At 33.8% G+C, this 72,089-nt stretch overlaps 7 protein-coding genes across 7 annotated transcripts; 5 read left to right on the forward strand and 2 right to left on the reverse strand.

The window, feature by feature from the left end:
* Positions 1-4,032: 4,032 nt before the first annotated feature.
* LOC144560174 (uncharacterized) lies at positions 4,033-20,190 on the forward strand. The gene is made up of 2 exons (XM_078309357.1): positions 4,033-4,090; positions 18,267-20,190. Exon 2 carries the CDS (start codon positions 18,303-18,305, stop codon positions 20,052-20,054), a length of 1,752 nt encoding a protein of 583 aa, XP_078165483.1. The 5' UTR covers positions 4,033-4,090; positions 18,267-18,302; the 3' UTR covers positions 20,055-20,190.
* On the forward strand, positions 4,122-8,680 carry LOC144560806 (uncharacterized). Its single transcript, XM_078310049.1, has 5 exons — positions 4,122-5,774; positions 5,865-5,947; positions 6,274-6,410; positions 8,294-8,356; positions 8,405-8,680. Exons 1-5 carry the CDS (start codon positions 4,144-4,146, stop codon positions 8,678-8,680), a joined length of 2,190 nt encoding a protein of 729 aa, XP_078166175.1. The 5' UTR covers positions 4,122-4,143.
* Positions 20,191-24,088: 3,898 nt separating the features above from the next.
* Positions 24,089-26,101, forward strand: LOC144560172 (uncharacterized). Its single transcript, XM_078309355.1, has one exon. The coding sequence runs from the start codon at positions 24,161-24,163 to the stop codon at positions 25,913-25,915; it is 1,755 nt and encodes a 584-aa protein (XP_078165481.1). The 5' UTR covers positions 24,089-24,160; the 3' UTR covers positions 25,916-26,101.
* A 6,668-nt stretch (positions 26,102-32,769) lies between these two features.
* LOC144560209 (zinc finger protein 36-like) lies at positions 32,770-33,081 on the reverse strand. Its single transcript, XM_078309386.1, has one exon. It carries the CDS (start codon positions 33,079-33,081, stop codon positions 32,770-32,772), a length of 312 nt encoding a protein of 103 aa, XP_078165512.1.
* A 6,287-nt stretch (positions 33,082-39,368) lies between these two features.
* Positions 39,369-46,947, forward strand: LOC144560171 (LRR receptor kinase BAK1-like). The gene is made up of 8 exons (XM_078309354.1): positions 39,369-40,101; positions 41,541-41,658; positions 41,749-41,939; positions 43,352-43,480; positions 43,958-44,076; positions 45,067-45,289; positions 45,782-46,176; positions 46,451-46,947. Exons 1-8 carry the CDS (start codon positions 39,447-39,449, stop codon positions 46,763-46,765), a joined length of 2,145 nt encoding a protein of 714 aa, XP_078165480.1. The 5' UTR covers positions 39,369-39,446; the 3' UTR covers positions 46,766-46,947.
* A 2,558-nt stretch (positions 46,948-49,505) lies between these two features.
* Positions 49,506-51,448, forward strand: LOC144560173 (uncharacterized). Its single transcript, XM_078309356.1, has one exon. It carries the CDS (start codon positions 49,521-49,523, stop codon positions 51,270-51,272), a length of 1,752 nt encoding a protein of 583 aa, XP_078165482.1. The 5' UTR covers positions 49,506-49,520; the 3' UTR covers positions 51,273-51,448.
* Positions 51,449-62,635: 11,187 nt separating this feature from the next.
* On the reverse strand, positions 62,636-67,485 carry LOC144560620 (putative membrane protein At3g27390). Its single transcript, XM_078309856.1, has 9 exons — positions 67,297-67,485; positions 66,598-66,706; positions 66,179-66,377; positions 65,638-65,771; positions 64,800-65,088; positions 64,556-64,662; positions 64,148-64,328; positions 63,117-63,571; positions 62,636-63,016 (listed from the first exon to the last, which is right to left on the reverse strand). The coding sequence occupies exons 1-9, from the start codon at positions 67,397-67,399 to the stop codon at positions 62,851-62,853; spliced, it is 1,743 nt and encodes a 580-aa protein (XP_078165982.1). The 5' UTR covers positions 67,400-67,485; the 3' UTR covers positions 62,636-62,850.
* Between the last annotated feature and the right edge of the window lie 4,604 nt (positions 67,486-72,089).

Genomic DNA, 72,089 nt, shown 5'->3' on the forward strand with positions numbered 1-72,089 from the left:
TTTATTTAACGTGTCATTCTATATGGTGTTTGATATGAATGTCAATTGTATATCAGGAGGTTAACTTCGTTTCCTCCGTATATATATAGTTCTCTTAGTATCGCCTAGCGATAAGAAGGCGATATTTTGAGAGTTGACGAAACTCCTTTGCTCTCCGCTCTCCGTCTTTTTCTCTTTCATTCTATTCAGAGTAGTGCTTTTATTAATAAATCTGGTTACCACTTCGTTACGCTACTCTCTCATCTCGACTTACTAGGTTCGGATAGAGGTGCTGTAAGTTTGTTTGACCTCGTCTATAGTATTTATTATCTATATACATAAATAAGGTACGTGTTATGGTTGATGGCAGTGATGTGTTTTAAATGTATTGGTATATATGAACAATGTTAGCAGCATGCAAGCATTACAAATTTAGATTAACAGCTAGAACCATGCGTCAGAACAACATGCATCCTGATTTCCCCTTCATTTTATTTCAATTTCCATTCTAAGGAACGGAGGTGCAGTGTTTTAAATGTATTGGTATATATGATTGACATATAACTTTTTTTTTAGATTTTGATGAGAAAATATCTAAATTACTAAGTTATGATAGAGTTTAATTGTGTCCCCAAAAAGTACTTGAGGTACAATTGAAAATAATGGATGATCCAGATTAATCTCAACCAGCTCAAATTCAATCCGAAGCCTATTGAAACCGTAGGAGGTCTGCTTGGAGATTCATGCCATGTTAAAAGGACGGTCCGGATTTATAACTTTCACCTCAGGTACCTAAGGTGATACGGATTCGTTATGGTGGGGGTATATATCTAAATTTCTCTAATAATATCTAAATTTTGTTGGATGACCCGATTGTCAGACTTTTGTTTTGAAGAAGCATAGAAAATCTGGGAAATACATCAATTACTGCATGGGGAAGCTCATGATGTAATGCTTTGTACCTCATATTTGATATTTCTCCTTAATTCTCTTTTTCTCAGTGGCCCATTCGGTGTCATTATTTGTGTAATGGGTCAAAATCGGGGAACAGTAACCTACTACGCTGACTATCACATTTTATTGGTGCAAATATTTTACCTTCTAATCAGTAATCAGAATAGTGTAGCAAATAAAAATCCAATGAAAACATCTTCAGCAATTAATTATTTATTTTACAGTCTCTAAATCAGATTTGTACCGTCTCCGGTTAGGCATAATGTAGAGGCGAATAATCATTTCAAAAAATTTTGTTTTTCATTATAATAATGAAACTCATGAATTAGTTATTTTGTGTAAACAGATGAAACCGGAATTTAATATTTGTAGCATGTAAATGGCAACGAATATGGAATGGACGTCTCCTTTGTTGGAGGAATGGAGAGGAGTCACTCCGAGATCCAAGGATTGGAACTCGAAAATAAATATATCAAAGCATGCATATGCAGGAAATTTTTTTATAAATCATAATTAGAAAAAAGTTTTTTATGAAACCAACATGATTATTTTATTTTTATTTTTTACAAAAATTATAAGAACTGAAAATGCCATTTCGCCCCTTTTTTTTTAAACTAAAATGACATTTCGATCTTAGTCGTTTTTTCAAATTTCAAGAAAAAAATACGTTGAAAGATTGTAAGAATACATGGGACCGAAAAAAGATTATGTTGGTTTCGAAAAAAAGTTTCGGAACCGATCCAATAAAAAAATAAGTAATTATGTTGGTTTCGAAAAATCTTTTTTTTTTCTAATTATTATATATGGTTTACAAAAAAGATTCCAAATGTAGTATATATTCCAAAAAGTTATATGATTGCTCTGCTGCCAATGAAAGTTCAATCTGAATATCAATCTAAAATATCTGAAATGGAATGAAATTGACTTTACCCAAATTAATCCATCTCAAGTTCTCAACCGATGCAATAAAATCCAATCAGAAAATTAGAGAAAATAAATCTCAGTAAAAAAGTTCAATCATCCAACGAATAAAAATAACAAAATGACACATGTTGTTAACTAATCATCTAATCACCATCAAACAAATGCCAAATGCTCCATCACTCTGTTTGACCGGAAAATAAAGCGATTAAAGCAAATAATAAAAACACTCAATATGAATAAGAGGACTAATTTAATTATATTAGGAGTATCTTCATTCCACTTGTAAAAAAATAGAAATGCTCATTCAGAAGTGTTACATAAATTTTTGTAATTAGTTTGCAAGTGATATTACCATATCCATTCTTGCAATACAAAATATTACTCTCTTTGTTAATTAAAATTACAACTATAAAAATATACTAGAATTATTATTAAAAATATTGCTTAATTACGAATATGACAAATAACTTCATTCTTTCAATAATGAAAATGTATATGTTCAGCATTTAAAACAATATATTAATTAGAATATAATTTTAGCATTTTTAAGAGTATTATCGCTTGGATCAACGATTTATTCGAGTAGCAACACAATATGCAATCTAACTCTGATTTATTGTTAATTTCATCTTAATATTAACTAAATATCTGAAATCTGAATTTCAATCTAACTCTGACAACTAATTATGATACATAATCGCAGCCATTCTTTCTAAATCTGATTAAGGCGCGAAGAAAATTAACACATGAAATGAAAATAACTTTACCCAAATTAATCCATCTCAACTTCTCAACCTTCGGATCAGGTTGGAATATTTCGGATCTAAGATGTAATAAGAATCCCATCCTCATTCCTGGAACGCTATCTTCTGCTGAGCTGTGTAGAACTTTTAATCTGGTCCGTTCGTTTTGAATGAACGAACCAGATCAGATCTCAAACTTTGGGCCCCTCTAATCTGGTCCGTCCGATCAAAATGAACGCACCAGATTAAAAGCTCTGCAGATAATACTCTGCAGAGGATACTCTCTCCCTAATTACTCCCGCAACCTATATATTCCATCTTTTTATTGAGTATGGCTAATATAACATCAGTGTCATTTCAGTCTATATAACACAAACTCCAAAACCTATCAAATCGAGTTCAAATGGTGAATCCAAACCGGTTAAACTAATTTACTTTATGAGTGATGCATTTACATGCAAACTTTTTATATTTTCGAGTTATTTTAGTATCAAATCAAGCGGCAAAAAATTAAAAAATGAATGTATTAAAATTAACTTAAAAACTCAAACATTTGACCGCTTGACTTGATACCAAATAAACTAAAAAACTTATAAATTTTACATGTAAACGCACAACTAATGAAATAGATCAGTTTGAACAGTTTGAATTTACCATTTGAACTCAACTTAATAGATTTTGAAGTTAGTGTTATATAGTCTAGAATGACATACTCCTTTTTATTAGAGAAAATGTTTCTGTCCACTGGGTTTTGCTCACCATTTGTCCACAACTTTATCCACTCTCATCTAACTATCTTTTTACAGTATACAAGATTCAATTAAAAATTTACAGTATTATTTGAAAATTTTACAGTATACGAGATTCAATTTTACAGTATGCAAGATTCAATTGAAAATTCTACTGTATACAAGATTTAATTTTTACAGTATACAAAATTCAATTGAAAATTCTACTGTATATAAGATTCAATTTTACAATTATGCTGATTCAATTTTACAGTATACAATATTCAATTGTAAATTTTACTGTGTAGAAGATTCAATTTTACAGTATACAAGATTCAATTGAAAATTTTACTGTATACAAGATTCAATTTTACAGTATACAAGATTCAATTTTATAGTATACAAGATTCAACCCAGTGCGGACGCTAATAATTAACTCTAACTGCTAATAACCGCTAATAACTAACTCTAACTGCCAATAACTTTCTATAACTGTAATTTCCGAAAGTACATTTATTTTGTCCTGTTGTGCAAGTTGCAATATTTTTCTAACTATCATGGGACCACTTCAAATAGTTGCTGGATGTTTTGTGATTAACTAATATATTTTATGTGATATATTGTATAATTATACAGTATGCAGAAGTAATTTTACAGTATTCGCGCAAATCAAAGCTGTGGACAAATGGTGGATAATTAGACGCTTCCATTTTATTATTATGTTGGACTTCGCTTCTTCCTTTCTAGCGACAATCTCTTCTCGTACTTCTTCGCAAGACTGAACACTCAACCATTTAACTTGGTTTTATTTTTCTATGGCCAACGCAGCCAAACCTCTTCAGCTGCCCGAGGCTGTGTCTCTCTTCCATCGCCTCCTCTCACCACAAAAACAAAATCACCCGCCATCCATTTTTACCATCAATCGACTTCTTGCCTCCATTGCTAAATCAAAGCACCCTAACAGCTACTCAACCGTAGTCGACCTCTTTAATCGCTTGAAGTGTACCAGAGATAGAGGCGTCTCTCCCAACAACCATACATTTGGCCTCGTCATAGATTGCTGCCGTCGCATGGGTCGACCAGATCTGGCATTCTGTGTGCTTGGTCAGTCCTTGAGAGAAGGATGTGGTGTTAATACCATCATGTTCGGCTCCCTCATCAAGGGACTTTGTGTATCGAAACAGATTGGGCTTGCAGCTAAGGTGTTTGCTAAAATGCCTCTTATGGGATGCACTCCAAATTTAATCATTTACAGCACGCTTATTGAAGGGCTTTGCAGCATTGGTGAAACCAGACTTGGGCTTGACTTGTGTCGTAAGATGGCAAGTGAAGAGAGTAGTTCCAAACCTGATGTTATTACTTATAGCAGTATAATTCATGGCTTTTGCAAAGAGGGTGAAATTGATATGGCAGTAGAGGTCTTTAAGGAGATGGCTGCTCAAAAAGTGAGGCCCAACGTGATCACTTGTACCATTCTCATTGATGGCCTGTGCAAAAATGGTGATGTTATCACAGCACGGAAGGTGTTTGAAGAAATGCCTACTTGTGGACTTGTTCCCAATTTGCGTACCTATAGCAGTCTTATTCATGGTCTCTGCAGCCAGGGTGACACAAATAGTGGTTTGAGGATGTTTGATGACATGGCTGCTAAAGGTGTTGTACCAGGTGTGATCACGTACAACATTCTCATTCATAGTCTGTGTAGCCAGGGTAACACTCATAGTGCTCTCAGAATGTTTGATGAAATGGTTGCGAAAGAAGTTGCTCCCGATGTCTATACCTACAATGGTCTCATTCTTGGATTTTGTGAGCTTGGTGATATCAACAAGGCTTTTGAAATATATGACAAATTAGTCGGCTGTGGGGTTCAAGCGGATAAGTTCATATATAGTACCTTAATAGATGGTTGTTGCAAAAAGGGGGCCTTCTTGCGTGCTTCGGAGCTTCTTCGGGATATGAGAGATAGAGGAGTGATGCCAGATGTTGTCACATACAGTTCAATTATACATGGGATTTCTGCTGTTGGTGACTGGAGCCGTGCCATTGGGGCATTCCGCAATATGGTAGATCAAGGCATTTCACCTAATGTAGTGACTTTCAATGCATTAATAGATTCACTGTGTAAGCAACACCTAACCTGTGAAGCAGAGAAGCTGGTTGGTTTTATGGAGGAAAGAGGGGTGAAACCTAATGTAATCACATATACAACACTGTTGCAAGGTTATGTGCTAGAGGGCCATCTCAATGAAGCAGCAGTTTTATTTGAAAGGATGGCCTTAAAAGGCATTGAGCCAGACCAACACAGTTACAGTATATTAATCAACGGTTATTGTAAAAACGATAGAATGAGTGAGGCTCTACACCTGGCCGAGAAGATGATGAAGCAAGGCCTTAAGCCTAATGATGTCACGTTTGACATACTTCTAAATGCAGTGACATCATTAGGGTAATCATACTTTTGACTACTTTCCTAATCTGACTTGTGTATTTAGGGTAATCATACTTTTGACTTTTTCTTGAATCGTCCAAATTGCAGGTCCCAAATTACTAGCAAGTACCAGTACTATCCTGGTACCAGCACGGTACCAGTTAAGCATTTGGGATCTCAAGAACAAAATGGCATGCATGCTAAACAGAAAAGAAAATAGAAAAGAAAAATACTTGAGGAATTGGGCTAGAAATCAGTTCTTGCATTCAAGCTGCAAAAGGAATCTAAAATTAATTGTGATCTGAAATTTACTTTGCTAAGATCATTATTCAATGTGTATCTTTCTTTTCAAATAATAAAAATGAATACTTGTGTATAACTTTTGCACAAGTGTGAATTCACTAACTACTGAAGACCGGTAACAAACCAGCATCCTGTAGTAATCTTCAGCTCAAGCAGACTAGCAACTTCTTCAACTTTGTTATTAATTATTCATCAATTGTTGTTGCATATGCAGTATGGATTTCAGGTGACAATGTCATAGCCCAACAATTCAGAAATCCTGAATTTCAGGGGATGGTAAATGGTATTGACCTAGTTCGTGAGCTAGTTTATGAGTCAGTCGACCCGACGACAAATGTAAATGTTTACAAGGTCTTATTTGTAAAATCTGTATCTGTCAACACTCAACATTTGAGCAGTCCAATACTTGTGCCATTTTAGTCGATTAACTTTATTTTATTCAAGTCATTGCAAATTTAATTTTGTCTGAACTAGTTTCAAATGAAATACTTGTCATTTTAAATCAATTAGCATATATAGCTGTCACCAATTGTGAGTCTACCAGTATTTCCTATCATTTTGTGTGTATATATGTGCGTTTGCATCTAGCCATAAAAGAGAGAGAGAGAGACTGGTGTTTTGTTTTCATATTTTTTTTTTTTTGGTGATAAAAGACGGATACATATAGCAAGTGGGCGTTGTTTATGGAATCCGGCTGCCTATTTTATGGCGATGTGTGTTTCTTTATAACTATTTTTTTTTTAATTTTCTAGAAGTTTCCATTGAAGGTTTTTTATTTATGGGAAAATCTTCGGTGTGCTCACACAAACTTTCAAAATAGTCAATTTCTCCATAAATACATCATAATATCCAATATATCTATGTAAATTTAACTTTTTTTTTTCTTCTGTCCCTTTTAGGAGTAAGGCTTGGCTGCTATGGATAGCATAAGAGTATCCGTGCTACGGTCTCAAAAACATATTGTATAAACTTCAAATTTCGATTTAAGTAGCTCAATAAATTAGTTATATAATAAGATTGTAAAATACTAATTTTTACTATTTTTGTAATTTTTTTTACTAATTTTTATGATTTATGAAAGATGGAAAAAAATAGCTTAAAATATTAACAATTTTCTTTTATTTTTAGACTATCTTTTATGAATCATAAAAAATAGTAAAAAAATTTCAAAAATAGTGAAAATTAGTACTCTACAAGCTTATTATATAACCAATTTATTGAGGTACTTAAATTGAAGTTTAAAATTTATACGATATGTTTTTGAAGCCGTAGTACGGATGTTCTTATGCTATCTATAGCATCAAGGATGTTCTTATGCTATCTATAGCACCAAAGCTTTTGAGTCCTTGCTCAAAAGGGTTACTTAAATTTTTATTTAATTAATTTAAAAATTAAATTGACTAATATATCATTTAATTTTAAATGGAGGGATCCATTACTTCTCTCTGCTTCACACCTAAGTCTCTTCTTCCTTTCATTTTCAGTACTTAACTTACCACTAAAATTATTTTAGTACGCCAGGTATCGTAAGCCATAGACTAAAATAAATACACCAGCCCTAAAATGCTCTTATGAGATGTGCTCCTAATTCAAGTCTGATGTTACCAGCGCTGCAATGACCTTCAATAACAGTGCTGTAAGTAATCACAGATGTGTTTTCTAATTCAACTCTTGATTATTTACAACACTTTTTATTAGAGATCAATTAGGCTGCAAACACCTTTGATATATAATAAGATTGTTATCTGTATCTAAGGTGTTTGTTAAAATGCCTCTAACGATACGTATGTGCTCCTAATTCATGGTCTCTACATCCACAGTAACACAGTGCTTTGGGGATGTTTGATGACATGGCTGCTAATGGCGTTGCATAGTACGCGCTGATGATGTTTGATTAAATGCTTGTGAAGTGAGTTGCTTTGGATTTTGTTTACAAAGTACGCCGCTATTATTCCTGGTCGTATCCAACAATGATTTCCCAATTTACCCCTGAACCTTGTACCAGAAAATACTCACTTCAAATGGCCATAAGTAGTGGTCTCTGTCAGGTACCCCAAGTACAAGAACATGCAGAGGACCGAGTGGTATGGTTATGGACAAGAGACAATGAATATTCAGCTAATTCATTCTATAAGATGGTAATATCAGCAGGGAAAACACTTTGGGGATACCGGTTCATTTGGCAGCTCAAAATACCTCCAACTGTTCGGGTTTTTGTTTATCTATTATTACAGGGGAGACTTCTAACACACGATGTTATGATCCACCGAGGTTTACAGTGTGACTTGCCTTGTGAGGTTTGCCTAAATTGTCCTATTGAAACTGCGATGCATTTATTTTTCCAGTGTGATAGGGCAAGACGATGCTGGACAAGGATGAATGCTTTGCTAGGTGTTAACATCTTACAGCTAGGTTACACAGTGCTGGCTACGGTAGATAAATCATGGAGAGCTTGCAAGAGATGGATATCCAGGAATAAATGGGGTTCCTATTTCTTTGCAGTTTGCTGGTTTTTATGGAGGGCACGCAATAAGAAGATTTTCGAAGAGGGTGAAACAGACCCAATTTGGATTGCACATCATGCCAATAAAGAAGCCAAGTTGTGGATGAAATTTTGTTGAGTAGTGCAGGGAATTGAGGGATTCTCGGTCTAGTAGTTTTTGGTTTGATTTCCTGTTTCTCATTGCTGTAATTGCCGTAGGAATGTTTAGTTGTTTTATGGTGTATACTGGTATATTGTAATTCTGATAGCCACTATTGGAAATTTTCAAAAAAAAAGTACGCCGCTATTAAAAAAAAGGTTCGCATGCAGATATTAGAAATTAGAAGGTACGCAGCTATTAAGTCAATTTAATGGAGTTATAGTAGTTGCACGAGGGAAAAAATATATATATATTTTTCATGAATAATTTTTATAGTACTTTCTCCCTTTCCCAATTTTTCGTATAAAAAAAAAGGCTTCTTTTATAATAAGACATTTTAAATATTCATTCAGTATAAAACTATAAATGCATGACCTAAGTTTAAACCTGTTAAAGGGTTTTATCTACTCACTAGCATATGTCCATTACAAGCCTACATGGCTTGATACACAATACTAAAATAAAGCATCTAAAAGCAATCACAAACAGTTCATTGTGCACACAGGCATCAAACAATACAGAAAACAATTCATTGTCTATTATAAGTCCACAAGCTCCACAAAATATATCAACTCCTAACACTATAAGCCACTTAATAGGGCTGAGGAAAGATTATAACAAAACCCAAAAAACAATCCACTTCATTAACTGCCATTAGCAACCCACTCAACCATCTGATGTTCGACTCTTGGAAGCTAATTTCCTCTTTTTCAAGGGCCTCGCTGCTTTTTTTGAAGAACATTCCATTGCAGTAGCACCTTCAACAACTGCAAAATACATAATTAAAACAGTCTTGTGAAGTTGGGTCCGCAATACATAAGTTTCTATTACAGCCTTAATACAAGTCTTAATATTGATGTGACAGATTCAAATGGGCTTAATATTGATTTAGAAATTCTTAATATTGGTTCATAAGGTCTAAATATTGATTCAGAAATACAGAAAACTGCTGCAAAAATACAGAAAACTGCCTTCAAGTTAATTTAACATATAGCACTTAAGTTGAAAGTACAGAAAACTATATGTTATATACATTCAAAATATTCAGCTCAATTTTGCTTACCTAATGGATTCTCGTGTTCCACCATAGAAGATACTTTAGGAAGATGTGGTTCACTTTCTTTGGATGGCACTTTATATTCAACCATAGAAGATACTTTAGGAAGACGTGGTTCACTTTCTTTGGATGGCACTTTATATTCAAGTTCTTGAATCCTATCTGCTTGAACTTGGTTCGCAATACATCCACAATGATTCACCCCAAACTTCGACAAAATAGGGCACATTTGAATCAACATGTGGTACACTCCCTGGTTGATGAAAAGTGTCAATTGCTCTTCATCCACAAGCATAGTTTTGAAAGGCGATATAACAAAACCACATCCCTTCAAAGGTTGCTCATGCTCATCATATTCCAATTTGTTGCCATTGACATCCACATTTCTGTCATCGTCAATTGCAGGCACAAAACCTGCTCTTTTCCAACTTTTATCCAAGTTCCAATTTAGATATCTTGGAATGGCACCAGTGCTTTTGAGTGCCCCAGTAAATCTCGTGTGTTCAAAGAACCACACCTACAAAAAGGGGAAAAAAAACAAAATGGAAGAAAATAATGGTGTTAGAAGAGCATTAATACTTCCAAGCAAGAAAGCCAATAATATCAATGCTATCAAGTATTGGTATCAATTCATTAAAGTGTTAGTATTTAAACAATCTATTTTTAATATAGATGTTTTTTAATAAGTCTGAGTTACAATAACTTACAATAAGTGTCAAAGCGCACCCTGGAAGCTGTCCCTTAAGTTTTTTCTCTGTCTCTCCACCTTTCTCCATTTTCTTACAAAACAAAGAACAAGTTGGGATGTTGTCCTTCAACATCCGGTAGACTGCATTCCCCCAATTATAACCACACAAACTTTCAATGTCTTCAGCATACTGAAACATGTTAACTGGCACATATCCAGAAGCTAAAGGGAATAGTACAGTGGTGAAGAGGTACATAACCAACAACCCCACAACATCTTTTGCTTCATGGTTTTCATTTAATGCAATCGAAATCTTGTCCTCAAGATCCTTTCTCAAGATGAATTTGTTGGGTTCGAAATATTTGTTTCGAAGAACGGAAGGTTTTCGTTTTGCCCCTTTTTCTCTAGGGTATGAGACTGGTTTTCCTTTGCAAGGAAGGCACATCAGTAAAGATACCTCCTCGGAGGTAAAGTTCAGAACAGACCCCTTGAATTTGAAACAACGTTTATTATTGTCCCACATCAAAAGAATCTGGTGTAGGACAACATTGCTGGCTAGGGTTTTCTTTGGAAAACAAAAGAGGTGGAGAAAGGGGGTTTTAGACAACAACTCCTTATGCTTAGACGAAAGCTTATCATATACTTTGTTATAGAAGAAATCCATCATTTCATCAGGAAAGCATCTGTGTGTGATACTTTTTTGCTTATTGGATTTCTCTTTCTTCATATGAGTGTCTACAAACACAGGAAAGTACAAAAAAAAAATCATATAAATGTCCAATTAAATTATTAGATCATGACATTGATTGAAGCCATAATTACCTTTCCTCCAACCCACCGGCCGTCCCTTCGGTTTCTTTCCTGATTTCGGCTGCTCTGACTCAGAATTCTGTCCACATTGTATCATTCTTGTGCTCTGACTCGCAACTTCTCCTCCAACAATTTTCTTGACTGCGACTATAGATTTAGAAAGTTTAAAATACTTAATACCGTAAAGTAATTTTTCAGCTTTTTATTATAACTTTTTGGACTGAATGCTCAATTTGTGAAATACTTACAAGTTAATTTTGGTTTTACAATACTTCCTAAAGTATTAATATGAATCCCAAGAGTCTTAAACTCTTAATAGTGCATCAAAACAAGCCAAGAACTAATCCTAAATTTTGAGGAAAAGTAAGTCTGCATGCAAATGTTTTGATACTAAATCTTAATAAAAATGAAGGCGAAAAAAGTCTGTATTCAAATCACTGATATTAAACATAAATCTAACCCTAAACCTACACTTAATATTTCTTTAATAAGTCTTAATATTCTATCAGAATATCAGAATAGTAGATCATTAACAAATCTAGAAGTACTAGTGCTAGAAATGAAGGGAAAAACCCTATCGATTCAATAGATTTGGTGCTAAACCTAATTCTAAACCTAAACCTATAAATAAGTCTGCATGCAAATGCTTTGATACTAAATCATAATAAAAATGAAGGCAAAACAAGTATGTATTTAAATAACTGATATTAAACCTAAATCTAACCTCAAACCTGCACTTAATATTTCTTCAACAAGTCTTAATATTCTCTTAGAAGAACTTAATTAATAGTAGATCAAAACAAATCTAGAAAAACAAACATAAATTCAAAGGCTTTGATACTAAACCTAAATCTAAACCTAAAGCTAAAGCTCAATCCAAATGATTTGATAATGAAAAAAGTTTCTTTCCTGTTTTCAATAATAAAAAAAAACGGGATGGGATCAGAACACATACCTCGATCGGTTACATTCATTGCCTCCATTTCTACTTGATCGGAAGGTTGTGAGTGTTCTCCTTCATCAATTTCTGTTTGATTCAGATTCTCTCCTTGATTTTTGGTCTCTAACAGTTTCCCCTTGAGCCTAATGCTCACCATTGATGATCCCTTTGTTGACTAAAAGCAATCAAGATGCAACTCATTTGACAAAGAATAATAAAATCACAACAGTAAAGAGAGATAAATATGCTTTTATGGGGGTTTTTAACGGTGGTAAAAATTCAAGATGGCAAGACATACATAAGCCGCGTGGCCATAGTGTGCCACGTTATCAAATTTTACTGTTTATACTTTAAACCCCTAAACTTTTTATAAATATTATATAAACATCTAAAATAATTTCTAGAAAAGGAAAAAAATATTATATTTATCGGATGTTACAATTGCACAAACCACGGAAGGAACACCGCGTAACTATGAGCAAGCAAGCTGCTATCGAATTGGAAACAATGTAAGAGAGAATCAATTGATTTTTAATTTCATCTGTTGCTAAATTGAAATAGAGAATTTTGAGCAACCCACCCAGGAAGAGAAAGATAGATGGAAAAAAAACACTAAACCCTAAGATTGTGTATATACAAAAAAGAATAATTTTGGAAAAGAAGTGAGACTTTTTCGAACTTAATTAATCTACAAATGAGAGAAACAGGGAAAAAAAATCTCACCTTACACAAGCAGATTGAAGGTAGTGAGCAATTAATGGAGAAAGGGGTTGATTTCTAGGGTTTTACAACAGCAGCGGGTCTACCTACGTACTTTTCTCTCTTTAATGCTATTTATTGTTCAATTCAATGGAGCTTTCTAGGCTCTAGAGACCGATTTTTTTTTTAATATATAAACCAAGATTCAAACATGCATGATTCAATTCTTCAGATTTTGAGTCGAACAGAATTTCAAATTATTCAAATTAGAAACTGATATAACTCTTTTGAGTAAGGCTACCTTGAAAATTAAAGTTGATGTTTTAATTTACGTTCATATCTCTAGTTTTAAAGTTTAAAATGTTGATCCGAACTGTTCAAGTTTATATCCATATTAAATTGTGCTTAGAGATCAAATTATATATTTTTTTGAAATTTTTTTACTATTTTTTTTAGAATTTTTGAAAATCAGTGTTATTAGAAAATTCTGGACCATCAAAAACAGTGATTTTCAAAATTTTAAAAAAATTAGTAATAATTTTTCAAAAAATATAAAATTTGGTCTCCAAGTACAATTTAATATGGATATTAACTTGAACAGTTCAGATCAACGTTTTGAATTTTGAAACTAGAGATATGAACGCAAATTAAAACACTCACTTTAATTTGCAAAGTATGGTAGCCCTACTCTAATTTTTTTTTAGTTGATATAATTTTTAGATGTATATTGTTGAATTGATATAATTTTGATATACTTTTGAGTTGTATATAGTTGTAGTATTTAGATCAATTTTTTTTTTCAAAATTAATGGGTCAAATTGAATCGGGTTTTGAGTTCGAATAAAAATTAGACCGGAATTGTAGTAGACCACAATTGAAGTCTTATGTATTTTGTATATGCACTTATAATAATTTTAATGAGTTATATACAGAGAGAGAGGTATAATTTTCTTTATTTAGATTAATTTTAGAATAAAAATAAAAATAAAATTTTATTATTGTTTTACAGAAAGTGCGTACATAATTTAAGCTATTTGTATTATGAGACACGATTAGGAGTGCAAACGGTCGGATACATATTGGATAGTGATCAAACCGTATCTTTCTCCGTTATAATAATTTTTCGAATACAGATATGGAATGAATATTAAACATTATCGATACGGATCAAATATCGGATGGACACGGATTAGATATGAGTATAATTCAGATAATTAAAAATAAATTACTAATGTATATTTCAGTAAAAAAATAACACCTAAATATAATTTTTCACTCATAAATTAGATCTAATATTTTTCATAATAAATTTGTTGATTACAAAATATATATCAAATTATCAAAATATTAGTCACTAATCATGTCATATTGTAAAATTGTTCATCAAAATATATATATGTATATGCAGTTTAATAAATCATTGGTATGAATATGTAACTAAATAATCAATTTAAGAACTTATCGTGCATTTGTTATGGTTTAGGAGTATAAACGGTCAGATACAAGTATTTAAAATCTTATTGTACCCTTATCCGTTATAATTTTTGGATACATATACATAGGGGCGGAACCAAACATTTAAGGTATGGGAGTCAAATGTGAATAGAGGTCAAGTATATAAATTTCTTATGCTGCAAATGGGGGTCAATTTGACAATTATGTAACATCTTCTACTAAATTATATACAAATTTAACAATAAATATAATTTTTTTTAAATAAATGAGAGTCAATTGACTCTATTTACATATAATGTATCTGCCTCTGCAGATACAGATATGAATAAATAATTTTTTGAATTCGAACTCAGACGAAATCGGATAATATTGGATCATTTTACACCCACAGATCGTCCCCGTCTAAAGTCTCTCAGTTATCTTCCGACTCTAACGCTTAAAGACTTTGATTGTTGGACCACTTTACAATTTGCAACGCACAACGTCAGCGCCCACCAGTGTGCTTAAAAAAGCAGAATTTTTATTATTGATTCACAAATGTCTTAATATTGGTTTTTTTAACTCTTAATATTGCTTCAAAAAGTCTTAATTGCTTTTGTCAGTTGTCGACCAAGTTTGGTGCTAAAACAACTCAATTTTTAATATTGCTTCAAAAGAATCTTAATATGTGTCATCTAATACGTAATATGTATTAAAAAATTGTTAATATTGAGATAAATGTCTCATATTGATTCACGAAAGTCTAATATTTGTTATCTAATACTTAATATGTATTCAATGTTCTAAATAGTGCGCTATAGCGTCGTTATAGTGGCGTTATAGCGTTTTTGGACCCTAAACGCTAAGCTATGGCATCGACATATGCTATTTGAGTTATAGACGCTATAGCGGTAATAGCGGTCCGCTATAGCACATAGCGTATAGAGCAAATAGCGCGCGCTAGATTTTAACCGTAATTTTTTTTTTGCAATTGACGTACTAAGCTTTATATTAAACTATTAATTATTAAATAAGAGATCTATCAAATGAAATCAAATAAGGAAGCTACAGCGCACTATGCAACATGAGCTGTTTTTTTTTTCTTTTCAATTTATATGGGCTTTAAATAAAAACTCATATTGAATATATTAAGATATTTCTTGAAGTAACAAAATGATACTTACTATATGGTAGTTTGAATATCTTGAATGGATTAAGATAGTTAATTATGTCATGATGTCTAAGTTATTTTGAAATTTAAATAGAAAAAAAAATATTATGTCATGATACTGAATATATTTTGAATAGAAAAAGATCGATAGTTTATGATATTAGTATTACTATAGATATTTTGAGTCGCAATTTGGACTTTGTATTGGTTCAATATGAATATTATAATTTTTTAATCAATTTGGTATTATTTATTGTTCTATGAGACTAATAATGTTGATATTTAGTACAAATATATAATATAATTTTTATAAAAATAAAAAAACGCTATGTGGCATAGCTTTCGCTATAGCGACGCTATTTGTAGCTTTTTTTGAAAGCTCCCCACTATGACGCGATAAACGCTATTTTGAACCTTGATTTAAACAAACAATTGTTAATTAATAATGATTTTTTCCGTGCAGGAGGCCCGCCATGTCGATGAAATAACTCCATTAATTGTTAATAATATTGCTTCACGGAAGTCTTAATATTTGTTATCCAAATCTTATTATTTATTCAACCAATGCTAAATATTTGTTTTGAGATAGCTTAATATTCGTTTTGGCATTGCTTAATAGTACAAATGACAGACATTAATTGTTGATGTGGTTAATTTGCTGCCTAATAAATCCCCACAAAAATGGCATTAATTAATAAAAGATATATCTTAGGTCTAGGTCGTTCAAATAATGAAACTGAATTTGTTAATTCACAATTGAAATTTGAATCGTCCGATCAAAATCCAAACAAATTTGAAACAATTTGAAAATTTATAGAATCCTTCAATATTTATGTCAATTTGAAATCACTACAGCAAAAAATGTTATATGTGACCGATATTAGCGACCGGGCCTGTCGCCAGTCACTGAAAGTATTTTTTCAAAAAAAATAAAATAGAAATACCAAAAATCATTGGCGACCCAAAAAAAAAACCCAAATTATTTTTGCCATCAGACCAATACCCTCCCGCCGATCACCCAAACCTCTCTCTTGCCTCAGACCTCGACTGTAGCACCCATCGTGCATCTAGTATATATCAATATCAAGAATAATTTATTGCAAAATATTTTATTAAGAGAACTTGTGAATTTTATAGATACAAATAATGCATCAAATTAAATTTAATTAATCTCATGGATACAATTAAATCTGAAATGAAATTTTCGGGGACAAACAACTAACGATGTCTCTTTAAGAGCATATACTTATTGAACAATGGTAGCAGCATGCAAGCATTACAAATTTTATTTCAATTTCCTGATTTCCCCTTCATTTTATTTCAATTTCCATTCTAAGGAAACGGAGGTGCAGTGTTTTAATTAATGTATTGGTATATATGATTGACATTTCTTTTCTTAATATTAAGTTGTGTTTTAAATTGATTGAAGTAAATTATGTAAGTTTAGATGGGGAAATAACTTTTTTTTTTAGATTTTGATGAGAAAATATCTAAATTGCTAAGTTATGATGGAGTTTAATTGTGTCCCTCAAAAGTACTTGAGGTACAATTGAAAATAATGGATGATCCAGATTAAACTCAACCACCTCAAATTCAATCCGGAGTCTATTGAAACCGTAGGAGATCTGCTTGGAGATTCATGCCATGTTAAAAGGACGGTCCGGATTTATAACTTTCACCTCAGGTACCTAAGGTGATACGGATTCGTTATGATGGGGGGGGGGGGGGGGGGGGGGGGGGGGGGGGGGTATATATCTAGATTTCTCTAATAATTATCTAAATTTTGTTGGATGACCCGATCATAAAATTAGAGAAAATCAATCTCAGTAAAAAATTCAATCATCCAACGAATAAAAAAAATACCATTCAAGCCATAACAAAATGACACATGTTGTTAACTAATAATCTATTCAGATTAAAGCAAAAAAAAGCGATTAAAGCAAATAATAAAAACACTCAATATGAATAAGAGGACTAATTTAATTATAAAAACACTCAATAGAAACATTCAAGCCATAACAAAATAAAGCGATTAAAGCAAATAATAAAAACACTCAATATGAATAAGAGGACTAATTTAATTATATTAGGAGAATCTTCATTCCACTTGTAAAAAAAAATAGAAATGCTCATTCAGAAGTGTTACATAAATTTTTGTAATTAGTTTGCAAGTGATATTACCATATCCATTCTTGCAATACAAAATATTACTCTCTTTGTTAATTAAAATTACAACTATAAAAATATTCTAGAATTATTATTAAAAATATTGCTTAATTACGAATATGACAAATAACTTCATTTTTTCAATAATGAAAATGTATATGTTCAGCATTTAAAACAATATATTAATTATAATATAATTTTAGCATTTTTAAGAGTATTATCGCTTGGATCAACGATTTATTCGAGTAGCAACACAATATGCAATCTAACTCTGATTTATTGTTAATTTCATCTTAATATTAACTAAATATCTGAAATCTGAATTTCAATCTAACTCTGACAACTAATTATGATACATAATCGCAGCCATTCTTTCTTAATCTGATTAAGGCGCGAAGAAAATTAACACATGAAATGAAAATGACTTTACCCAAATTAATCCATCTCAACTTCTCAACCTTCCAAACCTACGGGCGTTTAAGAAGCAAAAAAAAAAAAAAAAATTCTCAACCTTCGGATCAGGTTGGAATATTTCGGATCTAAGATCCGATAAGAACCCCATCGTCCCGCAACCTATATATTCACGTACTTGTTCGCAAGACTAAACCATCACATTTAACTTGGTTTTATTTTTCTATGGCCAACGCAGCCAAACCTTTCGCTCCTCACCTCGAGAGATTAGTACAACAGAAAATTCAATCTGGAGAGAGCCTTCAGCTGCCCGAGGCTGTGTCTCTCTTCCATCGCCTCCTCTCCTCACAAAATCACTCGCCATCCATTGTTACCATCAACAAACTTCTTCTCTCAATTTCTAAAACTAAACACTCCAGCCGCTACTCAACCATACTCAACCTCTTTAATCGCTTGAAGCGTACCAGAGATAGAGGCGTCTCTCCCACCATACATACCTTTGGCCTCGTCATAGATTGCTGCCGTCGCATGGGTCGAGCAGATCTGGCATTCTGTGTGCTTGGTCAGTCCTTGAGAGAAGGATGTGGTGTTAATACTATCATGTTCGGCTCCCTCATCAAGGGACTTTGTGTATCGAAACAGATTGGGCTTGCAGCTAAGGTGTTTGCTAAAATGCCTCTTATGGGATGCACTCCTGATGTGATCACATACAACACTTTAATTGAAGGGCTTTGCAGCATTGGTGAAATCAGACTTGGGTTTGACTTGTGTCGTAAGATGGCAAGTGAAGAGAGTAGTTCCAAACCTGATGTTATTACTTATAGCAGTATAATTCATGGCTTTTGCAAAGAGGGTGAAATTAATATGGCCGTAGAGGTCTTTAAGGAGATGGCTGCTCAAAAAGTGTGGCCCAACGTGATCACTTGTAACATTCTCATTGATGGCCTGTGCAAAAATGGTGATGTTATCACAGCACGGAAGGTGTTTGAAGAAATGCCTACTTGTGGACTTGTTCCCAATTTGCATACCTATAGCAGTCTTATTCATGGTCTCTGCAGCCAGGGTGACACAAATAGTGGTTTGAGGATGTTTGATGACATGGCTCCTAAAGGTGTTGTACCAGGTGTGATCACGTACAACATTCTCATTCATAGTCTGTGTAGCCAGGGTAACACTCATAGTGCTCTCAGAATGTTTGATGAAATGGTTGCAAAAGAAGTTGCTCCCGATGTCTATACCTACAATGGTCTCATTCTTGGATTTTGTGAGCTTGGTGATATCAACAAGGCTTTTGAAATATATGACAAATTAGTCGGCTGTGGGGTTCAAGCGGATAAATTCACATATAGTACCCTAATAGATGGTTGTTGCAAAGAGGGGGCCTTCTTGCGTGCTTCGGAGCTTCTTCGGGATATGAGAGATAGAGGAGTGATGCCAGATGTTGTCACATACAGTTCAATTATCCATGGGATTTCTGCTGTCGGTGACTGGAGCCGTGCCATTGGGGCATTCCGCGATATGGTAGATCAAGGCATTTCACCTAATGTAGTGACTTTCAATGCATTAATAGATTCACTGTGTAAGCAACACCTAACCTGTGAAGCAGAGAAGCTGGTCGGTTTTATGGTGGAAAGAGGAGTGAAACCTAATGTAATCACATATACAACACTGTTGCAAGGTTATGTGCTAGAGGGCCATCTCAATGAAGCAGCAGTTTTATTCGAAAGTATGGATTTAAAAGGCATTAAGCCAAACAAACGCAGTTATAATACCTTAATCAACGGCTATTGTAAAAATAACAGAATCAGAGAGGCTCTACATTTGGCCGAGAAGATGATGGAGCAAGGCCTTAAGCCTGATGATGTCACCTTTGATATACTTCTAAATGCAGTAAGCAATCATGAGAGTCCGGTTGAAATGAAGAAACTTATTTCGGAGATGAGAGATGTTAGAAAAGATGAAGATGAAAAGCAATAGCTATTAATAATATTAATTGTTGTACGTGTTGATTATGTGAAAATGCTTAGTTGTACTGTACTTTTGTGGGATAATGTGTGTGCTCATGTATGTTTAAAAAAAAGAGTATTAGTTCTGTAATGTATGATTTTATTTTTCTTTTTCGAGAATTCTGACATATGCTGATGATTTTATTTTTCGCTTGTTATTTTAGTTGTGGTCAGCACTGGGTCTTGAAATCTATGCAAGGAATTTGGTTTGTGAATTGGTAATTGGTTAATTTAAGGAGGCATTTGGATATTGCCTTGGTTAGTTCGTGGCGGCTGTAAGCAGTCACAGAACCTATATCCTCATGTTGCATGACACACCAAAAATAACCTAAAATAGAATTGTTTTTGTCCTTGTCTCGAATATTAGGGGTTGTTTGCCAGCTGAATTTAGAATGGAGTATGAATTAAATAGCATCTTTGATTACCCACCTTGTACTGTAGAACTTCATTTCAACTCGTTTTCTCTCTAACCATGCAACACAAATTAAACGGGGGTAGATCACTGGAACTCAAGTTAAGCTTTGAATCTCCAGTTTTTTTTAAACTTAATAATTCCTTGCTTTGGTCCAGGTTTCAGTATTAATCAATCTTAATCTCGATTGTTAGTTCAAAAGAGTTTATCTTATGAATTTGTCAAAGACCTTGATATTTGTTACAATATTTGCATTTTATTTTCAATTGCTCAGTGTTAATTTCAGAAGGATTTTTTTAATTGGACTATTTGTGTGTATTTTGTGCTTATGTACTATATTCATTTGTGTGTATTTAATTGGACCATACTGACAGGCGTTTCTCCTTTCCTTCTCAAGACAGAAGGACAGCTCACAGACAACAGACGAGGCTATTCAATAATTTATGGCACCATTTTATAGATTGTGTTTTGAAAGAAATAATGTTTGTTTTAAGCACACAAAGCTTAACAATGATAGATTTTCAGCTGCAGTGATCACGACTTAGCATCTGAACAGATGTATTATATATCAAATTATTCCTGTTGCAGTTGAATAGTGGAGGACACTTGTGCTGCTACAGGAGGTGTACCAGTAAGGGAGAATTAATTAACTGAGGAAGAAAGGTGCAAACTTTATAGTAACCAACCAATGAAATTTACAACCTTCTTTGAATTTCTTTTTAAATTATACCCAATTATACAAAAAGAGAAGATCTCTTTTAACCAAAACAACAAACTGGTATTTTACCTGCTCCTTTCTTCTTTAGTCTAAGGCAGAGGAAGGTATATAAAAGAGAGGGCCAGAGCCCAGAGGGGTCCGGTTAAATCAATTACTTAATCCAAGATTAATGAGTTCAGATTCTTTTATTAGCACCTTTTTTTGTTTTGGCGAGGCCTGATTTTCATGGCCCAAATACGGCCTATAAAACCAAACTGCAACTATAAAAGCACTTCTTCAGCCGCCATTCCTTTTAAGACATATCTACAGAGATAACGTAGGGTTTTTTTGCACCTTAGGTGTTTGTTAATGCCTCCCATGAGATGAGCTCCTAATTCAAGTCGATCTGATGTCACCAGGGCAGCAATGACCTTCAATAACAGTGTTGTAGGTGATCAGGGATGTGCACCTAATTCAATTCTTGATCACTTACAACACTGTTATTAAAGATCAAGGCTGCAAAGATCTTCCATAAAAATGTTGTCTGCAGCTAAGGTGTTTGTTAAAATGCCTCTCATGGTATGTGCTCCCAATTCAAGTCTGGTATCACCATTTTGCAAAGGCCTTCAATAAGAGGAGTCCAGATCCTCTGAATTAACTCAAATTTGAGTTTAGATCTGGACCATCTGATCAGAATCCGGGTCAATCCGGTCCGAGGTGGGTGTACGGGCCCCTTTTATATTCATGCCAAAACAGATCTGACGGTCTCGATCTAAATTCATATGAATTATTAATAAGAGTGCTGTAATGATTAAATTAGGTGATATGAATTTCAATGCTGACGGTAGAATTATTGATGGTGCCAGTATCAGTAGAGATGGTGCTTTACCAGTGCAATTGTACCAGTCAGGTCTGTACCAATGCATTGTTACCTTATCATACGTTGAATTTTTTTTCATTTATCTGAAATGTCTCCTTAGTTGAAAACTAACAGGTGATTATAAATGTTTTTAGAATTTACAGATCCCACAATCATAGTAACTATAGTTGCTGACATGCTTGTCTTAGACATATTTTCTTACAGGTTGAATTAATGTAACAAAACTTTTAGGCTAATTCAATGAGAAATTGAGGCTCTGTTTCTTTTTAAATATAAAAAAAATATAATGGTCCCACAGTGTAGAAACCTTAAATGAAAAATAATTCTTTTTTTAATTCCAAAAATTTAACTTTTGAATTGTGGCATGAGTTGACTACCTTCCTGAAATTTTAGAGTTAATATGTTTCACGCCTAAAGTTATTGTCAGATAGAAAAAAGATTAATGTAACACTATACCAACAAATCAGAATTAATTCTTCTACAATTATTTGTGTTAGTAAGAAGATATCACTAGTTAGTAAGAAGGCCAGGTACCTATAAAAGAAGGTAAGCTTAATTTATAAGAGACTTTTTTTTTTGGCTTAGGGTTTAATTTTTTTTTTGTCTTTTGGTTAATAAATTAAGGAGAGAAAGGAAAATTAACCTGGATCACGCAAGCTATTTACAAACTTTTTTCGAGCGGATCTTGTGCTAGCACGAACTACTAGCCAATGAGAACTTCTAACACATTCAATATGAACCTGATATAATTTTTTTTCTAGACCAAGATTGGACACAATGTTGGGTCAGAATCGAAGAAGACATACATTAAAAATTACACTAGATCAAATTATTTTTTTAAAATTCAAGGGTAAACACTTGCCTATCCCAAATTTTTTTATGGATCTGTCCCTACCAATAGCTTTATTCTTTTTGCTAAGCGAGTTCTTATTGAATAAGGGAGGAGAAAGTTAAATACCTGTAGCTAATCCAGACACAGCATCAAATAATTTCATAATAAGTGGTCTCTTTACTAAACAAAAGAGGAGGCATTTCAACCTTTTTTTTAAAGGTGGGATTGAGCGTTTCAATTTTAAATATCCATCAGTCAAATTCCGAACTTGCAATTTTTTATACAAAAAAGTATTGGAATAATTGGTTTCGAACTTCAATTTCAATAATTGGTTTCGTGCTTGATCGAGTAGACTCCACAGTTTCAAAATAATTAAGTATAGAATAAATAAAATAAAGTAAAAAAAACAAGTGTTCTTACGAAAAAGGAAAAAAGTTGGAAAATAATCTATGAGTTCATACAGAATTACTGGAATAATGATATCGAGATGTTTTATGTATCATGCAAGACTTCTATGAGCACCGAAAGGGCTTTGAGCAATCTAAACAATGCCAATATAATCAAACATTAATTGAAACATGAATGGGACAACGGTCAATTCTTTTATGAGAAAGACAAAATTGTTAATAATATGTAGATTGACCAACTGTCCCGATGTAATTAAAAATTTCTTGATTCTTTGTTCGATTAGAAAATTTTGTTAGAGAAAATAAAAATAAATAATAACATTCAAAATTTCAAATTCTTAAGAAAAACAAATTAAGATAAAAGAGACTAGAATTTAAATGAAAACTAAATTGTTTAATTGCTCATTCTTATTTGTTAATTTTTGTTTCAAATACAAAATATTCCCAATTAATGATCAAATATTTTTTTTCAAATAATAATAAATCAATAAACTAACCAATACGCAATGCTAACATACATATGCAGTGAATATATTATGTGGCTTTATTCAATGTGTCATTCTATATGGTGTTTGATATGAATGCCAATTTTATATCAGGATAACGATTTTACCTGACAATCAATTATCGATTTTATATGGCGTTTGATGTGCAGAAAAAAAGGTATTCTCATCTATCGAGTTAAAATTTTCGGATCTACACCCAAAGCCCACATTCATAATTGAAGAAGCCCTCTTCACAGTGAATTCCCCAAACCAGTGCTTTCTTTATAGTGCGAGAATCTCTCCTCTAGTCTCTACTGCGACCAAGATTCAATCCTAAACAATCACATCTAACTTGGTTTTATCGATGAATGCCAAGGCAGCCAAACCTTTGGGTGGTCACCTGGAGAGATTGGTCAGGAAGAGAATCCAAGCTGGACAGATCACACAGCTGCCCGAGGCCGTCTCTCTCTTCCATCGTCTCCTCTCCCCACAAAATCACCCACCATCCATTCTTACCATCAACAACCTTCTTGCCACCATTTCTAGAATCAAACACTCCAGCCGCTACTCAGCCGTACTCAACCTTTTTAATCGCTTGAAGTGTACCAGAGATAGAGGCGTCTCTCCCACCATCCATACCTTCAGCCTTGTCATGGATTGTTGCCGACGCATGGGTCGAGCGGATCTTGGATTCTGTGTGCTTGGTCAGTCCTTGAGAGAAGGATGTGGTGTTGATAGCATCATGTTTGGCTCCCTGATCAAGGGACTCTGTGAATTGAAACAGATTGGGCTTGCAGTTAAGGTGTTTGCTAAAATGCCTCTCATGGGATGCGTTCCTGATTTGATCATTTACAACACTTTAATTGAAGGGGTTTGCAGCACCGGTGACACCAGACTTGGGCTTGAGCTGTGTCGTCGGATGGCAAAAGAAGTGGGTAGTTCCAAACCTGATGTTATTACTTATAGCAGTCTAATCCATGGCTTTTGCAAAGAGGGTGAAATTGATATGGCAGTAGAGGTCTTTACGGAGATGGCTGCTCAAAAAGTGAGGCCCAACGTGATCACTTGTACCATTCTCATTGATGGCCTGTGCAAAAATGGTGATGTAATTACAGCACAGAAGGTGTTTGTTGAAATGCCTGCTTGTAAACTTGTTCCTGATTTGCATACCTACAGCAGTCTTATTCATGGTCTCTGCAGCCAGGGTGACACAAATAGTGGTTTGAGGATGTTTGATGACATGGCTGCTAAAGGTGTTGTTCCAGATGCAATCACCTACAACATTCTCATTCATAGTCTGTGTAGCCAGGGTAACACTCATAGTGCTCTCAGAATGTTTGATGAAATGGTTGCGAAAGAAGTTGCTCCCGATGTCTATACCTACAATGGTCTCATTCTTGGATTTTGTGGACTTGGTGATATCAACAAGGCTTTTGAAATATATGACAAATTAGTTGGCTCTGGGCTTCAAGCGAATGAGATCACATATAATACCTTAATAGATGGTTGTTGCAAAGAGGGGTCCTTCTTGCGTGCTTCGGAGCTTCTTCGGGATATGAGAGATAGAGGAGTGATGCCAGATGTTGTCACATACAGTTCAATTATCCATGGGATTTCTGCTGTCGGTGACTGGAACCGTGCCATTGGGGTATTCCGTGATATGGTAAGTCAAGGCATATCACCTGATGTAGTCACTTTCAATGCATTAATAGATTCCTTATGCAAGCAACAATTAACTTGTGATGCTGAGAAGCTGGTTGGTTTTATGGAGGAAAGAGGGGTGAAACCTGATGTAATCACTTACAATGCACTGTTGCAGGGTTATGTGCTAGAAGGCCGCCTGGATGAAGCAGCTGAATTTTTAGAAAGTATGGATTTAAAAGGCATTAAGCCAAACAAACGCAGTTATAATACCTTAATCAATGGCTATTGTAAAAATAACAGAATCAGAGAGGCTCTACATTTGGCCGAGAAGATGATGGAGCAAGGCCTTAAGCCTGATGATGTCACCTTTGATATACTTCTAAATGCAGTAAGCAATCATGAGAGTCCGGTTGAAATGAAGAAACTTATTTCGGAGATGAGAGATGTTAGAAAAGATGAAGATGAAAAGCAATAGCTATTAATAATATTAATTGTTGTACGTGTTAATTATGTGAAAATGCTTAGTCGTACTGTAATTTTGTGGGATAATGTGTGTGCTCATGTATGTTTAAAAAAAAAGTATTAGTTTTGTAATGTATGATTTTATTTTTCTTTTTCGAGAATTCTGACATATGCTGATGATTTTATTTTTCGCTTGTTATTTTAGTTGTGGTCAGCACTGGGTCTTGAAATCTATCCAAGGAATTTGGTTTGTGAATTGGTAATTGGTTAATTTAAGGAGGCATTTGGATATTGCCTTGGTTAGTTCGTGGCGGCTGTAAGCAGTCACAGAACCTATATCCTCATGTTGCATGACACACCAAAATTAACCTAAAATAGAATTGTTTTTGTCCTTGTCTCGAATATTAGGGGTTGTTTGCCAGCTGAATTTAGAATGGAGTATGAATTAAATAGCATCTTGATTACTCACCTTGTACTGTAGAACTTCATTTCAACTCGTTTTCTCTCTAACCATGCAACTCAAATTAAACGGGGGTAGATCACTGGAACTCAAGTTAAGCTTTGAATCTCCAGTTTTTTTAAACTTAATAATTCCTTGCTTTGGTCCAGGTTTCAGTATTAATCAATCTTAATCTCGATTGTTAGTTCAAAAGAGTTTATCTTATGAATTTGTCAAAACCTTGATATTTGTTACAATATTTGCATTTCATTTTCAATTGCTCAGCGTTAATTTCAGAAGGATTTTTTTAATTGGACTATTTGTGTGTATTTTGTGCTTATGTACTATATTCATTTGTGTGTATTTAATTGGACCATATTGACAGGCGTTTCTCCTTTCCTTCTCAAATCTCAAGACAGAAGGACAGCTCACAGACAACAGACGAGGCTATTCAATAATTTATGGCACCATTTTATAGATTGTGTTTTGAAAGAAATAATGTTTGTTTTAATCACACAAAGCTTAACAATGATAGATTTTTGGCTGCAATGATCATGACTTAGCATCTGAACAGATGTGTTATATATCAAATTATTCCTGTTGCAGTTGAATAGTGGAGGACACTTGTGCTGCTACAGGTGTACCAGTAAGGGAGAATTAATTAACTGAGGAAGAAAGTAGTAATTAATATTTATATAATGGACATATTTTTGCTTATATAAAATACTGGGATATCACGATATAAGATTCCTCTTGCATGTTAGGATAATAAACTTCTATATTTCAAAAAATTCAAATAAATATCCATGCCATTAATGTGAAACGTATTATTCCTCAGTGCATTGAACAATAGACCAATTATTATTCAGTGCATTCAACATATTTGAACCGCATCGATTTTTTGCTTGTGAGTAACTGATAGACCCAAAATAATTCCAATTTTTTCATTAATTGAAAAAAAAAAAAAATCACGATAGGGGATCGATTAGGTGAAATTTTGAAATATAAGTAAAACAGGATCGTTTATCCTATTCCACGGACAAGACAATTTATTCCTTCCTCCTAATTCAAAAATTTTCGGATCTACACCCAAAGCCCACATCCGTAATTGAAGAAGCCCTCTTCACAGTGAATTCCCGAAACCAGTGCTTTCTTTATAGTGCGAGAATCTCTCCTCTAGTCTCTACTGCGACCAAGATTCAATCCTAAACCCTCACATCTAACTTGGTTTTATCGATGAATGCCAAGGCAGCCAAACCTTTGGGTGGTCACCTGGAGAGATTGGTCAGGAAGAGAATCCAAGCTGGACAGATCACACAGCTGCCCGAGGCCGTCTCTCTCTTCCATCGTCTCCTCTCCCCACAAAATCACCCACCATCCATTCTTACCATCAACAACCTTCTTGCCACCATTTCTAGAATCAAACACTCCAGCCGCTACTCAGCCGTACTCAACCTTTTTAATCGCTTGAAGTGTACCAGAGATAGAGGCGTCTCTCCCACCATCCATACCTTCAGCCTTGTCATGGATTGTTGCCGACGCATGGGTCGAGCGGATCTTGGATTCTGTGTGCTTGGTCAGTCCTTGAGAGAAGGATGTGGTGTTGATAACATCATGTTTGGCTCCCTGATCAAGGGACTCTGTGAATTGAAAAAGATTGGGCTTGCAGTTAAGGTGTTTGCTAAAATGCCTCTCATGGGATGCGTTCCTGATTTGATCATTTACAACACTTTAATTGAAGGGGTTTGCAGCACCGGTGACACCAGACTTGGGCTTGAGCTGTGTCGTCGGATGGCAAGAGAAGTGGGTAGTTACAAACCTGACGTTATTACTTACAACAGTCTAATCCATGGCTTTTGCAAAGAGGGTGAGATTGATATGGCAGTAGAGGTCTTTAAAGAGATGGCTGCTAAAAAAGTGTGGCCCGATGTGATCACTTGTTCAACTCTCATTGATGGCCTCTGCAAAAATGGTGATCTTATTACAGCACGGAAGGTGTTCGATGAAATGCCTTCTTGTGGGCTTGTTCCCAATTTGCATACCTACAACAGTCTTATCTATGGCCTCTGCAGACAGGGTGACAAACATGGTGATATCAACATGGCTTTTGAAATATATGACAAATTAGTTGGCTCTGGACTTCAACCAAATGTCTTCATATATACCACCTTAATAGATGGTTGTTGCAAAGAGGGGGCCTTCTTGCGTGCTTCAGAGCTTCTTCAGGAGATGATAGATAGAGGAGTGATGCCAGATGTTTTCACATACAATTCTATTATCCACGGGATTTCTGCTGTCGGAGACTGGAACCGTGCCATTGGGGTATTCCGTGATATGGTAAGTCAAGGCATTTCACCTGATGTAGTGACTTTCAATGCATTAATAGAATCGTTGTGCAAGCAACGATTAACTTGTGAAGCAGAGAAGCTGGTCAGTTTTATGGAGGAAAGAGGGGTCAATCCTGATGTAATTACTTACACAGCACTGTTGCAGGGTTATGTGCTAGAGGGCCATCTCAATGAAGCAGCAGAATTATTAGAACAGATGGCTTTAAAAGGCATTAAGCCAGACCAACACAGTTACAGTATCTTAATCAACGGTTATTGTAAAAATGACAGAATGAGTGAGGCTCTACATCTGGCCAAGAAGATGATGAAGCAAGGTCTTAAGCCTAATGATGTCACGTTTCACATACTTCTAAATGCAGTGAGCAATCATGAGAATCCGGATGAAATGAAAAAACTCATCTCTGAGATGAGAGATGGAAGAAAACACGAAGATGAAAACCAATAGTCATATAATTTTAATTGTTTTACGTGTTGATGGTGAATTTGGTGTGCAAGTGCGAAAGTGCTTAGTGATACCCCTACATTTTTGGGGCAATGTGTGTGGTGATGTATATTAAAAAAAAATTGTATTAGTTCAAAAGTTTAATTCTCTAATGTATGATTTTATTTCTCTTGTTGAAATTTGTTTGGTCAGCACAGGTCTTGAATTCTATGCAAGACATTGTTTGTGAATTGGTAAATGGTTTAATTCAAGGAGGCATTTGAAGATATCCTTGGTTAACTCGGAACCTATATGATGCACCAAAAATAACTTAAATTAAATTGTATCTGTCCTTACCTCAAATATTAGGAGTACTCTTGGAAAGAAGCAGCTCTATTGGGTCAATTCAACTTCTCGCTGTACTTTGTTATGGTATGAATCTCCAATTTTTTTTAATTTAAGAAACCATTGATTTGGTCCAGGTTAAAGAATAAATCAATGTTAATTTTAAAGTGAAGAAGTGTGCATTATGAATTTGTCAAAGACATTGATTTTTGTTAGAATACTTGCATTGTAATTTACATTGCTCAGTCTTTATTTCTATGTGTAATTTACATAGTAGGTTCTTAAGAGTTTCTCCAAGCAAAATACATGTACTCAGATCTTCTATTTTAGCAGTAAAGTACCCGTACGATGTTCTTTGTACTTTTTATCTTTGTCATTGTTAATTTGAACTTTGTACACATATAGCCTAATTTATGATTCCCTACAGTACTAATAAAGTTCCAGTATTTAGTAGCCTAATTCAGCTTTCCTAATCTGACTTTTGTAAATAGGGTAATCACACTTTTGACTTTTTCTTTAATTGTCCAAATTGGAGGTCCCAAATTACTGGCCAGTGGAACCGTGATGCCAAATGTTGTCACATACAATTCTATTATCCATGGGATTTCTGCTGTTGGTAAGTGGAACCGTGCCATTGAGGTATTCTGTGATATGGTAAGTCAAGGCATTTCACCTGATGTAGTGACTTTCGGTGCATTAATTGATTCTTTGTGCAAGCAACAATTAACTTGTGAAGCAGAGAAGCTGATCAGCTTTATGGTGGAAAGAGGAGAGATACCTGATGTAATCACTTACAATGCACTGCTGCAAGGTTATGTGTGCCTCGATGAAGCAGCAAAATTATTGGAAAGAATGGATTTAAAAGGCTTTAAGCCGAACCATCGCAATTATAATACCTTAATCAACGGCTATTGTAAAAATGATAGAATCAGAGAGGCTGTACATTTGGCCGAGAAGATGATGAAGCAAGGCCTTAAGCCTAATGATGTCACTTTTGACATACTTCTAAATGCATGAAGCAACCATGAGAATCCAGACGAGATGAAGAAAATTATCTCTGAGATGAATGATGGAAGAAAACATGAAGACGACAACCAATAGCTATTAATAATTTTAGCACGTGTTGATTATTGTGAAAGTAGCTTGCATTTTATTACTTGCATTTGTTATAATACTTGCATTTTATAACAAATATCAAGATTTTGTGCTAATGTACTGTATGGAAGTATAAAATGTGTACCAAGTAGCAGTTGTTGTTTGAAATTTTTATGGTGTAGCTCACTGCACAATTCATGTGGTATTAATACAAAAAAACAAGTACTGGCACAGGATACTGATACATGTATTTGAAGTTCTCATTGGTATGTGACATATGTGGTATTGAGGTTTTTATAAAATGCCTTGGCTGTTATGGGTTAATTCTTGCTTTGCTTCAAACATTTTAAAGAATCATGGTTATTATAAGATTTTTATCACAAGATCAAAATTTTGATAATATAAATTATATTGTTCTGCATATGTTGTTTGCATCTTTTTAGTTAAGCTGACAAAGAAGGAATGGAAATAATTTCTCTCTGTAATCACATTTTCCCTGATTTCTGTCAAAATGTTATTGTTTGTACATGTAATGTGGACATGTGGTACCAGCATTATAACGGTACTGGTCATAGCCGGGTTTGTGGCAAGGCTTATTGATGGCAGGGCTGAGATAATCCTCTCAAAGTTGGAAACGTATTATATACTGGAGCTGGGACCAATATGGAGTTGTTTAGCTTTGAATTGACAGAGATTAGTGATGTCTTTGATGTTTGGTCGTCAGACTAGATAAGTTGGGGGGTTGTCAATTGGATTTTGATAGTCTTAAATCTGAACATTGAATTTGATATACTTTGTTGTTGTGTTAAACATAGCATTTTAGATGCTTTCAAACAAGTTGTTCATAAACTGGCATGGCTCTCCCTCATCAATAAGCTGGGTCATTAGATCATGCCCACTTCGTATTATGGATTAGTATCTTCATTTTTAAAACCAAATAATAGATCTAAACAGTTCAACATTATCTTCATATAAAAATGTACTTGTAGATCAAATTTACATTTTTTAAGAATTTTTTTACTATTTTTTTAGTTAGATAAAATATCACTTTATCAGAATAATTCTAGACCATTCAAAAATAGTGATTTTCTACATAAAATAGCTAAAAAAAATTCTAAAAAAAATGAAAAATTAGGTATGCAAGTGCATTTTTATACGAAAATTATGTTGAATAATTCAGATCAATTATTTGAACTTTAAAAACGAAATTATTGATCTGTAATACAGACCAATTTGTGCTATGCATAATACCATGCATAGCCTCACTCTACAAGTAATCCTAAAATTATGCTAGTGGTACAGTAAATGTAAGAAAATATTTGCGCAAATTTTGAATCAGTAAATTATTGGATCACTGGGAGAGCGACACAGATATACTTAATTTGAAACGCAATTTGTTTTTCCAAAATAACGAATCGCATTTGATTAAATATTAGACCATTTACTTGATTAGAGTATATGAATCTACATGTTATTAGGTACCGATCGCCACCCCTCCAAATTCGGATCCACGAATTCGAATCCATAAAGGTATTGCATCTCATTTCGGAAATTATATACCCTACAAGGTAAGGCTACGGTGCTATTGGTTGCATAGATGGCTACGGTGCTACGGCTCAATATTTGAGTTTTCAAAATCTTGACGGTCGATCTGAACCGTTCATCTTGTTCTCCATATTAATATGTGTTTGGAGACCAAATTTTATATTTTTTGGAAATTTAAAAATGTAAAATTTGATCTCCAAACACATTAATATAGAGAACAAGATAAACGGTTCAGATCGACTGTTAGAATTTTGAAAGCTCAATATATTGAGCCGTAGCACCGTAGCCCTCTATGCAACCCATAGCAACGTAGCCTTACCCTATATATAAAGTCTTTCTAGCAGCTTTACTTAATTAGCTTGCGGCTTTGATTCAACTGAAAGATTCAACGAAATCGATTCAACCAAAGAATATGAAATATAACAAATTCGCACTAGTACTCAACAAAGGGCCCTGTAAGTTTGTAACTAATAATTCTCTTACAAAATAAATGATTTTTTTTTTTTTTAAATTATGAAAGAATTGAGAGTTGTATATATATAACCTACCTAGTCTAACTAAAAACCAATGAACAATCGTCTTCCATTCCCAATCCAGAGAGGATATAAATCAAAGAATCACTAATAAAAAATCCAGAGAGATAAACATAAATACAAAAGCTTTGATCAGTTCAATCAGATGAGCCGTCGCTTCTTAACAGGCAACGGGCTCACAATTTCCTCCTCTTCACCCCATCCTCCTCTTGGTAGCACGTTCAGATCAAAATCTCTAACAGTACAAGTCGTCAGAGTTGAAGCTGATCCAGATCCTGATGCCGATAACCCTTCCCAGTAATGACATCGCTTGTGACCGCCAAGTGTCTGTCCAATCGTAAAACTCTTGTGACACACATTGCACCTATGAGCTCCTTTACCACCACCTGAGCTTGTATTTTCATTCAAGTTATCAGGTGCTATTTTTAATGTTTCAATTTGGCTAGGATGCATTGGTCGGCGGTGACTTGACTTGTGACCACCTAGAGCTTGGTAAGAAGAGAAAGCTTTTCCACAAATGGAGCATTTAAAATGGAGTTTGTGGCTTCGGTTGAGAAGTAGAAGGCAGAGAGAGAGAGAGTCTTGTTCACTAGTACAAAAAACCTCTTTACTGACTGTTAAAAAACCCCTTTACTGACTGTTATTGAGGCGTCACTGATGGCGCCGCCAGTATAGGTACTCAACACTGACGGGTAAAAAAGTTTTCTTAAAAAACAGTCACTGTAGGCACCCTACACTGACTGTTTTCTTAAAAAAAACAGTCACTGTAGGTACCCCACACTGATGGTTAAAAAACAGTCAATGTAGGTCCTAAAAACAGTCAATGTTGGCGTAAAAATTTTGGCATGGTTCTGCCTGTAACAGGGCTAGCCTCCATATTTTTGCTAGCCATATATATTACTATATTACATTCATTAACTGTTAAATAAAAGATCATACAAATAATATACACAACATAAACACAAGACGACACAATTTAATAACATAACATATTCATTCACCAAAAAACCACACTATAGTAAAATATACATAGTAACAAAATATACATTTGAAATTAACAACATTACATTTGTTATGACTAATTTAGAAGTTGGGTCATGGTGTGAGCAGTGACGGAGCCACAGTGGCACAGGGGTAGGCAGCTGCCTACTCCTGTAATTTTTCTTCTTCTTTTGACTAGGTTCTTCGATAGGTCTTGCCTACTCCTGAATTTGATTTTGTCTACCTCTGGATTCAATTCGGAGTACCGATTGTCAATTCAGATTTCAAAGATGGTTTGTGAGTTGTTTAACCTAATTAGGAAAGAAATGTATTTTTAAATCTTTGTTCAATTCGGCAATGCACATGCAATTTTACAACCGATTCGATAGGTAGAATGCAATTTGGTAGGCGGACGAAGGCGGAAAGAGAATTATGAAGGCAATTCGAATCCGAACCTGTTTAAAAAAAATATTTGAACCCGATTTCTGCCCACCCCTGACTCAAATCCTGGCTACACCACTGGGTGTGAGGTGGGGCAGAGAAAATTTCTTGAGAAACCATTTTGATGGAGAGACTCAGAGTAATTGAATTGATGCAGTATTAATTTTTGAAGATGGAATGGTACGTAAGAGATGATATTATTAGAATTGATCCATGTACTTATATATATATATATATATATATCGAGAGAGGTGTAGAAACGATCGACAGGGAAAGTGAGAAGTTGTTGTAGTCAATGGAACATGTTTAAACTTTTACGTATACAGAATTATAGATAGCGGCGGCCTATCATTATCATATTACACCAAAAATAAAAAATAAAATAAAAAAGCATGTAACATCACGAGCTAATTGGCCAAATTAATTCCCAGATCTAATCGTTGAAAAGAGCAAAAAGAAAATGAAACGCATGCACGTGGAAATAGGAAAATAATAATAATGTAGGTATTAATTAATTTAAGATGGATATGAACTTTGACTTGGAAACCTGACTGATCGATTTATGCGGCGATTAATTGCGCCCCCAAGCTAATTAATCCAGCTTAGCTCGGTTAATTTTTTTCATGTCAACCTAATTCAAAATTTGAGAGAGAAACAGTCAATTCGCACAATATTGTTCCTCAGAAAAAGACAAATCATTCAAGTTTTAATGGTAGCATTAACATTTATTTTTAGTTGGATGGTGCATGTCAGGAAGCAAAATTTTTAGGGTAAAATATGATTATTAAATTTATAATTATTTAGAACATAAACATAATTTTATAATTTTTGTACGACATTATAGTAAAAAAGTACATTTTAAAAGTTAGGTTGCTATCAATAAATTAAACCCGTAATTTTGTTTTTATCATACGTCTTTAAAAAGAAAACAAGAGATAAACCAAATAATCACTTTTTTTTATTTTCATATTTACTACATTCGAAGTTTAAATTGCGAAATTAAATTTAAATTAATGCACTTTAGCGTCATATTAAATGCACTGTTAGTTTCGCTGGTTTAATTAAACTGCGGTCCGCATCTATTTGGTATAGCTAGCTAGCTAGCTCTCCGCTAAATTTAAAAAAAAAAAAAAGTAGAATACTTTAATTTGTAACAATATATTCAAAATATAGTGTTGCATGTGACGCAGTATAAATTTGCCAGCAATTTGAGTAAGAATTTTTGAATTGGGTATAAGTGTAGAAGCATTATTAAAATTAAAAAAAAAAACTCTATTTATTATCTTGTATTATGAAAAGAAATCAGTATTTATTAGCATGTAATAGTTCTACGTCATTTTACTAAAATGTAGAAATTGTGAAAATAATTCATAAATATATTGATAACAAAAGCATAAATATATGTAAAAATTTATTGGAGAATCGAACTAGTATAACTTGTCCTCTCCTGGTCTGTAGTTGGGTAAGAAAGCCCAGTAATTAATCATCAAAGCCCATCACATGATTCAAGGATTCAATTTTACATGTATGCCCGATTTATTTGTCTGTTGCCTCCTTTTTGGGCCTATATTATGGGCCTTCATTTATGTGGTTCGTGCTCTGCCACTGAAAGGGCTCTATTCCAGAGTATTTTGAAGTGTTAGGACACGTTTCCATTAGATTCATGTGTTTTTTCTCACTGCAAATGGTTACTTCTATCAGGTTTGGTGTATTTGTTGGGCCTTATTATTTCACTAAACAAATCGGCCACATAAACAATTCAATTCAATTTAATATGCAACTATTGATCTACCTATGTCAAAATGATCATCATACAAAAATCATCAACTCTTAGAGAGCAGAAACAATATCTGATTTCATTAGCGTGTTTAAGCAAAGCTTTACTCAAAAGCGGTTTATGAACTTGTGAGACAGCGGCAAGAAAGCCTTCGTGCCAATGTAGGGGTTGAAGCATTGGTGGCCTCCTTAGTGGTAGGATGAAGCTTTCCAAAACTACAAGACTGCCCTTGTGAGACCGTGTTCACAATCCTCAATGATCTCACCTCTCTATTCTTTAATGGGGAGAAGTAGAGAATGACACAGAATTGACTAGATTGACGGCTAGAAAACTCTACAACTTTTCGTATTTTCTTGTGCTTTGGGGACCAATTCTATTTATAGAGATGTGGAATTAGCATATTGCCAAACCTTAACTCATAATTGACTTTTTGGCCATATGCCAACTTAAAAAAGGTATTTTGTGTAACTGCATCAAAAACGTGCAATTGTATCAAAATTCGTGCGGTCGTTGGAGAATCGGTTCCTTAATTGCAAATTTCAGAATCAATCCATCAATGATTTGTTCTTTGCTTAAATTGGTTTACACATTTGTGGACCACATCATTAACCGGTTTTTCACATTTGTAAGCAGAAATCTAGTCACATGGAAAAGCAATAAACAAAATATTGTAGCACAATCAAGTGCCGAAGCTGAATATTGTGTCATGACATCAACCGCAGGTGAACTAACATGGATTAAGTAAACTCCTATTAGATATGGGATTTAAAACTCAAGAACCGATGAAAATGTATTGCGACAACAATTCGGCATGACATATAATTTCAAATCCCGTATTTCATGAGCGAACCAAACATATAGAAGTGAATTGTAATTAATAGACTAGGAAATAGTGAACTGGCTAGTTTTTTTATTTTCTTTATAAATAGAGATACATGTAAAGCTAAAAATATTGTTACAGTAATAAGTTGTTTTTTTATTCTCTCTTCTCATCTTACAAAAAATAACATCCTGTTTTGAAATACTGTATCGTAAGTGACCTAAAGATTTAGTTATAAGTAAAATTGGTAATTCTAAACTTCCCAATAAATTAAGGGGATTTTGTTTGGCTGGTCATGAAGAATAAAATCTTACCTAAAGACAGTCTTGTTAAAAGAATCTGGAAATGGTTAAAAGATTTTAATAAGTATCCATCAGAATTCAGAAATTCATTAATTTATGGCACCATTTTACAGATTGTGTGGTTAGAAAGAAATAAAGTTTTTTTTAATCACACAAGGCTTAACAATGAATGATTTTTGGCTGCAATGATCATATCACAAATTGAGTTTCAGATGCATGACTTAGCATTTGAACAAATGCAATATATATATCAAATTATTCCTGTTTCTGTTGAATGGATGCCATATGATAAGGTGGAGTGGAGGATACTTGTGCTGGTACAGGAGGTGTACCAGTAAGGGAAATAACTGAGGAAGAAAAGCGCGGACTTTACAGTAACAAATCAATGAAATTATAACTTCTTTAAATTTCTTTTAAATTATACCAATTAAACAAAAAGGGAAGATCTCTTTTAACCAAAACAACAAAATAATCGACGATGGTGGTACAGAGAGCGATACCTGTTCCTTTCTCCTCTAGTTTAAGTGTTGGCGAGGCCGGATTTTCATGGCCCAAACACGGCCCATATAACCAAACTGTAACTATGAAAGCACTCTTTCAGCCGTCATTCGTTTAAAACATATCTGCAGACTACAGATAGATAACGTAGGGCATGCAGTGCTGCAACTGGCCTGTTTTCTTGCCCTAATCTGGTGTCGCTGCAGCAAAGATCTTCAACTCAGTGTGTTTTATGCACCTAAGGTATTTGTTAAAATGCCTCTCATGAGATGTGCTCCTTATTCAAGTCTGGTGTCAGCAGGGCTGCAATGACCTTCAATAACAGTGCTGTAAGTGATCAGGGATGTGCACCTAATTCAATTCTTGCTCATTTACAACACTGTTATTAAAGATCAGGGCTGCAAACTGCGAAGACCTTCAATAATGAGTATTTTTTGCACCTAAGGTGTTTGTTAAATTGCCTCTCACGGTATGTGCTCCTAATTCAAGTCTGATGTCACCAGCCACCAGGGCAGCAAAGACCTTCAATAAGTGTGTTGTAAGTGATCAGGGATGTGCTCCTAATTCAAGTCTTGATCATTTACAACACTCTTATTAGAGATCAGGGTTGCAAAGACTTTCAATAACAAGAGTGTTTTTTGTAGCTAAGGTGTTTGTTAAAATGCCTCTCAGGTATGTGCTCCTAATTCAAGTCTTGATCATTTACAACACTCTTATTTAAGATCAGGGTTGCAAAGACTTTCAATAACAAGAGTGTTTTTTGCAGGTAAGGTGTTTGTTAAAATGCCTCTCAGGTATGTGCTCCTAATTCAAGTCTGGTATTACCAGGCTGCAAAGACCTTCAATAAGAGGAGTCCGGATCCTCTAAAGTAACTCAAATTTTGAGTTTAGATCATGATCGCTGTTCAGGATCTGGGCCAATCCAGTCTGAGGTGGAATGCACGGCCCCCTTCAATGTTCATGCCGAAACAGATATGACGGTCTGGATCTAAACTCAAAATTTGAGTTACTTTAGGTGATATGAATTCCCAATAATAGTGTTGTAAATAATCAAATTAGGTGATATGAATTTCAATGCTGATGGTAAAATTACTAATGGTGCCTGTAGCAGTAGAGATGGTGCTTTACCAGTAAACATTTTTATAGTGATTAATTTGCATAAAGGTAGCTTCATTTTAATGTGGTCCTCATGTTCTGTGTAAAGAAAGTGCACCAAAACAATTATTTTAATCTGGTGCCATCCATAGTAGATCATGCAAAGATGAAGACACTACAAACCGGCCCCACAATAAGTAATTACACACACCTTGACCACATATTTTCACATGCCGTGCCACCAACGCACCATATTAAATCTCATTCCAATCTTGAGTGGAAAAATCGTTTTGTGTCACGTACTGATCAAAATAATTTTGTTTGGTATCGTGATTAAAATAATTAAATATAGTTAGTTGGTCACAATACACATATGATCACGTCACCTGAATTACACCGTGATCAAGTCATATTATAATTGGTCACGTTAGTCACATTTAATTATATTTAACTATTTTTCATAACTTAAATTTGTTTATTGAAAAAAAATCTAAAATAATATGAAATGATTCTTAAAAAATTAAAATGAAGAACTATTTTCGTAACTTAAATTTTTTTATTGAATTTTTTTATAAAAAGTCTAAAATAATATGAAATGATTATTAAAAATTTAAAATGAAGAATTACCAGTTGGAAAAAAAATATGTCATGTGTATTGTGTTATTATGTACTGTATTTTGTACTGATTACGGTACATGACATACGAGTCACGATACATAATCGACATACATAATGTGTCGTAGCCGTTTCGTTCCGTACCGAAACTAGCTCCGGCATGCCATTTACACCATTTATTCCAAAAAAAAAAATCAACTGTCAGTCAACTCTTCTATTTTCCTTCCCCTTGAAACCCACAAAATCTAGGATCAATCAATAGAGAAATCATGAATAAATATAAATAAATATGAAATCATTTCCGTACATCTCCTCTGCTTTCCTCTTCTTCCTCCTCGGTTCCTTTGTGGTAGTGTCAGAGGCCGCAACATTCCCCTGCAATGACACGACAACAGCCACGTGTCAATCGTTAATTGGTTACGTGTTGACCAACGTCTCCACCTATGGCAACATCTCCTCCCTCTTCCAAGTCCCCGTCTCTTCAATCCTTGGTGCAAATAATCTCTCCATGGCAACACCTAGTACCAGAAATGTGTCGGCTGGGTCCACAGTAAAAATCCCGGTCCCATGCCAGTGTACCGGGGAAACAGGCCAGTCGGACCACATACCAGTCTATACCGTCCAACCTGGAGACGAGCTCGATGCAATTGCGAGGTATAAATTCAATCTATTCATAACTTATACAGATATAGCAGGTGCGAATAACATCTCCGACCCAAATAAGATTCAAGCCGGGCAAAGGTTGTGGATCCCGCTGCCATGTAGTTGTGACATGGTGGAAGGAAAGAAGCTGGTGCACCTGGCGTACCAGGTGGAATCCGGTAATACAGCGGAAGGTATAGCGACAACTTTTGGTACCACTGAGTCAACACTGCTTAAACTAAATGGAATTTCTGATCCGAATTTGCTTAAAGAAGATCAAATCCTCGATGTGCCACTCCAAGGTACAAAATTCATTTGAACTCGTTTAAGTTTCTCTCCCTAGCACCCTGCAAATTTGAAATTTGTACAAAATTCATCACAACTTCACAAGTTCTTGATAGGGCAATATTATTTTTCAGAGTAAGTGACCCACGTATACCCCTCAAAAACTTTAAAATTACGTATTTCCTCCTCTAAATTTTAAAATTACACATTCCCCCTCTAAACTTCAAAAACTCACATATTTACCCATTTTAATTATTGTCTTTTCTATTAAAACACTCTAAATTTATAAAATATCTATTTTACCCTTTTATTAAAAAACATAAAACACTCATCTGACTCCAATTTAAATCTAAAAGATTCCTCTACCATTCAAATTGCTTTGAGATCTGTGCTCGAGATCAACACGAATCTTGAAGCGAACAAACACCGAAATTGAAGCAATGTGCACATATCTTAATGCGATGCAGACAGATCAAAATTGCTTTGAGATTCGTGCGGGCTAGATTAGCACGAATCTCGAAGTGAACAAACATCGAAATTGAAGCAATGTGCACATATCTTAATGCGATGCACACAGATCAAAATTACTTTGAGATTCGTGCGGGCTAGATTAGCACGAATCTTGAAGCTAACTTGCAATAATCTTATTGCAATGTGCACGGATTGGAAGGTAAAAAAACCCTTCAGATTCAAATTTGAATTCGATGGGGCATTTTATACTTTTAATGAAGGGTAAAATAAGTATTTTATAAATTTAGAATGAGTTTTAATATAAAAGACAATGAAATGGGTATGTGAGTTTATGAAGTTTAGAAGAGGAGTATGTAATTTTCAAATTTAGAGGAAAAAATATGTAATTTTGAAGGTTTTGAGAGGTAAACGTGAAATTCCCCTTTATATAAATTAGTTTTGAATTTTGAGCCTCTCAGCCTCTGCGTGAGGTGTTGGGTCACGGCTTGTGTAGATCTCTATTGGAGTTTGAATTTGAGATCCATGAATTTGGACTTTTGAAAATGGGTGTTTCTTCTTAGACGATTGTGGGCCGATTTGAGATTGCTAGAAGCGATGCCTTAGCAGCCCAAAGCTCAAAAAAATCTGCGTTCTTTGTATTTCCCGGAATAAATAATTGGATTCTTTGACACTGTTTCTATTTCCCGATTATGGCTAATTCTTGACATAATGACTAGCTCGTAATTTATATATAATTCGACAAAATATTTTAATTTTAAAATTCAAACAATATATTATAGATTGATATTTGTACAAAATAAATATTTTTTTGAATATTACATTATTATGCCAAAAATGTGTCTTTTGTACAATTGTTAAATTTTAATTCTTTTTGAAAAGATGTGGGAAAAAGTAGTTCACATATAATACTGGTATTAATTATTCGAAAATTGTTACTATGATTCTTACATTTTTGGGATTTTGATTATTTTTTATATTTTGCAAGCTTGCGCATCATCGATCAACGATACCTCAGTGGACCACGGTTTCCTCCTGTCGAGTGATACCTACGCATTTACAGCTAATGGTTGCGTCAAATGTAGCTGCAGTTCGAGCACTTACATGTACTATCTCTCTCTAATTTAACATAACAATTGCAAAGACACAAATTAGTTTTCACTGATGAATTGAGATCATGCATTAATTTCAAACAGGCTAGATTGCTCTCTCGCATCAAACAGGAACAACACTTGTCCTGTTGCTACATGTAGCGGAAACTTAACTCTCGGTGAAACAAGCACTACGGGTTGTGACACAATAACATGCGCCTACAGTGGTTACACCAACATTTCTTCTCTCAAGATCTTTACAACATCTACCACTAAACAATCCTCCTCTTGCAAGAGTAAGTAATGGTTATATATTTGTTCTCTGATGCCTTTTTCTTTTGCTTTACTGGTACATCCTACCTTGTACCAGTAAAGCATTTCTGTGTTTCTGGAGCCTGTCAACTCGTATATATCGCTGTTTAATAGTTAAGGGAGAAATTCATGTATGTCCCTCGAAAACCTTGAAATTACGTATATATCTAATTGAGTTAAATTCTCTAATCAACTATGATAAAGAAATGAAAAATCTAATCAACTATGATAGATTAAATATTATGTGTTAATTTTTCTATCACTTGATCTAGAATAAAATAAAAATTATAAATTATAAATTATAAATATTATGTGGACATATCTGTCATGCAGTGTAAAAGTTCAGATTTGAAAATAATTTGGCGTGGTCAAATATTCATGATTCGAATATAATACAAATATAATTCAAAAATAGTTTGTTGTTTTATAATTCAAATAATAAACATTTATATTGATATTTGTATAAATATTTTTTTTTATTTTTTAAATATTATTATTGATTATATAATTCATCAAATTGGAGAATAATTTGAAGAGGTATATATAAAAAATAATTCAGATATAATGTGGATGTTATTAGAAACATTATTCTACGCTCTTATAAAATTTAACAAAATCATTAGATTATATTTAACATGTGAGTTATAAGATTTAAAATATAAATAAAAATACGAAAGTTGTAATATTTTGTGACATCAAAAATTTGTGATTTTAAAACCCTCTATACATACAAATAGCAAAATATAAAATAACACAAAAATCTAACAAGTAAAGCGAGTGGTTGTGAGATGTGGCACAGTTTTGCTCCTCAAGTGTATAATCATATTGTTCCTTGACAGAGCAATGCAGAACATTACTCCCTGCCTTTTTGCTCTCTTCCTCACAAATCTTTGCCAGTGTTATAAATAACGGTATGCGCTCATTGGACGGATGGAGTACCATTAAGCTATTAATCAGACAACAATAATACATTACTTAGTAATACTCAGATCAGGCAGCCTATAAATTGAGAAAGCATTTTGGGACCGGAGTGATAAACATATATAACAGCATCCTTGGCAGTGATCTATGGCTTGTCAGTTGTCGAATAATACATGCCGTGGTTGTTTAGAAGACCTTATTTATCAGATGCTAAAGATTTTTTTATGGGCAGCAAGGTGGAAGGTTTTTAGGAGTGAGTGAGATGCAACATAACGTATGACATATACGCCTTCTTTTACGGAAATCCAGACATACAAATAGGTTCAATCTCCGGGACAGTAATACCGAGTCAAAACTCAAATCATCTATAACAAAGCATGACATAAAGAACTTGAATTTTTGAAATAACAATCTCCCTCGCTCTCTGCAAATAAGTAGATATTATATTATGTCTTATTTCTTTTTTTCTTAACAGATAGTAGAACCACGGCTATAAGTGAAGCTGGTGTAGCATTACTGCTTGCTGTACTGGTTGTTGTACTGTCAATTACTTTTGCATGGTACTGCTCTTGCAGATCCCAAGCTCATTTCTTTGACGTATCAGGTTTGTACTTTGTACAGCTTAATGCATGTACCATTTATCTACTTCATTTATTATTTCCATATTATGGATCAATATTTTTCTTTTCAAAATCCAACAATCGATCTGAACCGTTCAACATAATTTCTATATGAAAATGTACTTGTATATCAAATTTTACATTTATAAGAATTAGTTTATTATTTTTTTTACTATTTTCAAGTAGTGATTTTCTATCTATCTAAAAAAAATAGTAACAAATGTAAAAAATATAAAATTTAGTATATATATGCAAGTAAGTTTTGATATAGATCTCACTTTGAATGGTTCATATGAACTACTTGAACTTTGAAAATGAAAATTTAGTATGCATAGTACCATAGCCTCAGTCGTACCAGAATATAAGACTAACCCGTGATTCTTACTGGTATCTCAGTACGGTATTTGAAAGGTACCCGTACATCTCCTCATGTTAATAAGTTCTACAATTTTCAAATACAGCTGAGGAGGATCCAACGGTGCACTTCGCTCAACTCAAGAGATTTTCTTTGTGGGAATTACAAGTCGCAACTGACAATTTTAGCAATAAAAATATACTTGGAGGTGGTGGTTTTGAAAAGGTACATCAAGGAACTGATTTTCAGCGTAGTTAGTGAAACTGAGATCCACTTAAACTTGACCCGATCTAAACCCTAGTTGCTTAAATCTGAAGAATCTTGAAATAAAACCTCAATAATATTGACCTCAATTGAAATACTTGATTGCATCCTTAAAGCATTTCTGTGGACAATTATCAAGAGTGAGGCTATGACAAGCACGGATTGGTCTCTACTATGGATTCATCTATATTTTTGAAGTTCAAACAGTTGATTTGAACCGCTCAACATAATCTCTATATGAAAATATAGTTTGAGACAGGATTTTACTTTTTTTTTTAATTTTTTTACTATTTTATTAGATAGGCTGAAAATCACTAATTTTGGATGATCCAAAATTTTTAAATTGGGTGATTATTTTACTTATTTTGAAAAATAGTAAAAAAGTTTCTAAAAAAATGTAAAATTTGATCTCCAAGTACAATTTTATTTGAATATCATGTTGAACGGTTAAGATCACTTGTTTGACTTTAAAAACAAAGATATAGATCCATAGTACGGGTTAATTATGTGCGCTTTGTAAAGTACCATAGCCTCACTCCAATTATCAATACACACCTGAAATATAAGAAACTTGCAACAGTTTTATGTAAACTAAAATTTCAAATTGATTATGCCTTGTGCATTATTTTTCTGAAAAAAATTCAATTTCAAAAATTCTAAAAAATTAGTAAAAATTCCAAAAAAATATAAAATTTTTGGTCTCCAAGTACAAGTTAATATGAAGATCGCCTTTTTGGATTTTAAAAATAGATATACGACTTATAAGCATATGTCAAACAGCTAAAACTGTAAACTATAAATCAAAATTGAATGGACCGAACAATCAGGAATCACCCAATCCGACCCAAACTCAACCTGATAAGCTAATCTAATACCTTTAATTTTTTAGCACCAAAATATTTCAAAATCATGCCTTGATGCCTGAAACCGTAAATTTGGTACTTACGCCAGGTGTACAAGGGAAGGTTAGCAAATGGGTGTCTAGTTGCAGTAAAACGACTCAAGGAGGAGCGCAGTGCAGGTGGTGAACTCCAGTTCCAGATGGAAGTAGAGATGATCAGCATGGCAGTGCACCGCAACCTCTTGAGATTACGCGGTTTTTGCATGACCCCGACTGAACGGTTGCTGGTTTATCCCTATATGGCCAATGGAAGTGTGGCTTCATACTTAAGAGGTATTGCTCACAAATTGGGACCACAATTTGTCAGAGGCAGATGCACATTCTACATATGGGGTCAATTGACTTCATTCATTTTCAAAATTTTCACAATTGCTAGTTTATCGATCCCTGTAGAAAGACTTGCTAATAATTTTTCGGTCCTTTAAAAAAAAATTCTAAAGGGACCGAAAAAAAAATTTCAGTTCCTTCTACCGAATCGAAATACCCATGAAATCCAACTCGAACCTATATTATTAAATATTATTTTTATAAATAAAAAATTCTGCTTTTTCTGGCACAACAAGCACTATCCCTACTGGCACCTACAACTAGTTCAGCATCACACATTATCTATGAAATAGTACCTCCAATGCTCATTTTTACGAATTACTTGGACAAGTGAAATTGTAAATGTACTAGTTAGTAGTTAGTGTCTAATTTGTAACATTTCACAATTCATCATGTACTAGTTAGTGTCTAATCTCGTCATTTGTAAATGTTTTATAGAGCGAGCTGAGAATGTGCCACCACTGGCTTGGCCAAAGCGTGTAAGAATCGCACTGGGGGCCGCACGAGGGCTGTCTTACCTACATGATCATTGTGACCCCAAAATCATCCACCGGGACGTAAAAGCAGCAAACATTTTACTAGACGAAGATTTTGAGGCAGTGGTCGGAGATTTCGGTCTCGCAAAATTGATGGATTACAAAGACACGCATGTTACTACGGCTGTGCGTGGAACCATCGGCCACATTGCACCAGAGTATTTGTCAACCGGGAAATCGTCAGAGAAAACCGACGTGTATGGTTACGGGATTATGTTGTTGGAGCTTATTACGAGGCGACGGGCATTTGATCTTGCCAGGCTAGCGAACGATGATGACGTGTTGCTGCTTGATTGGGTACTGTTTCATTTGTTATGTTTTAATTTTTTTTGTGATAATTATTGTCCTAAATGCCTTGTTAATGCATGCATATTTTGAATAATCTGCCATCATAAAAATATGTTAAGAACATTTTCATATGAAGATCATATTAAACTTTTCAGATCGATTATCTGAATTTTTAAAATAGAGATATTGAGCTATAGTACAAACCAATCCGCGCTATGTATAGTACCATAGCCTCACTCCCCAAGAGATATTCATTAAAGCATGCTGACTTGTCTATAAATAGGTTAAAGGGCTTTTGAAGGAGAGAAAACTCGACATCCTAGTAGACCCCGACCTAAGAAACGACTTCATAGATATCGAGGTCGAGTCGTTAATCCAAGTTGCCTTGCTGTGCACTCAAGCCTCTCCACTGGAGAGGCCCAAGATGTCAGAAGTGGTACGGATGCTTCAAGGAAACGGCCTAGTGGAGAGATGGGTGGAATGGCAAAAGGTGGAGGTTGTAAGAATTCAGACTGACTTGGAAACCCAACAGGGACCGAACAATTACATCGACTCGACTTATAACCTTGCTGCCATTGAATTGTCTCAACCTAGGTGATAAAGTAGTATTTGAGTGAGGCTATGGTACTATGCAAAGTCGTTTTGGTTTGTACTATGGATCAATATTTTTATTTTCAAAATTTAAATAGTTGATCCGAATAGTTAAACATGATTTCCATACGAACAAGTAGAAAATATACTTGTAGACCAAATTTTATAATTTTTAGAATGATAATCTTATTACAGCACGGAAGGAAGGTGTTCGATGAAATGCCTGTTTGTAGACTTGTTCCTAATTTGCATACTTACAACAGTCTTGGTCATGGTCTCTGCAGCCAGGGTGACACTGAAAGTGCCTTGAGGATGTTCAATGAAATGGTTCCTGAAGGTGTTGTTCCAGTTGTGTTTACTGTTTACCTTACCTACAGCATTCTCAGAGTGAGTCTATGGTACTATGCATATCACGGGTTGTTACCGTGCTACGGCTCTATATTCGAGTTTTCAAATCCTAATGGTCGATCCGAACCGTTCATCTTGTTCTTCATATTAATATGTGTTTCGTGACCAAATTTTACATTTTTTGAAAAATTTTTACTATTTTTTTAGATATTTAAAAAATCACTTGATCTGAAAATTCTGGACCATCCAAAAACTGATTTTCAATAAATTTAAAAAAGTAGTAAAAAAATTTCAAAAAATGTAAAATTTGGTCTCCAAACACATATTAATATGGAGAACAAGATGAACAGTTCGGATTAATCGTTAAGATTTGAAAACTCAAATATAGAACCGTAGCACGGTAACAAATCGTAATATGCATAGTACCATAGATTCAATCGCATTCTCATTCATAATCTGTGTAGCCAGCGTAGTATGAATGTTGTACTGTTTTATTTTGAAAATATAATATGGTTTACAGAGGACCATGTCCAGACCGATTATAAAAATGGAGGAGCGGAATCAGCAGAAGCCGAATGTCAAAATGTCGTATTTGTTTATACTTTATACCAAGCTTAGCTATTAATATATGCTGTCTTATTTAATTCAATATTGATTATCCTATTAAATACACAGTGATTTATTTTATTAATTTTATTTTTATTTGACTAAAGTAAACGGTGCAATGGTGCATATAATTATTGACAATACTAATTTTATTTTATTTTATAAATTAAGTTTTTATTTTAGTTTATTTTGACTTAAGCAAAATAAAATATTAATTGTTTATGAAATAAAATATTAATTGTTTATGAAATAAAATGTTAATTGTTTATGAAATAAAATATTAATTGTTTATGAAATAAAATATTTTCTTTGAAGATAAATTAATGAATACAAAATAAATATGAAAATTTAAAAGTTAAAATCAAACATTTTATTTGTCTTTTGTGAATTTATTAAGCTTTTTTTATTATTTTATGGAAGTCTATTCAATTTTTAAATTAGATAAATATTAATTTTATAAGTAATGCACTGTAAATTTGATTGTTATTCTTTCAAATTTAATTATTATAAGTGTTGGAGTGGGTTATTTGATAAATTTAGCACAAAACATGCTTCTACTAAAAAAATCCGAGTTTTCGATCCAATTTGTCCAATTCCAACCAATTCATCCGATTCCTATTCAACGGTCAAATGAACGATTCATATGTTTGTAAAGAATTTTTGGTTAATTTTAAACATTAGTCCAATACTTCATATGTCGTGTCTAGAACATACAACATGAAAGACATTGCCATAGCCTTGAGCTAAAATCTGATTATCAAATTATACACTTGAACTTTATATTGGCCAATTCAATAGTATCTTGTTATATGTATCATTAAACAATATTATAGATATAAGTTAAAATAAGTTTTTAATTACACATATAATTGTTACAAATTTGCATTTTTATCGCATTATTAATAAATAGCATTAATTTTTACGAGAGCAACTATATGTGACTATCATTTTAAATGGCACACAAATAAAACAAAACAAAACAAAACAAAAAACTAAAATCATTGTATATGAAAAATCACGTACAATTACCACAAATTACATTATTTAAAAATTTGTGACCTCTCTACATTTAGAAATTAAATTTGTCAAAATTGACTTAGCAATTGTAAGTTAGCATACTAGGATCATTAATTATGTATAGACGAATAATTAATACTACACAATAGAATGGTGAAAATTGTGTATTGTACGGATTACTTGCTGCATCTCTTCTCTATCAATTATATCAAAAAATTTGGATGGTTGTTATATACTTCAATTTTTTTCTTAAAATAAAATATACAAGTTTTCAAATTTATATATTCATAAAAAAAATCATCAATTGAATTTGAAGAATGATTACGAATTTATACACTTCATCTTATATCGGACAGTTCAAATAGATCTCAACTCAAAACTGCTTTTTGTGACAAATTTTAAATCTTCTTGTATAGAAAAATTTTAGATTGTCCAATAACCATACTATTTATGCCATAAATATTCGATCTATCTTCATTTGAAATATGAACTTTATAAGGGGTTTCTTGAAATATCCATTAGTACAAAATACAAACAAATAAAATCTACTCAGAAGGTTTTTCTAACCCAAGAAAGTACAACTGGATAATACTTTGCGGATTGACCCTCAATTTATGTATAGATGAAGTTTTCTGACCACATTGACTTTTACCTATAATATATATTGGGTTGTAATTTGTTGGATCTATGCCCGAACTCCCCATCAACCCATTTGCAATTGAAGCTGCCATGCGAACAAGATTCAACACTAAAGCATCACATCACATCACATCACACCTCACTTATGAGTTATGGCCAAGGCATCCAAACCTTTGGCTGGGCACCTCGAGAGATTGGTCAGGAAGAGAATCCAAGCAGGAGAGCGCTTTCAACTGCTGGAGGCAGTGTCTCTCTTTGATCGCCTCCTCTTGCCACAACATCACCCACCATCCATTTTTACCATCAACAGCCTTCTTGCCTTCATTGCTAAAACAAAACATTCTGACCACTACTTAACCGTAATCAACCTCTTTAATCGTTTGAAGTGTACCAGAGATAGAGGTTTCTCTCCCACCATCCATACCTTTGGCCTCGTCATAGATTGCTCCCGTCGCATGGGTCGACCGGATCTCGGATTCTGTGTGCTTGGTCAGTCCTTGAGAGAAGGATGTGGTGTTAATACCATCATGTTTAGCTCCCTGATTAAGGGGCTGTGTGGATTGAAACAGATTGGGCTTGCAGTTAAGGTGTTTGCTAAAATGCCTCTCATTGGATGCACTCCTGATTTGATCATTTACAACACCCTTATTGAAGGGCTTTGCAGCACTGGGGAAACCCGACTTGGACTTGAGCTTTGTCGTCAGATGGTAAGAGAAGGAGGTAGTTGCAAGCCTGATGTTATTACTTACAGCACCCTTATCCATGGATTTTGCAAAGAGGGTAAGATTGGCATGGCTGTAGAGATTTTTAAAGAGATGGCTGCTGCAGAAGTGAGGCCCGACGTGATCACTTGTAACATTCTCATTGATGGCCTGTGCAAAAATGAAGATGTTATTACAGCACGGAAGGTGTTCGAAAAAATGCCTGCTTGTGGAATTGTTCCCAATTTGCATATTTACAGCAGTCTTATTCATGGTCTCTGCAGCCAGGGTGATACACATGGTGCTCTGAGATTGTTTGATGAAATGGTTGCGAAAGGTGTTGTTCCTAATGTGATCACCTACAACATTCTCATTCATAGTTTGTGCAGCCAGGGCAACATGCATAGTGCTCTGAGTATGTTTGGTGAAATGGTTGCAAAAGGGGTTGGTCCCAGTGTCTATACCTACCATGGTCTCATTCTTGGATTTTGTGGACTTGGTGATATCAACAAGGCTTTTGAAATATATGACAAGTTAGTTTGCTCTGGGCTTCAAGTGGATGAGTTCATATATAGTACCTTAATAGATGGTTGTTGCAAAGAGGGGGCCTTCTTGCGTGCTTCAGAGCTTCTTCAAGAGATGATAGACAGAGGGGTGATGCCAGATGTTGTCACGTACAATTCTATTATCCACGGGATTTCTGCTGTTGGTGACTGGAACCGTGCCATTGGGGTATTCCATGATATGGTTAGTCAAGGCATTTCACCTGATGTAGTGACTTTTAATACATTAATGGATTCCCTGTGCAAGCAATGCCTAACCTGTGAAGCTGAGAAGCTGGTTGGTTTTATGATTGAAAGAGGGGAGAAACCTGATGTAATCACTTACAATACACTGTTGCAAGGTTATGTGCTAGAACGCCACCTTGATGAAGCAACAGAATTGTTAGAAAGTATGGAATTAAAAGGCATTAAGCCAGACCAACAAAGTTATACTACTGTAATCAACGGCTATTGTAAAATTCACAGAATCAGAGAGGCTCTGCATTTGGCCGAGAAGATGATGAAGCAAGGCCTTAAACCTAATGATGTCACCTTTGACATACTTCTAAATGCATTAAGCAATCATGAGAATCCGGATGAAATGAGGAAACTTATTTCTGAGATGAGAGATGGAAGAAATCAAGAAGATGTAAACCAATAGCTATTAATAATTTTAATTGTTGTATGTGTTGATTATGGTGAAAATGCTTAGTTGTTTTGTGGGATAATGTGTGTGCTGACGTATGTTAAGAGAAAATAGTATTAGTTCAATAGTTCAGTTCTCTAATGTATGATTTTATTTTCTCTTGTGGTTTCAGCATAGGTTAAATTTTGACATTTTCTCTTTCATCCTTCTCCTTTTCACCTCTTTTTCTCTCTAACTGTGCAACTTGAGTTGAACACGGTAGATCACTGGTACTCTTGGGAATAAACAGGTCTATTTGGTCAATTCTACTTGTTGTACTTTGTTTAAGGTATGAATCTCCAACTTTTTAAATTAATAATTCCTTGCTTTGGTGTAGGTTTAAGCATCAATCAAACGTAATCTGGATCGTATTGTTTAGAAGGGTTTAATTATGAATTTGTTACAATACTTGCATTTTATTTTCAATTGCACAGTCTTAATTTCAGAAAGGATTTTTTATTTAATTGGACCATTTGTGTGTATTTTGTGCTTATGTACTAGTTTCATTTGTGTGTATTTAATTGGGCCATTTTGACAGGTGTTTCTCCTTTCCTTCTCAAAACAGAAGGATAGCTTACTGACGACAGACGAGGCACAGGACAATTTCTTTGGATAAGGAAATTCTGAAACAGAAATAGAATAGTACTACTAGAAAATAAGAAACTGTTCAGCATGCAAAAGTTAGATGGGCAACCATTGCCAGATTTGAATAAGTCTGCTTATGGACTTTGTTCTCTACTCCACTTGGTTAATCAATTCCTGATAGGTTTGGATGGAGGTTTACAGTGTTTGTACATAATGTAGTGATTCGTAGATGTGTTAGTTAGAACTGATTGAAATCACTAGCAACTGGGCTGACCACATCTGTCTAAGTAGGTTTTTTCTGATTTCCCCTCTCTATGTTGGTTCTGGTAGAAATCCAATATGACATTTTTCCTTTTTCTTTCTTTGTTGATTTCTTGCGTTGAGCCATTGTATTAGTGCTCTGCTGATTTTTCTAAAAATCTGGTACCATCAGTTGGTACCTGCTCACTAGTACCAGTGTTTTTTGTGTATTATTGTTTGCAATTTTAAGCATCTTTTTGTACAGTTTTATAATTCTAGATGTTGAACATGTGAAAATATTGTAATTTGTGATTGTCGAGGGTTGAAATAGGGAAAAAAAACAAAACATACAAGAGCATTTTCTATTTGATTTGATTCAACTGTATATAAGAATTATTGTATGGCTACAGGGTATCTTTTTGGTCGGGTTACAAGTTACAACTGCCTGTTCTCAAACTGAAAGCTGCATATAATAATGTCGTTTCTGTTGTGTTCACCTATATATGTTTTGTTGGCTTCGCAACATATATATCTTGATACTTTTTATAACATCATTTTTTTTAACAATTTGAGGCCCTCAATACATATCAGATGATCCCTTTAAGGCTATTAATTTATCTGCAATTAATAAGCATAAGTATTCTGTTTTTCGTAAGTATTTTATTTTGTTGGCATTTCCTTGAACAGATCAATGTACAAATGTGCTTAGCAATAATCTTGAAGTTCAAGCGACATGTGTTTGATCAGATAAATGGATAACGGATAACTTTGTTATTCTCTGTCTTCTTTAACCCCATTTTTCATGAATCAATAACCATGACTAACTAGATTTTAGGAATAGTTGGATGTTCTTCTTAGCTTCCTCAAGAATATATATTACAATACTCCAGTTGCATGCGCTGTGATGAATGAAAATTTCCCTTGCAATACAAAAAGAGAAGACACTGTGGAAGGGAGAGAGTTAGCAACACAGGACTTTCAGAAAAAGGGTAAAACGGTCCATTATGTTTTTTTCTATTTTTAAATTAAATTAGACATATTAATAAATTAGTTAGATTTAGCTAGAAAAATAACTAAATTTCAAATGCAGATGGAAAAAACATCTAAATCATGTATTTTTGACAAGTATAGATCTAGACTGCCAGTGTCAACATAACTTGGACTTCTAACATTTTTTGGTTCTTTTGATCAAACTTTGTAACATGAATGAGACAACCGCGGATGCCATAGAGATTCGATTTATATCTTGGAAAAAACAATTTATAAGGGGATTTTGAAATATGTATTAGCCCAAGATTGATTGGGGAGGCCTTATTTTCATGGCCCAAACACAGCCCATAAAACCAAACTGTAAGTCTGTAACAACAAAAACACTTCTTCAGCCGCCATTCCTTTAAAACCGATTTTTTTTTAAAATATCAAAAAAAAAAAAAAAAATTATTAAAAATAACCATGTTTTGAGTGAAATTTTAAAAATACCCAGGCCGCAGATTTTTTTTGCGCTCCGGAATTTTTATTCCGGGCTGCGGAAAAAATTTGCGTCCCGAATTTTTTTTTTTTTTTTTTTAGAATTTTTTATTTCATGCGCAGATTTTTTCTGCGGTTTGGATTTTTTTTTTTTTTTTTTTAGAGTTTGGAGAAAGAAAATATCCATGGTTTGATTTTTTTTAATAATATATGTGTATGTATATATAATATAATACATGTATATGTATATGTATATGTATATGTATATGTATATGTATACAAGCGACTAGAATCATCAAACAACGTAGGACTAGAATCATCAGAGTTAATCGACAATGCCAAATCAAACACCACCATCAAACCGGGATTTAAACTTTCTTCTCATTCCATCATAATAACAAGCAATAAAGAGATTAACTAGCTATTATTCAGGTATTATATATGTGGCTATATATAAAGAAAGCTAGGTTGTGGTTTAGGGTTTATTTTTTCTCTTTATTTAATAAACAAAGGAGAAAAAATAAATTAAACTAAAATTTAGGTTAGAGAAAAAGAGAAGATTCACATTTTGTTTTCCTTTTGTTCCGGTGATAGATGGAGAGAGATCCTAAGTCGGCTTGCACATGAGAGAGAGAGAGAGAATTAAGCAACCGTTACCAAGATTTTGAGCGAGACATCAAAGGTTTGGATTTAGGGTTAGAGTTTTATGGGCATTCTTTATGGGGTCAGTGGGCGGCCGCTTTTTTATGGCACACAAGTATTCTTTATTCTTTATTATTTTCTAATTTTTCATCGAATTTTCTAGAACTTTTCATTGAAGGTTCTTTATTCCTTATTATATTATTTTAACATAATCCAACAATAATTACGAAATTAATATTCAAACTTTAAGAATGTTACAAGTTTCAAGAACAAAATAAAAAGGTCAGTATGAGTATGAATTTGATATATTTGTTGATTCAATTTATTAGATTAGCTTTATAATTCTCTTGATTCACATATGATTAATTAGCAATGGTGTTGAATAGTTTAGCATTGTTCAATATCAGCGCATAAGTACTATATGTAATTTAAGAGTGATATAGACTAAATTCTCAATGTTATAAATTATTTCAATAAGTTGCATATGAATTTTAGAAGTGCAGCAATTTCTTTTAGTTTAATAATATTCCAATTTAAGGATAAACACTATTATATATTTCCAATTTAATACTCAATTACATACCAATTCGAAAAAAAAATACATATATATTTATTTACATTTTTAATAAGTTACAACAATTTTTGGAGAGCAGCATGTGTGACTAAAGTCAAGATAGCACACAAATAAAATGAATAAAATCAATGTATATGAAACGCACACAGAATTACAAACAAAAAATGTATATATATGCCTAAAATTATGGTGCTAACTAATTTAATACTTAAATGCCAATTAGCAATTATTAAAGAACTAGGAATAAATCCTAGAAGAAGCACTTTTCCTTGTGATTAAGTACATGAAGAACCTAAAATGAAAAAATTATGAGAGTTCAACTGATTTCAATAGAGATGACTCTTAATTGAATTTTATTAATTGGAACCTAAAATGAAAAGAATTGAATTATTCTCACTCCATTGACAAGGTGAGGTGGCCATGTCAGTATTAGGGGTGTTCAAACGGTTCGGTTTAATCGGTTTTGGACCGAACAGAATTAGTTCGGTTTAAACGGTTCGGTTATTTCGGTTTATTGAATCGGTTCGGTTGCTTTTCAAAACCGAATTATAACTTCGGTTCGGTTTGAAAATTTTCAAAACCGAAATAACCGAACCGACCGAACTATCATATAATATGAATTTGATCGGAACCACCCCAGTTTATTTTTTAATACTCCGATTTATTTCTTAATCAATTGCTTTAAATACTTGGTTTATTTTTAAATAACTTAGTTTATTTCTTAATACTCCGGTTTATTTCTTAATATACTTCGGTTTATTATAAATCAATTGTTTTAAATAAAAAATAATAATATATTTCGGTTTGAACCGAACAAACCGAAATAAAACTTTGGTTCGGTTCGGTTCGGTTGCAATGCTAATTCGGTTCGGTTCGGTTCTATTTTTAAAACCGAATTATAACTTTGGTTTGCTAAATTCGGTTCGGTTTTAACCGAACCGAACCGATGAACACCCCTAGTCAGTATCACATACCCGACCAATGACATCGTTTGTTCATGTTGTTGATTTGAGTGAAACTGTTTCACGTGATCCGTGTATAGACCTGTTGCTTGGTTTACATGCTCTGGGTGTATACGGAGAAAAGGGATCAAAGCGCTGAGAATTCAAATCAATTTGAAACGGCGTCTCCAGTCGGGTTGAGATCCAGTGAAGTAACCCAATTTGTGGGTTTTGAATCCGAACCGTCCGATTCTAATTCATGATAATCCATCCAAAGTAAAGCGCACACACCCAAGTAACTAATCCGAATCCCGAAGTGATCTTAAGCGACATATTCGAATCAGACGGTCCTGATCCCAAACCCAAAGGTTGGGTTACTTTAGGGGATCCGGACCCGTCTCCAGTCTGGGCTCGGTTTGAACGCGTCTACTAGTATGGTAATGGGCCCCGCATAGTTTGTATCCTCCAGACCAAGTCTATTTAACTCCCTGTATGTTTAAATCCAGCCCAAGGAAGCCTGGAGTAATTGATTCGTTTGAACTTTGAAGACAAAATCTTCAAAAACGCTTATGGTGGGACCCGCACTAATCTAGAAAATCTCCTGATCTGATGCTGATCATCTGCTGATAATTGTTCATTTCTGATACTTCTTTCTTCCATGAGGTTAAGCCTGCAGCGAACATATTTTACTGAATTGCAGGCCAAAAACTATTCTGCTTTAATCCGTTTTAATTTGCATGTGCCACAAACAATCCCAATAGGTGATTTTGCAATTTTGTACAGGTAAATGACCCAATTCCCCGGATTAAAACAAGGAACAATTTTTATAGACCTAAAATCGTAAATAGAAAAACACTAAAGCGGTAGATCACAGATCCAGCTGTTAATAAATTTAAGAAAATAATTTGCCTAATTCTTAACCGTTTTGTGAACTTTTTTTTTTGTCAGAAAATCTTTAAAAATTTCTTGTTTAGGAATCGTCGAAAAATAATTAGAGGCACAATTCATCCTCTGCTTTGCGTTGTCAAAATACTAAAATACGAATGCTACAGGTGAGCCTACTATGTAGAATGAAAAAACCAATTCTATAAGAAAAGGTTTAAATTTTTTTATAGATACCGTTATAAAAAAAAATATAATTTACTACAAAATAATCTATTCAATATAAAACTCTGCCGCAACGCGTAGTCTACTGTTCTAATATCACTTTAATTTGGTGCGTATGTGTTATACAAATTAGAATTATTAAGTTGTTGAGATCAGTGTTCACAATAGATTTTCAATATTTCCTAATCTGATTCAAATTGCATGGATAAAATCTTCTGTTGATACTAAAATGAATCCATAAATTGTTGCATTTAGGTCCAGCTTATTCGATTTGTGTTTTTGTCCTTTTGGAATAAGAACTATACAATTGTTAATAAGAGTGAGTCTATGCTACTATGCCTATTACGATTTGGTACCGTACTACGGCTCTATATTCGAGTTTTCAAATCCTAACGGTCGATCTGAACCGTTTATCTTGTTCTCCATATTAATATGTGTTTGGAGACCAAATTTTACATTTTTTGAAATTCTTTTACTATTTTTTTAGATTTATTGAAAATCACTGTTTTTGGATGGTCCAGAATTTTCAGATCAAGTGATTTTCTAAATATCTAAAAAAATAGTAAAAGAATTTCAAAAAATGTAAAATTTGGTCTCCAAACACATATTAATATGGAGAACAAGATGAACGATTCGGATCGACCGTTAGGATTTGAAAACTCGAATATAGAGCCGTAGCACGATAACAACCCGTGATATGCATAGTAACATAGACTCTGTTAATAATATCGAAACTTTTATGGTTCAAATTTTCCAAACGGCTGATTTATTTTGGGCCATGACTTTTCCTATATTGGGCTGAAAAGTTTTGGACCAAGGCCCAATGTCCCAATCCGCAAGTTTATTTCTACACAAAGCTCCGTCGGAGCTTTGTCCAGTCTCTTTTTATGTTTGACAAGAATCTCTCGTCAGTAGTCACTCTACTCCCGATTCCTGTGAAGAGGATTGAACACTTTACCATCACATGCGAATCTCACTTCTTTCTAATTATGAATGCCAAGACAGCCAAACCTTTTTCTCGTCACCTGGAGAGATTGGTACAACAGAGAATCCATGCCGGAGAGATCTTTCAGTTGCCCGAAGCCGTGTCTCTCTTCCATCGCCTCCTCTCACCACAAAATCACCCGCCATCCATTGTTACCATCAACAAACTTCTTCTCTCCATTTCTAAAACTAAACACTCCAGCCGCTACTCAACCGTACTCAACCTCTTTAATCGCTTGAAGTGTACCAGAGATGGAGCCGTCTTTCCCACCATTCGTACCTTCGGCCTCATCATGGATTGCTGTCGTCGTATGGGTCGAGCAGATCTTGCATTCTGTGTGCTTGGTCAGTCCTTGAGAGAAGGATGTGGTGTTAATAGCATCATGTTCGGCTCACTGATCAAGGGGCTCTGTGCATTGAAGCAGATTGGGCTTGCTGGTAAGGTGTTTGCTAAAATGCCTCTCATGGGATGCACTCCTAATTTGATCATTTACAACACTTTAATTGATGGGGTTTGCAGCACTGGTGACACCAAACGTGGGCTTGAGCTTTGTCGGCAGATGGCAAGAGAAAATGGCAGATGCATGCCTGACGTTATTACGTATAACACTCTTATCCATGGTTTTTGCAAAGAGGGTGAGATTGACATGGCGGTAGAGATCTTTAAAGAGATGACTGCTCAAAAAGTGAGGCCCGACGTGATCACTTGTAACATTCTCATAGATGCCCTGTGCAAAAATGAAGATGTTATCACAGCACAGAAGGTGTTCAAAGAAATGCCTGCTTGTAGACTTGTTCCTGATTTGCATACCTATAGCAGTCTTATTCATGGTCTCTGCAGCCAGGGTGACACTGATAGTTCTTTGAGGATGTTTGATGAAATGCTTGCTAAAGGTATTGTTCCAAATGTGATCACCTACAGCATTCTTATTCATGGTCTGTGCAGCCAGGGTAACATGCATAGTGCTCTCAGGATGTTTGATGAAATGGTTGTGAAAGGGGTTGCTCCAGATATCTATACCTACAATGATCTCATTCTTGGATTTTGTGGGCGTGGTGATATCAATAAGGCTTTTGAAATATATGACAAATTAGTTGGCTGTGGACTTCAACCAAATGTCTACATATATAATACCTTAATAGATGGTTGTTGCAAAAGGGGGGCCTTCTTGCGTTCTTCAGAGCTTCTTCAGGAGATGAGAGATAGAGGAGTGATGCCAGATGTTATCACTTACTCTTCTATTATTCACAGACCTTCTGCTGTTGGTCACTGGAACCATGTCATTGGGGTATTCTATGATATGGTAAATCATGGCATTTCACCTGATGTAGTGACTTTCAGTGCATTAATAGATTCCCTTTGCAAGCAACGACTAACCTGTGAAGCTCAGAAGCTGGTCGGTTTAATGGTGGAAAGAGGGGTGAAACCTAATGTAATCACCTACACATCACTGTTGCAGGGTTATGTGCTAGAGGGCCATCTTAATGAAGCAGCAGAATTATTAGAAAGGATGGCCTTAAAAGGCATTGAGCCAGACCAACACAGTTACAGTATCTTAATCAACGGTTATTGTAAAAATGATAGAATGAGTGAGGCTCTACATCTGGCTGAGAAGATGATGAAGCAAGGCCTTAAGCCTGATGATGTCACATTTGACATACTTCTAAATGCAGTTGGCAATCATAAGAGGCCGGATGAAATGAAGAAACTTATTTCTGAGATGATAGATGTAACAAAACATGTAGATGAAAACCAATAGTTGTCAGATTTTTTGTATTGCATAATTTGCAGGTAGAAGTAATGTAATGTGGTACCGGTATTATAACGGTATTGGTCATAGCTGGGTTTGTGGGAAGGCTTATTCGAGTATGTGTTATTTTGGTCGGGTTGGGATGTTTCTCTCAATGTGGTGAACACATTCTATATAGGAGGTGGGACCAGTATGAAGTTGTTTAGCATTGGATTATGAGAATCAATGATGTTTTGATAGTCAGACTAAATAAGCTTCTCAAGGGTTTGAAATTTGGGGGTGCTCAATTGGATTTTAAAGATTTCTTACATTTGGATATTTAATTGTTGTGTTAAACATAGCATTTTAGATGCTTTATAACAAGCTACTCATGCTTGATTATTAATGTAAAATTGTGATGATTGGTTGTTAAATTGGTCATTGTTGACGGTAAAAATATATATTTTTTTAAATAGGGAGCACAGTTTGACTTTTTTCTTACCTCAAATTTATAAATGGAAGCTATAATTTCTTGGCAATTTTCAATTTATTTCTTCTTCACATCAAGTCTTCTAAAATCCTCACTAGAAAGATTGACAATTTGACATATATACACCGTAAACTTGACAGGCGCTATGCTTGATTATGTTTTGATTCTGAAAAACACAGAACCTTTTTCTGTTGACGGTAGTCGCTAAAATAATATTTGGAGTGGATGAATAGTGGATGAGTAGAGACGAGAGAGAGGAAAAGAAGAAAGGGGTGGGGGAAGAAGGGTATTTTAGTTATTAATTATTTGGAGTGACAAAATTAAAAATTAACTAAGTTTAGAGTGACATTATGATGATTTTCAATTTTTGGGGAGGTATTTTTCAAATTTTAAAGTTTTGGAGTGGCAAATAATCAATTTTTCCTAAAAAAAAATTGAATCTATTTCTTAAGGGATGTACAATTTAACAGAAATGATAAATGAAACTAAAATAAATATTGAAAATACAAAAATACTCGAAAAGTACATAACCTAAGAAAATAATATTTGTCCATAATGCAAGTGACCTAAGAAAATAAAATTAATATGGTAAATTAATTAAATAATCAAAATCACACAATATTTTGATTCCAATAGTTCTTAATTTTATAATTGTGTATTTTATTTAAAACTTGCGCCTTATGTCTATCATCAGTAAGTTTTTAGTTTACACAAATTTATCTATATATTCATCTTTTTTTTTTTTTTATTTATTTATAGGCCAAGCAGGATACAGTGACAAGATATGTAAGAAAGTGCGAAAACAGCTTGCCATCCCTGATGAGACCCCCATAACCGGTGAATCCAAATTTTCTGAGCTTGGAGCTGACTCCCTTGACATATATATTAACCCCTTGAAACTTTGAACTCTTCTTTATTCCTTGCAATTAGTGCAATTATTTCATGTGAAGAACTCATTTTGGTATGTACTGCACTAGTTCCGTTGCTTCGTCAACTTAGTCTGTATCCACTAATAAACTGAAGTCTTGATAATATATAGTCAACAATAATACGAATGGCAACATAAAAGGTTGAAAAGATTACATTCTTAATGCCAATACGCTGCCATAATTGGTAAAGTTAAACCCAGTTCATATTTTAGTGAATTTTTCTCTTTTTAAGTGTGTAAGATTGTATAGTATGGCAGTCTTTAACATAACATATACTCGATTTTTTCTATTTCTTAAACCTTTTATTTACTCCATTTCTTCAATTTATAATATTTTGGTTTTCTAATTAAGGTTGATATTATGATGGGATTGGAGGAATCCTTTTATATCAGCGTGGATTTGGAAAGTGGTCAGGATATTGCAACTGTTAAGGATGCAGCTGAAATGATTCAGGAATTGATTCCATGACAATTGAGAGGTGCTTTCCACACCATTTTGGAAACTTAAAGCGGCATTTTATAACTTATTGATGTGACATGCGGCCTTATGCCCTGATGTGTCTGGTAAAACTGCAATGTAGTTTTCTTTTTAATGGTAATAAAACTGTGTTGGAGGTATGTGTGCTTGCATGGTGCTGATTTTGATTTTTATTGCTGGATTTCTTTTACATAAGGGTTACTATTAATGAAAACCAGAATATGCTCTCCGTGTGGGAGGTCACAGGTTTGAAATCCAGAAGGAGCAATCCTTTGTAGATATTAAATAGTTGGGTGACTTGACCTCCAACTTTACAAAAAAAAAAAAACAGAATGTAGTACCCACCAAAAGGTAATAGCATAGTTTGGACTGTGCATCTCCTCAAGTAGGGAGTGCATTCTGACATACTTTTAAATGCATTAACTCATCATGAAAATCTGAATGAAATGAAGAAAATTATCTCTGAGATGAAAGATGGAAGAAAACATGAAGATGAAAACATGTCAGATTTTTTTGTAATGCATACTTTTGCAGCTAAAAGTAATGTAATGTGGTACCGGGATTATAACATTACTGGTCATAGCTGGGTTTCTGGGAAGACTTATTTGAGTATGTGTTATTTTGGTCTGGCTGGGATGTTTCTCTTGAAGTGGCAAACACTTTCTATACAGGAGGTGGGACTGGTATGGAGTTGTTTAGTGGTGAATTATGAGAATCAATGATATCTGGCAGTCATACTAGATAAGCTTCTCAAGAGTTTAAAATTTGGGGGGTACTCAATTGGATTTTGATTATTTCTTAATTATGGATATTCAATTTTATATATACTATGTTGTTGTGTTAAACATAGCATTTTCTCATCCTGTTGCAGACACTGGCATCGACAGTCAAATACTTCCAGGTGCTAATTCTCTTCTGTGCTGGGGCTATCAGGATTTGCCTAGAAGGTTTTTTCTGTGCTGAAATTCTGGGTTTTTCTGGTTTTTTTGTGCTACTTTCAAAACTCTACGTATATGCTGCTGTGCCAGTGTTTTTGTGCTCTGCACTCTAGACACAATTTAGCAGGATTAATTAGTGTGCACAGCTGACCTGATCAAATAGCATTATCTTCTTTTTGCTACGGAAATAGAAAATAAAATAAATTAAATCCACCTTTTCCTTACAGTAAAAAAGTAGGACAATAAACTAGCTCTTCTATTCTAAATAAATTAAAAATTGTTGCATATTTACATCAAAGTGCTCAAAGAAAACAAGATTTCTCTATTCATTTACAAATTTCACTAGAGAAAATAAAATTGAAAACACACTAAAACTAAAACTGAAGCCCTCCAAAAAATACATATATAAATTTCAACAATTTTACAGAATTTAGAACAACAAAATTTTCTTTACACAACATCCCGCAAAATTTCTTGAGGAAAGGGTGGTAGGTTGTTGTAAGAACAAACTGATCCTTCCCTTTGTGTCGAGTTGCTTATTAAGCACCTTACAACTTGCCGAAACCGTCTCCTATAAGTAGGGAATTTAGTCATGCTTCTCGTAATACCGACCAACCTACAATATCAATCCAATTAATGCAAACTTTTTATCTCTAAATTAGTAAATCTTGCTTTAATTCATATCGCAAAATGACACCGAAAATAACATTCGTTACCTTCTGCTAATTGCTTGAATTTGAGCAGCCCGTAGCGGATCATTCGAGGCATGACATTCACTGTGCCAAGAACTTGTAGTTACACTCGACAAATCCCCAACAAAGAGCACCAATTTCTCGAGAAACATCACCTCCTCATCAGTTAACTTCAAAATCCTTATCTGCTCTTTTAAAACCATCATAGGATTTAAGAACCAGCTAAAGATTTTTTCCTCGGGCTGGTTGAGTGATGTTAACTCGATCTCGCTCGTTAGCAACAGGCCATTTGCTCCAGCCTTGATGGAATAGATGAGCGAATGGAGAAATGTGTAGGATGGGATGCCTAAGCCAATAGTCTCATTGGCACTTTTGCCCTTCGAGTTCAACCATTCTGAGAGATCGGCCGGGGTTATTACATTTGCATCTAGAAGTTCTTTGCTACTCATTTCCAACTCTCTCATGTGGTTCTCTGCAATCTGTAGTGTATTTATAAAACTAGCATATGATGTATTTGCTGAACAAACGGTTTATTTAAAGATTTCAAGGTCATAATATTAGGTCGATGAAATTGCTCAGTACTGGTAGGTTTGCAGCAAATGGTGAATCAACTTCAATAGTCTTTTTTTTCTTTTCTAAAAATTCTTTTTGGTTTCATGTGATATTGTTGTTGCTCAACAACAGTTGCAGATTATTGGGTAACACCTTATCAGTCATTCAGTATGTACAAGGGGCGGAGCCAGACTTTTATGCTATGGGGATCAATTTTACAATACTCGTAGTATTTTACTCTAAAATATATAGAAAATCATGTATAAGCACAAAATTTTAAAATAAATGAGGGTCAATTGACCCCATTATCTCTTATTAAATCCACCTCTGGTTGCATATTATTGGGTGACATATTACCAGTCAATCAGTACATAGAATTAGAAATTGGAAAAATGTGCCATTTATCATGAACATAGACATGGTACTGTAAACGGTATGGGTTTCCCAATATGACACTGCAAATCAGCAAATGGTCTAATTAAGTCAACTTTTGAAGTACCAACCTGAAGCACTTTGACCTCTTGTATAGTTTCACGGACTGACCGAGAGGGAGCCAAGTTCGGTACGAGGAAACCACGGGCCTCAGATGGGCCAGAAACAGATCCGGATCTTTTTATTGGAATATCGAGCTTTCCAATAGATAGCTCGCTCGAGTATGGCACCTTCCTTTTCCGGTACCGAGGCCTGAGTGCAAGCAAAAATGCACCATCATGAACCGACTCATAGATAGGTTGCAAAAGATATAAATTGCATATATTCAACCGTTTCAATAAGACATCTACTGTACCAGATCTCTAAGTTCTTTAGCATTCCTTTCGGAAAATTTGTCACATGCTCATCAGAAGATTTTCAAATAACATTTTTTTTGTGACCGGGCAGGGGGTTACAAAAGAAGAAACAAGAAAAATTACTTGGGGAGGATGGTGCCATCTCTAAGATAAAGCCAATCATTGGTGTACTCATCAAATTCAGCCACCACTGCCACGACATAGGCAGTTCCCCTCCGAAACGACCTCTCCTGAATAGTAGTAAACCATAAAACAAAGAAACAGAGAACTTAATTTAAAACAATGCTGAATTTGTCAATCTTAGGGCAGTGCTGTTGTAAGATTTGCAATAAAAGCCAGTAAATTAAAAAAATTATTCCAAGCTAACCTGGTAAACAATAACTGCACCGTAGAGTCCAACAAAAATGCTCGATACTATGGCCATGAGAACACTCCCAACAACAAATAGTGGCCAGAAGAGGATTGCAAGACCGGCAACAGGGATGCATGCCGTCTCTAGAAATAAACCCTCTCTGCTTATGACGTCTTGAAGGAGCCTCTGCCACCCCTTAAAGAGCATATAAGGGCTCTTTATTAGTGCAATTATGGTATAGAGTGGTACATCTACTACTATCCCCATAATGCCTACCATGATACATGATGGTATGTCTTGAAATCTGAAAAAAAAACAGTAATAAATAACAAGATTTTATTTAATTTCAGGAGACAGAGAGAATAATCTGGTTCTGTCAGTATAAAACATGGATACATGAATTTGTCTTTCTTTTCTTATCAATTTATTTACCAATTTGGTGACAGACTTGACAAGTTGGGTTTCCTTCAAAGTTGGAATTAAGGTAATTTTGGGGTCAATTAGAAATATAAGGATGAATTGATGCAAAGTATCAACTATTTCTTATAATTTTGGGGTAATTTAGATTAACTAATCTTTATCCATGAATAAATGTTCTAAAACAGCAAAATTTGAGCCCTTACTTCAGAAACCTGACTGGGGGCAATTTTGTCCAATATTTCAATTGACAAGCATTTAACTGTACAACTCTGATAATATCATATGAAAATAGCAAAAACAAAATATGGTTCTATTTCTGTGGTTTGAACAAATTTTTACATGTTCATTCCAAATTTCTCTAATAGGGATGCTTTTGTAATACCAAAAAATCTGAGATAACTTATACTAAAAAACAAAAAAGAAAAGTAAGTACCTTATGTAATGTTGCTGGTTCTCGGGTTGGCCTTCGCGCAATTCTTTGAGAAAGAGAGGGTACGAGTGCCAACAAATATCCTTGAAATCTCTTGCAACTGTGCAGCTCCCTTTTATTGTTCCCCATGTACCATCCTATCCGATAAAACCAGTATTGTTAAGATAAAATGCTAAATCTGTATAATTAAAAATCAATCTTATGTTTTTACTTTCAAGCACACAAATTCACATATGGTAAAAGACACCGACTTTTTTTACCCATATCATCTTTTTCAGCAAATTTCGATTTGTACGAGGACCGTGAATAATTCAGCAGTTGATATCTGTGTTATCATTTCAAAAAATACCGATTGTCTCATGACTCAATTTCAACCGCTGAAAAACTCAAACCTAGTTCAGCCTGAATTGACTGTAAATTGGATAATCATTTTGACTGACCTTTGCATGTTTGTCGAAAAAATACACCAAAAGTTGCAAAATGCACATAACAGATTACAATGCAAGGGCAGAATTGTCCAAATTTTTAAAATTCAAGTACATACCACAATGCCGTGAATGAACTTCTCTGTTTGGGTCTCTTTTCTAAATGCCTCAAATGTGGATACCCATGGAGTTAAGAAACCATAACCAAGCCCGACAAGTACACTTCCAAAGATACTGAGACCCAGCCATAGACCGAACAGCACTGGCAAAGCTACTAAGAGCAGCACGACTTTCAAAGCGATGTTTACATAGTTAGTTCTGCATTGAAGGTGCTTAGGATTAGTCGGGTGTTAGACATAATCCTAAAATTATGCTACTGCTACAGTAAATGTAACAAAATAAATAGCTGAACATTTTGAACCAGTAAATTGTTGGATCCTTTGAGAGGGCAAAACAGAGATACTGTGAAATGCAATTTGGTTTTTCAAAATAGCGAATCACATTTGATCATAGTTTGATTCAATATTACACCACTTACTTGATTAGAGTATAGACCGTCCATACTACATGAAAAGGGAAAAGTACAAGAATAACCCCAATGTTTCCTACAATTAGAATTGCTGCGGCAAAGGGCCCGACAATCAAAGCTGCAGAAGTAATATCAATGTTGTAAATATGCAACAAAACAAAGAGAGAAATATCAAATGAGAAGGAAATTACTGTTTAAAAAAAAAAAAAAAACAATTATTATGAGCGCCTTAATCTCCAATTAATTTCTGGAATTTTAGTCCCATAGAGGAAAAAAATTATTCAAGGGTAACTTACTGTTCCCAAAAAAAAAATATTTGCATTATTCTGGTAATTTTGCTTATCTCATGTAAAAAAATTCCATCTCAATTTGACAACAAAATACCAATAAGGCCACAACTAAATACAGTCAAACCCTCTATAGCTAAAAAGCAGGAATAATAATTTCACCATTATGAAAGAAAAATTAAAAGATAGGAGAAAAAAAATGAGAAAAAAAGGAATAATTAATTTGCATGTAACTAAATAATGCATATTCAAAGAAGAATTCAGAAATGAAACATCTTTCTAAGTCAATAATTAATTTGCACCCATCACCCATATCTCAACAGTTAAATTTAGGAAGTCAACTAAAGGAAAATGTTTCTCAAGCAAAATACAAATTAGGAAAATTACTACAAGTATATTCCAAGTAAATTCAGATACTAACCTTTAAGGCCTCCAATGAAGAAAGCAGCACAAAATAGGAGGATCACATAGGCAACACTGAGAACTTGCTTGATTGATTCTAGCCATGGTGAAGACCCTTCCATGGTGCAAAGGTGAACATAGAGAGAAAGAGAGAGAGAATTGGGAAAACTAAAGACTTTAGCATGTAACTCCTTGTACTTTTATTCTATTAGCAAAAAATGTCAGAAATTAATTATTCCAATAGAAGACACCTACGCATATAATGATGTCACATCATTCAAAAAGAATGTCTTATGTCTTAAATTGCAAAAGCACCCCTTAGTTTTTACAAATCTGTTATTCATCTTCTCTGAAAAAAAGCACCCCTTAGCATTTTTAATACAAAATTTAAATAAATAATAACCAAAGTGAGCTCTAGTCACTTGTTAACAGTTATATAAATGGAAGGTATCAACATTTAAGTTGAAACTATTCAAGTCTTGACAATGGTTTGATTGAATCAGATCCTTTTTTTTATTATAACATATTAGAATTGTTTCAGAAAAAAAATTTATATTAAATTTTAACAAAAATATATGAGTAGAACTAGGTTGTTCTTAAGTTCACCAAGCTCTTTGATGAAATCAAGTATAAAATCCGTTAAATCGGCTTCAAATGATGAATTCAAACCGTTAAAACCTGCTTACCTTACGAGTGATGCGTCTACATGTGAAAATTTTAAACATTTGAATTAATTTAGTTTAAAGTCAAGAGGTCAAAATTAGAAGGTTAACAAATTAATTTTAATGCATTCATTTTTTGAACGTATTTTGACCACTTGACTCTATTCAAAATTAATTTTTTTACATGTAGATGCATCACTCGTTAAGTAGGCGGATTTCAACAGTTTGGATTTGTCGTTTAAAGCCGATTCGATGAGTTTTAGACTTGAGTTTACCAAGAAACTTGGTGAACTTAAAAAACCCTAGTTCTACTCAAAATATATACTTCATAATAAGTTACATTTTATCAATGATATTTTTGTTAAAGAATATGTTTATATTTCGAAAACTTAAAATCTTTGTATATAAATTCATCACTTGTGAAGTAGATAGATTTCAACGGCTTAAATTTGTCGTTTGAAACCGATATAATATATTTTGGAGTTAAGCTCATCAAACACATTGGTGAGCTTAAGAACACCCTAGTTTTACTCTTATAAAATATATTCAAAACATAATTTTTTTTCTAAATCCTAAAACCTATATGGAAATTCGTAACAAAAAAAATACAAACATTATTAAATGATGACAAAATAATCGGAAAATATGGACTCTCCTATCATAATAAATAAGAAAAAAAAACATATAATTGAATGGATAAAAATATCGATGATTTGAAATAAACAAAAAAGTTAAAACTTAACTCTATAGAACTTCACAAGATTTTTAATTTATTGAGGTGTTTTATGAAATTTTTAGATATATATACCTGGAAGCAACGTGGGGGCCCAACTGCCGTTATGACAGGTAATCAAAAATTCAAAACCTCAAAAATATCTAATTTGTTACCTCCTCTTGACCCTCTCTTTCAATTAATTCAGATTTCTTACTAAAAAATAAAAGTAATTCAGTTTTGATTTTTATTTTATTTTCCCTTCCAAGGGCTGATAAACGTCACCAACAAAAAGTCTAACGGCGTCCCCACCGAACTGAGTCAATGCATTTATAGAACTCACAAAAGGTTAAAAAGTTGATAACAACTCCTAACTTCTGGAATTGGTTGTTTTGTTATACAAAATTCTCTGTGAATAGATAATGGATCAACCAATTTGATTTTTTTTTTCTGGGTAGTGCTACTTGCTCGGATTTTATTTTAAATTAAAAATTTTAATTTTAGAAAAGAGATTAATTATTTTTTCAGTTAAAAATTCAAAATGCGGTATCACCAAGGACATGCTGCTAGAATTATAGTAACATAATACGTAATAAATTAACGAATAATTCGGATTTTATTCGTTTTTTAACATTTCCGAACCATACTCCGAATAAAACACAAAAAAAACGTATAATACATTTTATTTGTGAATAAAACACGAATGACGAATTATTCGCAAGAAAAATACAAAAAGACATGATTTTCTTTTTCTTTTCATTTTTTGGGTTTTTTTTCCTTTCTTGTAGTACCGAATCATTTCCGAATTATTTCCGAATTATTCCCGAATCACAAACTTTTTATCACGCCAAACCAAACTCGAACTATTCATTTGTCACTATGGCTAGAAATGTACAAATGGTGCAGTTTCAATAGTTTTTGGACAAATGTGTGATCAAAATGAGTTTTAACGTATGAAAAATACTAGAACCACCATTAATGCGATCCCAAAATCCTACACCTGATCTATTTTTTCGAAGAAGAAAAAAACTATCAATTCCTTTCTCAAACTTTTAAATTAAAAAAAAAAAAACAATCAATTCCTTCCTTACTTAAACAATCAATTTTTTTTTATTCGTACTATGAATAAATGAATGTAGTGTTTTGGGATGCTTCAATCCTACGCAAGAGAATACTTTTATTTTAATAGTTACAATATTTTATTTCAATGACATGTGGTATAAGGACCTACTTTAAAAATACTGCAATTTTGGGGGTATATCTACAATTTATAAAAATGCAGATTTGTTTTAAGTTCTCAGCATAGAAGCAAAATCATAACCCAAGTTGCACACAAAATCCTCTCGCTACATAACAAAAATTGGAATGAGATTTATTGGTCAGATAAATTTTAGCATTTCAACACCGTTTCATTAGCGGATCCCACAAAGAAAAATGCATCCACTAGAAATTAGACAGCTTTGAAGACTACAGAAATTGAATAAAAAAAAATCTCATTATTAGATTTTGAAAATACAATGAAACAAATATTATTATATTTTTGTGTTATAAATGTTGATTCGCATGTGGCAAACTATATTGTTTTTATTATGTAATTTTTAATTATTTGAAAAATATTTGTTTGAGTTAATTTTTTTATAATGTAAAGTAATTATTAAAAAAATCACCTTATCTTGAGTATTTATTTTTGTAGATATTGTTATTTTTAAAGTGAAGTTCAAACTATATTGTTTACATTCTCAAAAGGCGGCGGATAAAATATAAAATTAATGACACTATGCTTCTAGAAGAACTTAATTAATAGTACCAATCAATTTTCTAAGTAGAGTCCACTTAGACCCCACAATTTTTATGGATTAAAATTTTGAAATTAGCAATTTAGACTTTAGACCGAGTACCAAACCAAAGTCTTTCATCAAAGAGAAAGAAAATAAAAAGCATAAACAAGATAAAGCTGGAGATATTCCACGCATGTATAAATTCAGTAACGAAAGATAATATTCTTTCATGCATGTAAGAAGTCGTAACGTTCGAAATTTGATTAAAGATTTATTGTGAATTGTATAAATTTGTATTCTCTAGAATATTTCAAACTTTGAATTAATTTGTGAAAATTCCGAACCGTTCTAAACTTCTAATCCTTCCTGCTCAAATCTCATCATAATAATATTGCCTCGCCCCCCTATTCAAGAAAATAATAATATTGTCCCTCGAAATTTTGAATTACCGACAAATTTGTCCCGTAGCTTAAAATCTTAGATATCTCAGATGATACACACTTAATATTGAGTAAAGATGCAGAGTTAGACTTTTAAGTTATCAAAATCGAACAGAATCAATTATACAAAAATTTGTGTTAAATATGAACTCAATTTTACAATTCTCGTAAATATTTTACTCTAAATTATATATATATAAAAATATATATATAAGGAGTAGAACTAGGGTGCTCATCTCAGATGATACACGCTCGTATTGAGTAAAGAGGCAGAGTTAAGCTTTCAAGTTATCAGAATCGAACACATATTGAGAATCAATTATAAAAAAATTTCACGTTAAATATGGACTCAATTTTACAATTCTCGTAATATTTTACTCTAAATTATATATATAAAAAAAATACGAGTAGAACTAGGGTGCTCTTAAGTTCACCAATTTCTTTGGTGAACTCAAGTCTAAAATCCATCAAATAGGTTTTAAATGACGAATATGAACCATTAAAACCGGCCTAACTTACGAGTGATGTGCGTCTACATGTGAAAATTTTAAACATTCAAATTAATTTAACATAAAGTCAAGCAGTCAAAAAACGTTTAAAATGAATGCATTAAAATTAATTTATTAACTTTCTAATTTTGATCGATTGACTTTATGCTAAATTAATTCGAATATTTAAAATTTTTACATGTAGACACATAACTCGTAAAGTAGACAGATTTCAACAGTTCAGATTCATCATTTGAAACCGATTCATCATTCGAACAAAATTCAATTTGATATCCGATCCGAGCTATTGAATCAATTTTAAAAGTGTGCACTTAATGAACACAAATTTTAAAACTGTCCCATGAATCTGAATAAAGATCGAACAGCTCCGATGGGATATCGATCAGATTGCCTCAGATTTCAATCAATAATTCTTAAAAAAAAAATTCGTTGTCAAATTAGTTTTAAATAATTAAGTCCACTTTTAAATTAATTCGGCTTGAAAATTCATGCCAATTGTTGTATCCGCTTAGTTTGACAAGAAAATTGTTTAAGTGTTCCATTTTATCGATACAATCATCTTAAATCAAAATAATCCATAATAAATTAGTCAAATTAGCTGAATATTTAAGTAATTTAATTAAATCATAATTCTATTAAGCTGAACCGTAAAAATAGTATATATATATTTTTGGCTTAATTAAATCGTTTTAACAATTTCACCTCGCCATT

This window comes from Carex rostrata, chromosome 10 (assembly GCF_964058835.1).
Source record: "Carex rostrata chromosome 10, lpCarRost1.2, whole genome shotgun sequence".
Classification (NCBI taxonomy): Eukaryota; Viridiplantae; Streptophyta; class Magnoliopsida; order Poales; family Cyperaceae; genus Carex; species Carex rostrata.

Bases quoted from the DNA above. Each gene is read 5' to 3' on its own strand.
- LOC144560806 (XM_078310049.1), top strand. From the start codon at position 4,144: ATGGCCAACGCAGCCAAACCTCTTCAGCTGCCCGAGGCTGTGTCTCTC. The intron at 5,948-6,273 runs GCATGCATGCTA...TTGCATATGCAG, and splicing joins GGGATCTCAAGAACAAAATG to TATGGATTTCAGGTGACAAT. The intron at 6,411-8,293 runs GTCTTATTTGTA...CTATTATTACAG, and splicing joins CAAATGTAAATGTTTACAAG to GGGAGACTTCTAACACACGA.
- LOC144560174 (XM_078309357.1), top strand. From the start codon at position 18,303: ATGGCCAACGCAGCCAAACCTTTCGCTCCTCACCTCGAGAGATTAGTA.
- LOC144560172 (XM_078309355.1), top strand. From the start codon at position 24,161: ATGAATGCCAAGGCAGCCAAACCTTTGGGTGGTCACCTGGAGAGATTG.
- LOC144560209 (XM_078309386.1), bottom strand. From the start codon at position 33,081: ATGCATCCTAGCCAAATTGAAACATTAAAAATAGCACCTGATAACTTG.
- LOC144560171 (XM_078309354.1), top strand. From the start codon at position 39,447: ATGAAATCATTTCCGTACATCTCCTCTGCTTTCCTCTTCTTCCTCCTC. The intron at 45,290-45,781 runs GTATTGCTCACA...AATGTTTTATAG, and splicing joins TGTGGCTTCATACTTAAGAG to AGCGAGCTGAGAATGTGCCA. The intron at 46,177-46,450 runs GTACTGTTTCAT...GTCTATAAATAG, and splicing joins ACGTGTTGCTGCTTGATTGG to GTTAAAGGGCTTTTGAAGGA.
- LOC144560173 (XM_078309356.1), top strand. From the start codon at position 49,521: ATGGCCAAGGCATCCAAACCTTTGGCTGGGCACCTCGAGAGATTGGTC.
- LOC144560620 (XM_078309856.1), bottom strand. From the start codon at position 67,399: ATGGAAGGGTCTTCACCATGGCTAGAATCAATCAAGCAAGTTCTCAGT. The intron at 66,378-66,597 runs GTAAGTGGTGTA...CCTTCAATGCAG, and splicing joins ACGGTCTATACTCTAATCAA to AACTAACTATGTAAACATCG. The intron at 65,772-66,178 runs GTATGTACTTGA...TTTATCGGATAG, and splicing joins AGTTCATTCACGGCATTGTG to GATGGTACATGGGGAACAAT.